Source organism: Hibiscus syriacus, unplaced genomic scaffold (assembly GCF_006381635.1).
Source record: "Hibiscus syriacus cultivar Baekdansim isolate YM2019G1 unplaced genomic scaffold, ASM638163v2 tig00110840_pilon, whole genome shotgun sequence".
Classification (NCBI taxonomy): Eukaryota; Viridiplantae; Streptophyta; class Magnoliopsida; order Malvales; family Malvaceae; genus Hibiscus; species Hibiscus syriacus.
In genome coordinates this window covers 289,212-361,300 of record NW_024062887.1, presented here as the reverse complement: position 1 = coordinate 361,300, position 72,089 = coordinate 289,212, and the positions used below count along the sequence as shown (strand labels likewise).

The following is a 72,089-nucleotide window of genomic DNA, read 5'->3' as shown; positions in this document are numbered from 1 at the left end:
ATTTAAATTCATTAAAACATGCAAATGCTAATAACATTCTAATTGCTTTCATCCTAGCTACGAGAGCGTATGTTTCATCGTAGTCTATGCCCTATTCTTGAGTATAGCCTTCAGCAACAAGTCTAGCATTGTTTCTCACTATATTACCACTTTCATCAAGCTTATTCCTAAATACCCATCAAGTACCTATAGTAGATTTATTACTAGGCCTTTCAACTAATGTCCATACTTTACTTCTCTCAAATTGATTTAACTCTTCTTGCATAGCCATAATCCATTGTTCATCATTTAATGCTTCTTGAATATTCTTAGGCTCTATGCATGAGATAAAAGCAACATAATTATATATATTTCTAAGATAAGATCGAGTTGTTACCCCTTTAGATGGATCACATATAATTTCACCATCCTTGACATAGTTGTACTCTCTTGGGTAAGAGACTTCCCTTTCTTCAATGGTTGGATTCTCGAGAACATCGTGAATTTCCTCATCTTTTACTTCTTTCTTTGATGATGATTCTCCAATGTCATGTCTAACGCCATGTATGTTTACAATACCTACAACATCATTTACACAAGAATCATTCCTCGAAAGGAGATTATCATCTAAAACAACATGTATTCTACCACCAAAGTTCTTTTATTAAATACCCGATAAGCTTTAGAATTTAAGGAATAACCCAGAAAAATTTCTTCATCACTTTTAGCATCAAATTTGCCAAGATTATCTTTACTGTTGTTTAAAATAAAACATTTAAATCCAAAAGGATAAAAATAACTAATGTTAGGCTTTTTATTTTTGAAAAGCTCATATGGAGTTTTCTTCAAAATAGGCCTAATCATTACATGATTTATAACATAACAAGCGATATTTGTGGCTTCGGTCCAAAAATATTTTGGCAAATTATTTTCACAAAGCATGGTTCTTGCCATTTCTTCTAAAGTTATGTTTTTCCTCTCAACCACTTCATTTTGTTGAGGGGTTCTAGGTGCTGAAAAAATATGACTAATACCATTAGAATTACACAACTCAGTAAATCCAATATTTTCAAATTCAGTGCCATGATCACTCCTAACACTAGTTATGGAGTAACCTTTTTCGTTTTGGATTACTTTTGAAAACGTGATGAATTTTTCTAATGCTTCATCTTTAGTATTTAAGAATAGAACCCAAGTATATCTAGAATAGTCATCTACCAAGACAAAGTGATATTGTTTTCCACCCAAGCTGGTAGTCCTAATTGGCCCAAAAAGATCTATATGGATCAATTATAATACTCTACTAGTTGATACATCATTAATGTATTTAAAGGAATCTCTTTTATGTTTTCCTTTAGCACATGCATCACAAATTTTATCATTATCAAATTTTAGCTTTGGTAATCCTCTTACTAAATCTCCTTAAATTAGTCTTTGTAAAATACTCATGCCAGTGTGTCCTAGTCTCCTATGCCATAACCAACTATCATGCTCATCTTTAGCAACTAGGCATAAATTAGTCATATTTATAGAATCTAAATGAACCATGTATATATTTCCTATTCTATGACCAACAAGCATAATTTGATTAGATGCAATGTCGATTACTTTACAACCATTAGTTTCAAACATGACATTGTATCCTTTATTGCATAATTGACTAATACTCAATAGATTATGCTTTAATCCATTCACATATAACACATTTTTAATTTGTATAGAAGAGGTATTACCTATAGTACCTATACCTTCAATGTGACCTTTTGAATTATCACAAAAAGTCACTTCTCCTCTATTTTTGTCGTTTAGCTCTATGAATTGGCTCTTATCTTCGGTCATGTATCTTGAGCATCCACTATCAAGGTACCATGAGTTTGAATTTGTTTCCCATGCCTTGTAGCAATGCTCTTTTTCCTGAGAGCTTTCCCCGATGGCCATCAAGCACAAGTTTGCTACTTTTTGTTCCTCTTTATCGGATTATTCATCATCGCTCCATATAGCCACATGTGCCTTATGCTTTTTCTTCGATTGAACCTTCTTTTATAATTATGGGCAATCATATTTGACATGTCCCGGCTTTTTGTATTCATAACAAATGATAGGGTCTTTGATTCTGTTTTGAAACCTTCATTTCTTTTGAATTTTCTTCCTTTGTTGGGCTTCATTAGTTTTCTGAACCTTTTTGAAAATCATGTCATTTCTTCATCATTGTCATCTTCATCAGAATCACTTTCATCTTTTGTGGATTTGAGAGCAACTCCAACGTTCTTCTTATTCTCCATCTCCTTCTTTGTCTTGTCATTTTTCTCAAGGTTTTCCTCATCTTGAAGCATCATTTCATGTGTGAGGAGAGAACCAATTAGCTCATTGAGGGTTAAGGATTTTAAGTTTTTAGCCTCGATAATCGTCGTCTTTTTTTATTGCCAAGCTTTTGGAAGAGAGTAAACTAACTTCCTCACAAGCTTCTCGTTTAGAATGATTTCTCCATATGATTTGAGACCATTGACAATCACGGAAAATCTATCTTCCATAGCTTTGATATCTTCATCCGGTTTCATCCTAAAATTTTCATAGCTATGAGTTAGAAGACTAATTTTAGATTCTTTTACCTCGTTTGTGCCTTCATGAGTGACTTGTAATTTATCCCATATCTCCTTGGCGATTGTACAAGATGAAACTCTCACGTATTCATCTGGTCCAAGAGCACAAAATATAATATGGATAGCCTTTGAGTTGAGCTGGAACATTCTTGTCTCTTCTTCACTCCACAATGTTGAATGAGTGGAAGGTATGGTGTATCCGTCTTCCATGATATTCCATGCTCCCATGTCACTTGCTTGAATGAAGTACCTCATTCTATTCTTCCAATAAGCATAATTTGCTCCATTGAAGAAAGGAGGCTTGTTGACGGGTATTGAATCATGACCGAAGTCGAAGTTTGAAGTGGAGGTCATTGATGACTTGAATATTGATATAACTATTCCTGAATCGACTCAAGAGATGGTTAAACCTTCAAATAAGTATAGCTCTGATACCAATTGTTGAGTTAATCGATCGACGAAATAGCCAAGAGGGAGTGAATTGACAATTAAAATTTTGGTGAAAGCTTTTGCAGAAAATAGAAAATATTTGCACATCGATTTAGAGTGGTTCGACTTTCTCAACCAAAGTCTACGTCTACTACCTTAGCTATCCACACTAAGGATTTTCCAAATAATTCACTAATTTGTTCTTTCTTTTAAGGACAAAGAGTAACCTTACAACTCCCTCAAGAATTATACCCCAAATTCTTGAGAACACTCTCTCCCAAAGACAAGAATACAAATTTCGCAAACTTACAGAAAAACCTCACAAGTTAAGATGTTTGCACAATTCTAGAAAAAATAAAGAACACTCAAGAATGAATACATTTGAGAACAAATGGTGTTCTTGAAAGTAAATGAAATGAACCTAAAGAATCAAAGAGAAAGCATCAAACCTCAAGTTTAAGCATTTTCAAGCCTATTTTTATTCAATATTCATTTTACTTTCAAGAACACCATTTTTTCTCAATTTTATTCATCTTTGAGTGTTCTTTATTTGTTCTAGAATTGTGCAAACATCTTGCCTTGTGAGGTTTTTTCTGTAAGTTTGCAAAATTTGTGTATTTCTCTTTGGGAGAGTGTTCTCAAGAATTTGGGGTATAATTCTTGAAGGAGCTGTAAGGTTACTCTTTGTCCTCAAAAGAAAGAATAAATTAGTGAATTTGTTGGAAATCCTTAGTGTGGATAGCTAAGGTAGTGGACGTAGGCTTTGGTTGAGAAAGTCGAATCACTCTAAATCGCTGTACAAATATTTTCTATTTTCTGCAAAAGCTTCTACCAAAATTTTAATTGCCAATTCACCCCCTCTTGGCTATTTCGTCGATCAATTAGCTCAACATTTTCTTATTCAAAGTGTATCTTGTTCACATAGGAACGTTCACATCGAATATCTTTGTATTCACATATTCATATGTCACATTTTCAAAATCATATATACATAAACATCAAAACATAACTTAAGTAATATAACTTGAATAAAAAATTGTAAAAATATAACATAAAAGAAATTGAAAGATTTTTGATCGAAAACTCTAAGGTTAGCTTATTGCAAGCTGCCCTCGAATCTAATATAAAACAAATGAGTTGTACTCACCTTTGCCTCATTGAAGTCCTAAACGAAATCCTTATCACTTTTGATCGATAATCTATAACTTCGAGTTGTCCGAAATTTGTCTTTCTTCAATGTCTACACAAGAACAATCGAAAATGAATATCGCAGCTCATATTGCTTATAACTAATCATAACACTTAAGCTGAAAGAACCACTTAATTCATCATTTCAGGCACACTAGTATCGATATTTCTCTTACAATACCGATACTTCCCTTCTATGGTATCAATACCCACTTCGGTACCGATACCATTTTGGCATTCTGGAATTTCAAACTTGACAATGGTAACTATACCTTACCTTTGGTATCGATACTGCCATTTCAGTATCGATACCTCCAATCAGTACCGATACTGATCCACAGTTCAACTAGTTTTGCCTTGAAGTATTGGTATTGTTCTTCCAGTACTGAAACCCTTGCCCAGAAAGTATCATTTTCATTTCGAAATTTAACAAAAAATTACCCCAAATCTCATCCTTTTATCTCCTTTTAATCCTTTAAACTCAACTTCACTCATCAAAACTAACTTATCTCAATTTAATACTCTTAAATATCCAAAATCTCACTATAACACTTGAATCTAAAAATCATACCATATTTTCAAACTTATTCTTAATCCTTCCTAATACTCCTAACTCCTTAGTTAACCCCTTGACAAGTCAAATTTATCAATAGAAATCCTAAAACTATACCATATCAATAGTTCCATTAAAAACCCATTATACACTTTCATCATTATTTCATTCATCTTTTAGTTTTAATCAACCATAATCTTTCCTTAAGCTTATATAACCCCTAAATATTCAAAACCAAACCGAAATTTGAACAAACAAATAACTTGAAATCACTTACCTTTGAAATGGAGCTCACGGGAATGAGGAAGAAGATAATAATGGTTCCAGACTTTTCTTTTTCCTTTCTCCCTTTAATCCACATGTTTATATCCCTTAAAAAAGGAAGATAAAAATATTTCCTTTGAAAAGACCATAATGCCCTTCTAATATTCCAACTTTGATATCAAGTCCTAAATAAAATTTCCAAAATTAGAAATAAAACTTTCAATTATTCTACTTAAACAATTAAATTTTAATTTCTTACATTGTGGTCACTGACCCGATGTTTGGGGTGTTATAGGAACGTATGTTCTAAATTTTTTTAAGTTAAGTATGATTGGATGTCAAACCATCCGACCACAATATGTTCAAGAACTTGGAACCGATCACCTCAAAATACCATCAAGATCAATGTCGACAGAGCTTTTTACACCTCCACAACTTCAGCGGCGATAGGTATCGCAACAAGGGACAATTACGATATGGTTGTAGGAGGGATATGTCGACAACTTCTTCCCCTGTTTTCTACTGAGTTGGCGGAGGCTTTACCTTCACGCATGGGCTGAAATTTGCAAGTGAGAACGATTGGAACAACGCAATCATCAAATGCGATGTAATTTCAATTGTCAATAGACTCGCTAATGGTTACGAAGATGTATCAACAATCAGATGTTTACTTAAATAGGCCCAAGAGATTCTTTCCTCCAACCATGAGCTCAAGGTGTTCTACGTTAATCGTGAAGCCAACTGAGTTCCTCACCCTTTCGTCCAACGAGCTTTGTCGAGACTCATTCCATTTTTGGTTTTATTATGATGAGCCTGATTGTATTAGATCTAATGTAATTCAAGACACTATTGAAATCTAATGAATTTCTTATATGCAAAAGAAAAAAAACTTTGTGCATTCATAACTATATAATGATAGTATTTCTTGTTTATTTGTTTACAAACTAAATTAATTTTTTCATCAAATTTTTCATAGTTCCCAAGAAATAGAAAATAAATAATTTAAAAGTAAAATGAACATCTTAATACTTGACCTAATATATTTAGAAATTAGGGTTTTATGTTATTTTTGTTATATAGACAAAATCGAATTGAAGAAAATAAAACAAAAAAAGTTAAACTTCTTAAAAATAAAAGTATGTAAAAAGAAAAATACTTTTTTCTTGATTGATCTATCAATCGGGAATAAGTCGAGGCCTATTGCTATAAAACTTTCTTAAGATAAATTTTCGATCACTTCTTGGTGCTCGAGATCATTGATCGTCTGTCTCTCATGATACAATAACTAAATGATCAATGTATAATATCACAACTGCCAAGATCACAAACTATCCTTGTCTATCACCAAAAAACTAGAGAAAGAGAAAATAAATTTCAAGATTTTTGAAGTTCTTGAATATTGAGATGTTTAACCTGGCAAGTTAGCTTAGTATTTATAGAGAATTTTCAAGAGAGATTACTCAAAATAGATATCTTTTAATATTCAAATTTAAACAAATAATAATATCTTTTAATTTAAAATATTCAAAATATATAGAAACCTTTTACCATTCAAACTTAAATAGACATTATTTTAATTTGAAATATTCAAAAGAATAATTATACTACTAATATTTAAATAAAGAAAAACATATCTTAAAATTTAGAATATTCAAAAGGATATGAATTTGATTTAATATTTAAATCCATTAATGAAATTCACTCATTTTTTCAACAATTTTTATAAACATAAATTCTTATTTGTCTTATTTGTATTCTAAATATCACAAAAAAATATAGCATAACAACGTTTTCTAATTATTGGTTTCGATTATTAAATTTTGCAATTACAATTAGACCTATAAAATGAACAATTTGGATGGTGATATTTTATGAATATTGAAGAAAATGAATTCGGTCAGAGAAAAAAACAAATCCACAAAATTTACATAGTATGTCAATAGAATTTACACATTATACAATAATTCGATGTAGAATTTTGAGAGTAAATTATTCATTCTACCTAGTTTCTGCATATGTTTGCTCAAGATGTTTGACCCACACGAAACCTGAAATGGTATTACATTGAAGGTTTTTATGCTACCAGAACTGAGTTCTATCCCATATAAGTGTTGGTTTTTGGCAAATATCCCACATTGGTTTTGTATAAAGAGGAGGGGAAATTCTTTTGTTATAAATAGAGCCCTCCTCCTCCTTAGTTTAGCATCTCACAAAATTAAGCCTTCTTCTATATTAAAGGCTATTTGTATTCTTTCTTTCTCTTTGTAATATTTCCTCTACTAATGAAATATTATTTTAGTAGTGTTCGAGGAGGTAGGCATAATTTTGGCCTAACCTCGTTAAATTTTGGTGTTCTCTTTATGTCTATTTAATAGCTATTGTCGGGTATAGTTATTGTTAATTATTGTCCTATTAAAATTACTTGTCTTGGTAGTTCTGTCTAAGGAAAGTGGATTTTAAGAGGGACCATTGTGACCCCTCCTCTTTCCTGAGAATCTACCTTGGTGTGATTTTTAGTACAATCGTTTTCACACTAGTCACCTAGATAATAGTTCTCAAGGTGAATTTGTTATTATTGGTGGAAATTAACCCGAATTCCACAACAATTGGTATCAGAGCTCTTGGTTTATTTTAGTATGTTTGTGGTTGCGGCTTAGGCTGATCTTCCACATCAGAAAAAAAATCCTTGGGATAATTAGCATTCCGCATTGACAGCTATTAAATAAAATTTATAGCAGAAATGGCAGACGCAACAAAAACATCCACATCGTCGTCAACAACTGTGACAAATGTTAGATTTACAGTGGAGATTTTTTATGGCACCGGTCATTTCGGCATGTGGCATAGTGATGTTCTAGATGCCCTATTTCAGCAGGGTCTAGACATTGCTATTGAAGGACAGAAATCAGATGATATTGAGGAGAAAGAATGGAAGAGGATCAATAGATTAGCATGTGGTACTATTCGATCGTGTCTTTCTAGAGAGCAGAAGTATGCATTTTCTAAGGAAACTTCTGCAAGTAAATTGTGGAAGGCACTGGAGGAGAAATTTTTGAAGAAAAGCGCTCAGAACAAGCTCTATATGAAAAATATATTGTTCCGCTTCAACTATGTACCAGGTACCACTATGAATGATCACATTACTAGCTTTAATCAGCTGGTGACTGATCTGATAATATGGACGTGACTTTTGAAGACGAAGATCTGGCTCTGATGTTGATGGGATCATGTTGTAAACATTTTTGATATTTCGATATAACAAATTAAGTTAAATGAATTTTAAGATTTTCCAAATGATTTTCTAAGTATATTCGATAGAATTATTCGAATATCAAAACATTACTCCAAATCTTTCAAAGATCATTTTTAATCCTTACTCAAAGTGTAAAATTAAGTTTTAATCTTAAAATAATTTCAAAATAATTTTACAAAGTATTTCGAACCATTTTAAAGCCAAAAATTTCAGATTGCTCAGAGGGAACCGATTCCCCCCTAAGGGGGTACCGATTCCCCCTGAATGGTTTGGCTCCGAGAATTCCAGTATGCTCGGAGGGAACCGATTCCCCCCCAGGGGGTACCGATTCTCCCCCTTTTATAGCGGTCGAAATATTTGAATTTTACACTTAGGGAACCGATTCCCCATAGGGGGTACCGATTCCCCCCACGCTCCAAGTTGTTTTATTAATTGTTTTCACACTAAAACGGCTATATGATCTTCACTAATCATCCCCAACATTCAGAAGTGATTCAAGGTGTATTTAAACAAGTTCTGAAGCCCTTGATCAACAAGAAATTATAGAGAAACAAGAGTGAAAGCATCAAACACAAAGTTTGTGCAAATCAAGCCAATTTTCCTTTCAATATTCATTTTGCTTTCAAAGAACACCATTTGTGGTCATTTGTAATTATTTGTGAGTTTTCTTTTCTTGTTCTAGAATTGTGCAAACATCTTACCTTGTGAGGTTTTCCTTGTAAGTTTGCAAATTTATAATCTTCTCTTTGGGAAAGAGTGTTCTCAAGAATTGGGGTATATTCTTGAGGGTGTTGTAAGGTTATCTCTTTGGCCTCAAAAGAAAGAACAAATTAGTGAATTTGTTGGAAAATCCTTAGTGTGGATAGCTAAGGTAATGGACGTAGACTTTGATTGAGAAAGTCAAACCACTCTAAATCGCTGTGCAATTACTTTCAATTTTCTGCAAAAGCTTCCACCAAATTTTTAATTGCCAATTCACCCCCCTCTTGGCCAATTCCGTCAATCGATTAACTCAACAGATCACTTCCTGATGAGTTTGAGTATCTTGAAACTACTCTACTTCATGGAAAAGTTGATATGTCTCTCAGTGAAATAACTGATGCCTTGTATAGTTATGAATTGAGAAAGAAAGACAAACAAGAAAACACAAGTGTCGAAGCAGAAGCTCTTGTTATTAGAGGCCGTTCGAAGAGTCAGAATAAAGGAAAGAGAGTGAGATCGAAGTCAAAGTCCAGATTGAGCAAAGATTAATGTGCCTTTTGTTGAGAAAAGGGGCACTGGAAGAAAGAATATCCCAGGCTAAAGAACAAAGGCAAACCTGAAAGGGCAAAGGTTGTCTCAGAATCCAATGTGGTCGAGTATGATGATGCAGATTCAGATTTCGCATTCGCTGCTACGCCATCAACCAGTTGTTCCAGTTCATGGCTGTTAGATTCAGTTTGTAGCCACCATATGACCCCCAATAGAGAATGGTTCTTTGATTTTAAAGAACTAAAAGGTGGAATTGTCTACACAACAAATAATTCCCCTCTTGACACACTTGGGATTGGTTTAATTCACTTAAGGAATCAGGATGGATCAATCAGAACCTTAACAAGTGTCCATTATGTACCAGATTTAATGAGAAATCTCATCTCTGTGGGAACCTTAGAGTCAAAAGGTTTAGAAGTGAGGGAAAAAGATGGGATTATGAGGATTATCTCTAGTGCACTGGTGATAATAAAGGGAATCCGGAAAAGAAACAATGTGTATTACTTTCTGGGTAGTACAATTGTTGGGACAGCAGCAGTGGCAGCTTCTACTGATGAACATGAGTCAGAAGCAACCAGGTTATGGCATATGCGCTTGGGGCATGTTGGTGAAAAATCCTTGAAATTGCTGATAGATCAAGGATTATTGAAGGGTGCTCGTGCTTGCAAATTAGCTTTTTGTGAGCATTGCATCAAAGGGAAGAAGATGAGGGTGAAATTTGGAACAGCAATCCATGATACTAAAGGTATTTTGGATTATGTTCATTCAGATGTATGGGGGCCTTCCAAGACAACTTCATTGGGAGGAACACACTATTATGTCACATTTGTTGATGATTTTTCTTGGAGAGTTTGGGTGTATACAATGAAGACAAAGGATAAGGTGCTAGGATTTTTCCTTAAATGGAAAAAGATGGTGGAGACTCAAACAGGAAGAAAAATCAAACGTCTCCGTACAGACAATGGTGGAGAGTACAAAAATGATCCATTTCTGAAATTCTGTGAAGAAGAAGGTATTGTCAGGCATTTCACTGTCAGAAGTACACCACAACAGAATGGGGTGGCAGAGCGTATGAACCGAACATTAGTGGAGAAGGTTCGGTGTATGTTGACTAATGCTGGGTTAGGTAAAGAATTTTGGGCTGAGGCTTTGGTCTATGCTTGTCACCTTGTCAACCGCTTACCATCGACTGCTATTGGTGGTAAAACACCATTAGAGAAATGGTTTGGAGTACCTGCTACAAATTATGATTCCTTACATGTTTTTGGTTCCACTGTATACTACCATGTTAAGGAGTCAAAGTGGATCCAAGAGCAAAGAATGCGATCTTTATGGGGATCACCTCTGGTGTGAAAGGCTATCGTCTTTGGTGTCCAGAAACAAAGAAAATAATCTTTAGCAGGGATGTTACCTTTGATGAATCTACCATGTTGAGAAAGGTGACTTCAAAAAATTGGAGCAGACAGATGGAACTCCCAAACAGGTGGAGTTTGAAGGAAGCAGAATTGACCCAGCCAGTAAAGAAACTGATGTTGACTCTCCTATGGTAGAAGAAGAGTCAGATGAAGAAGAGGTTCAGACCCAAGAACCTCCACAGCAACATGAATCAATTGCACTCAGAAAGGGAAAGATGACCATTAGACAACCTGCTCGTTATGCTAATATGGTCTCTTTTGAATCACCAATTGCAATTGATGACGTTCCTGCCACTTATACAAAGTTCAGAACATAAAAAGTGGAGGATCACCATGAATGAAGAAATGCAATCCCTTCAAAAGAATCAGACTTGGAAACTAGCTAGTCTTCCGAAGGGAAAGAAGGCAATTGGGTGCAAGTGGGTATATGCAAAGAAAGATGGATTTCCTAACAAGAATAACATCCGCTACAAAGCAAGATTGGTGGCTAAAGGCTACGCTCAAACGGAGGGAGTTGATTATAATGAAGTATTTTCTCCAGTTGTAAAACATTCCTCCATCAGAATTTTGTTGGCTTTGGTAGCACAGTTGGATTTGGAACTAGTTCAGATGGATGTAAAAACTACATTTTTACATGGAGACTTGGATGAGGAAATCTACATGACTCAGCCAGATGGATTCAAAGTTGCTGAAAAAGAAGAGATAGTGTGCAAATTAGAAAAATCACTATACGAATTGAAGCAATCTCCAAGGCAGTGGTACAAGCGATTTGATAAGTTTATTATAGGGCAGAAGTACACAAGAAGCAAATATGATCATTGTGTGTATTTACGCAAGCTACAAGACGGATCCTATATATATCTTCTTCTTTATGTTGATGATATGCTGATAGCTTCCAGGAGTCAGACAGAAATTGCGAAAGTAAAGACTCAATTGAACAGGGAGTTTGAGATGAAGGATCTTGGTGAAGCAAAGAAGATTCTAGGCATGGAGATATCAAGGGATAAGAAATTGGGGAGGCTTTGTTTGTCTCAGAAAGAATATCTGAGGAAGGTACTAAAACGTTTTGGCATGAATGAGAAGTCAAAACCATTTAGTACACCTCTTTCTCCTCATTTCAAGCTCGGTGCATCCATGTCACCTAAGGATGATGCAGAACGGGAATACATGTCAAAGGTTCCGTATGCAAATGCTGTTGGTAGCTTAATGTGTGCAATGGTGTGTACGAGACCCCATATTTCATAGGCAGTTGGGGTTGTGAGCAGGTATATGTATGATCCTGGAAAGGAGCATTGGGAAGCTGTGAAATGGATTTTGCGGTATATTCTGAACACCGTAGATGTTGGTTTGGTCTTTCAGCAGGACAAACAAGATGGTCAGTGTGTAGTTGGGTATTGTGATTCAGACTATGCAGGTGATTTGGACAAGCGTCGATCAACTACTGGTTATGTGTTTACATTTACAAAAGCACCAGTCAGTTGGAAGTCCACCTTACAGTCAACAATGGCTTTGTCTACTACAGAGGCAGAGTATATGGCAGTTACAGAGGCTGTGAAGGAGACAATTTGACTTCAAGCGTTGTTTGGTGAATTGGGAATGGAACAAAAGCACATCAAAGTGCACTGTGACAGTCAGAGTGCTATTCATTTAGCAAAGAACCAAGTTTACCATGCAAGGACGAAGCACATCGATGTTCGATATCACTTTGTACGAGAGATTCTAGAAGAAGGTGGAGTCATAATCCAGAAGATTCGGACCACTGAGAATCCTGCTGATATGTTAACAAAAGTGGTAACTGCGGTCAAGTTTAAACATTATTTAGACTTGGTCAATATTGTTACAAATTGAAAGATGAATTTGCAGACATTACTGAAGATTGGATTTTTTGAGAGACGTGTGTGGAATTTGCCAAGGTGGAGATTTGTTGGTTTTTGGCAAATATCTCACATTGGTTTTGTATAAGGAGGAGGGGAAATTCTTTTGTTATAAATAGAACCCTCATCCTCTTTAGTTTAGCATCCCACAAAAATAAGCTTTTTTCTATATTAAAGGCTATTTGTATTCTTTCTTTCTCTTTGTAATATTTCCTCTACTAGTGAAATATTATTTTAGTAGTGTTCGAGGAGGTAGGCATAATTTTGGCCTAATCTCGTTAAAGTTTGGTGTTCTCTTTATGTCTATTTAATAGCTATTGTCGGGTATAGTTGTTGTTAATTATTGTCCTATTAAAATTACTTGTCTTGGTAGTTCTGTCTAAGGAAAGTGGATTTTAAGAGGGACCATTGTGACCCCTCCTCTTTCCTGGGAATCTAACTTGGTGTGATTTTTAGTACAATCGTTTTCACAGTAGTCACCTAGATAATAGTTCTCAAGGTGAATTTGTTATTATTGGTGGAAATTAACCCGAATTCCACAACAGAAAGAATATACTCTTTCGTCTTCATCTGGCTTCAAACATCATCTCGGGTGAAATGAACTGTGATCGATGGTGGCGAGTGAGTTAGTACCCCCTGCATTGAGAAGGTAGTATTCGTTCTCATCCGTATCATTGAATTCCATGGTTTGTTCATTCACAAAAGGAGGAATCGTCGGTGCCGGAAGGTCTTCATCTTTCTTGGTTAGCATCTGTAGTACCTTCGACATGAACGGCCTTAGTGATCGGTTCTCTTGGGTGCAAAGAAGTCCGATATGCAACACTCTGTATATCTGACTCTTGACACTGTTACATTGGTCGATATCTTTTGGCATTATATTCGGATCATAAATCTCCTCTGCAGTCCCTGATTGAAAGTGGTTCCATGCCTATTTAACCCACAAAAAGAATTAATATCAGCTTTATTTAAAGTCATGATCCAAGTGGGAAAATCTTAGGAGGGATTGTTTGAAACTTACAACTGCAATTATGCTGTCTGAGTAATCCGTGTGTCCGCTTCCATTATTTTGTTTTCCGGTTACCATCTCTAGTAAAAGAACACCGAAACTATAAACATCGGCCTTGTCCGTTAACTTGCCTTTGGCTAGATATTCTGGAGCCATGTATCCTCTGTGTGTCATAAAAGTAGACATAATTAATTCGAACATGAGAAGCTTTCGAATATGTTAAACCAAGATGATGCTTACAGTGTTCCAGCAATAGCAGTGCTGATATGACTTCGATCTTCATCGAAAGCCCTCGCCAAACCGAAATCAGCAATTTTGGCACGAAACTTTAAATCCAACAGGATATTGCTAGCTTTTATATCCCTGTGAATGATTTTGTTTGCGGGGTTCTCGTGAAGATATGCTAAACCTTCTACCGTCCCAATGATAATTTGGTACCTCTTTTCCCAGGTAAGTTCTTTACCTCTTCTGGGATCTGTTTATAGAAAAAAGCTGTTAGTGATATATCAGTATCAATTTAAGCTTTGCTATCGATATTGGAAGTAAATATTGGTGTTACCGAAGATGAATGAATCGAGGCTCTTGTTAGGAAGGAACTCATAGACGAGAAGACTTTCGGGTCCGGAACAACTACATCCCAACAATCTCGCCAGGTTTTTATGCTCCACACTGCTTATTATATTGATTTCATTGAAGAAATCTGCGGCTCGGTGTCGATTGTGGAAGAGAAGTCTCTTGACAGCTATCTCTCTTCCATCAGGTAGAGTCCCCTACAGATGACAAAATGAATCACTAACCATAGCATACCAGATAAATGGCTGAAGAAGAGCAGTGGAAACTGGTGGGAAAAACTACCTTATAAACTGTCCCAAATCCTCCTTGTCCAAGCTTGTTCGCCTCGTCAAACGAACCTGTTGCCTTCTCGAGTGTAGAGTATTTGAAATTTAAGCTACTGTCACGAAGGACTTTCACCCACTGGTCTGCATCATTTTGATCTGGAATTCAAAAACATTTTAGCAATGAAGACAAGGTTCACCACATTTCCAGGTAGAAAATCGTAATAGTTCCATGTAATTGAAAATCTTAGCTGACATTCTAGGACGTTTGTTCTTTTGCTTCTTTAGTGTGACAGAAAGGAAAAGAAGTTGCAACTGTCAGAATTCAAATTGTCCAGTCGAGATGACTGCATGAACAAATTGAACTAATCATATGATTCAGTAGGTAAGCTTTTTACTACCTCTTTTCTTTTGTATGTATCTGCGCTTCCAGATATAAGTTCCAATAGCTGCAAGAACAGCCAAAACAACAAGGGAACTGACAGTGGAAACAATTATAGATATAATGGTTCCTGTAAAATCATGAATACAAGTCACATTTGGTCAACTTTTTTTCAATGTGCAGAATAGGTGATACGAAGCTAAAATTTGTTTTACCTCTTGAACTCCCATTTCCAGGTTCTTTATTGAGGAAATCTGTATCAGAGTATCTCATGAAGCAGCCAGAGTAGAGTGCTCGTCCCTCTGACCATGGCAAGCACCTTAACATAGCCGCCGATGCATTCTCATAACATGCTTCACAAGCACTCCGGTTCAATGTCTTCCAACAATTAACCAAAACATAAGCCGTCTCATTCAATCCAGACCCCGCCACCTGCGCCTTAGCATAATGCCCTCCATTATCCAGTGCAGTAGTCACCGCCCGAGACACTGCTTCTCTAGCTGATGCTTGAAAGTTTGATCCCTTACGGCTTGTATTCCCGCACACAACCTTGTCATATGGTCCCAAGTACTCATCATAGAAGCTATAGTTATCGGATCTCATGAAGCACCCGTCGAGGAAAACTCGGGAACCAACTTTCGGAAAGCACAGAGGAAGAACAGCACGCCCCTCCGCAATACACAATGGACAGTCAGTCAAAGATAGATCCCCATAACACTGAGCTAGGCCATAGTTAGCATCAGGCCCTGAACCATTAAATGCAGTTCCCCAACCGAATTGATGGATAAGATCATTAAGTTCCTCCATTACAAGAATGAAATTGGAAACGACTTGAGTTCTGTTATTCTCTCGAGAGCCACATGTCGTATTCACTATTTGAGCTCTTGGTTGGGCTTGAACTATTCCAAGTAATGCTAGAGATCCGATCATAATAACCATGAAAATGTATCCATCTGTTTTATCCATTTTCATTTCAACCTGAGCTTAGATCTTACAGTTGTTTAACTGTCTCCAACTTATATTGCAGTGGCTTAGGAAATTGGTTAAAGTTGCGTCAACTGTGAACTTATCAATGAACCTGAAAAGGATAATGAAACTGAACATGCAACTTCCCATCTTTTTGTTCCACTTTCCCAAAAAAAGAACAACATACAAATAGGGAAGAGTGAAATCTTATATTACTCTAATTCAAATGTAAATATGAAATAGAGATGCGTGTGTGTTTTGAATTTTTATACATTTTTCATGTGTTTTTAGGATCCTTTGAAAATTGAGATTGAAATTGGGTACCATTTTTAAAGGGTTCTCCATATTTCTACGTCTCCCAAATTAAAAAAAAAAAGGGTCTTGTATTGGGATTTAACCTTCTGGCATTGGCAGCCGTAAGGAGTTTTCAAGCTTTCAAATTTGAACAGCCTTGGGAAAAGAATAAAGATAACATCCTTAGGAATAGTAGATTTATCTTATACATAAGTAGATACAGATCAAATTATATGATTGAAAATAATTTTGTTTTAATAATATAACATCATAAAGGGATTATTTTGTTTTTAGAGGTCACGGTTTCGAGCACCTACATTTACAGTAGAGTGATTGAACATTAATTGTCAAATAATTGAAAATATTTAAAACATATACTACTTTTTAATCACCGCCTAATAAAAAATATAGCATCATAAAATATATACACGCCTCTCAAAAATGATAAAATTGTAGTTAAGTTTGCATAAAATTATAAAAATTTTAGATAATACAATGATAAAATCCATAAAATATTATAATTTTTCTCGATCATGAATTTTAAATATTAAACTGAAGGGGAGATGATATAATAATGGTTGATAATTATACAATAGTTATACTTGAAGATGGATTAGAGGGTTAAATTTATTTAATTGATTTTAAAATAATGACTAAAATGATAGAATGTGTAAATATTAAGTATCAAATATATAATTATGACAATTGTATTAACTGCTACGCCATCATCTCTGTTAAAAATTAACGATCAGTGTCTTGATTGAACCATTTAAATAGTTTGGTAGTCAAAATAATTTATGACCATAATTCGATAGTCACCGTGTAGTTTACCCAAAAATATATACATGCCTCTAAAAAATGATGAAACTATAGTTAATTTTGCAGAAGATTATAAAATTCTTAGATAATACAATTATAAAATCCATAAAAAATTATAATTTTTCTCTATCATGAATTTTAAATATTAAATTGAAGAGGAGATGATATAATAATGGTCGATAATTTTTATATTTAGTTGTTCATTTTGTTAAAGGTTGTTTACGTTGAAATTTTTTTTATGTTAGTATTTATTTTACTGAAGATCTGAAATTTTATTTGTGTCCATTTCATATGAAAATTTTTCGTTATTAATACATGTGCTTACCCTGAAAAATATTTTCAAAACTGTCACTTACCATAAAACAGAAAGAATAAAAAAATAGAAGGATAATAAAATTCAACCTATCATCTACCCAGAAACTAAAAGGAGATGAAATATAAGCAAAAAACAAAGGATGTTATCCATACCTTGGTTTAACATTCTTGGAGTTGAGTTGCAGAAACGAAGAAGGAATCCATTTGGACAGAGAAATTGAAGCTATATAATGCAAAGAGATGCAATTTAAATTAAGGATCCGAAATAAAATATCAAAGCAAGGATTAAAGAATCCAAGTCAATTAAACAAGTGATAAATTAATAATTTTACTAACAGAAGAAAACGCGTTACCCATTTCTTCGCCACCCTTTGACTTCAAACATTTGACTTTTAATCTCTCATATGTTATATTAAGTATTCGATTCAGATTAATTGATTAATATATCATATTATTGGTTATACTAAGCAAATTATACTATGATAGTTAATATTATTATTTTTTATGACACGTTTTTTTTATTTTATCGTAATGAGCATGTTAACACTGAACTCAATCTACTACTAACTTTTTAATAGAAGATAACATGTTTGGAATTTATGAATAGTCAGATGATTATTTTGTAACTTTTAATAATCAATACACTCAACAAAGTAGGACTTTATAGTTAAAGAACTATTTTATATCATTCAATAGTCGAAGACTTAAACGACCTATAGTCGGAAATTTATTTTTGTACTTTATCTTTAAATTTATTGACAACATATGTTAACAAAAATAAATAATATTTAATTTAATTCTTAGATTATAAATAAAATATAATTTGATTATTTTAAAAAATTAATAACAAATTTCAAAAGTAGAATATTTAGAAATAAAAAATATATAATATTTTAATTATAATTTTTAAAAAATAAACTAAATTATTAAATATAACGAACTAAATTATAAAACAAAATAAAATTTTTTATTTCAACAAAATTATAAAATATCAAACATGTTAGCTGACATGATGTATAAGCATGATGGAAAAGAAGTAAATTTTAAACCTTAAATAAATCTTAAATAATTTTAGGTTCTCATGAATTATTTTATAGATTGCCTTAAACCATTGATTTTATCATCTAAAATCATATGGATCATTGACCAAAACTCTAATCCCATAACAAATGGAATATGAAGCTTTTATTTCACTTTTGAACAACCTAGAAAAAAAAGTTAATTGTACATAGTATTTTTTAAATCGTGATCCTATTCTCAATTTTTAGAAAATTAAATTCATAAAGGAACCGCAAATTATAAGAAAATTTTTGTTATATTTTATTAAAAATGATTTTTAGAATTTTCGTTTAATTTTCATTAAAAAACTAAATTAATAAAGGTCGATGAAGCAGCTTCGCTCGCATGACCGTCAACATAAATATTTAAAAAAATCGTTGTTTTCGAAATGGGTAATCAATGGACGTCTTCAGCTTAAAGAGTATGAATCTCTACCTGTTGTTTGTTTTCGCCGCGGAACTTACGACCATACTTGTAATTCTTGCCCTTTTAAAGCTAGTAATACGACTGAGGCTGAGCAAAGTCGAGTTGAAACTTCCGCTCTAGCAGTACCCTTGGAGCCAACTACTCCGTATAGTCATTGGATGCTTGTTGAAAAGATGCAACGCAGACCACGTAAAGAGAGCAACCAAAACCAAAAAGGCACCAGACTCCATACAACATCCTATCTCTTTGATTTGATATCTGATCTTGAAGACTCGGAGCCAAATGACCAATCCGTACCTTTAGCTCATGCTACTCCGACTCCCTCGAACAAGACCATAGCCAACCGAGACAAGGAAAACACAAGACACCCAACTAAAAAACAAAATTCAAAAGGCAAATCTCAAATGCCTTTAAGAAAGCCACTTGTTACAGTCCTAGGTGTGAAAAATTTAAATATTGATGCAACCCATGCAAACTCCAACAACACTTGTAGCCAGGCAAGCATATCAAAGAACAAAGCCCATAACTCCTCTTTGAATCCCTCTCAACACACATAAGTTGTTTTTCCGTTTACAGCTTCGCCAACGGAAATTGGTTTATCCGGCTTTAACAACCCCCACCTTCACAACACCAAGCACTCTTGCGCACCTTCCAGTTGAACTGCCACAACAGCCCGATAACTCACTTCCCAGCCGTTTGACCACCATGATGTTCTCCCAAATACAAGCAGTAATGTTATGATGTCTGATGATTTTCAAGGGCAGAAGGATGATGGCTCTTCAGCCATGATAAAATGATTCTGGCCTCACCAATAATCTTTTTTCCCATTTTTTTTATGAATTTAAAAGTGTTTGTTTGGAATGCACAGGGGTGCGGAAACCGAACTTTTATCAGGGTCACTGGCCAATATATCAGAGACCACAAGTCAGACTTCTATGTTTTTGTCGAAACTTCAGTCAACCGGATCAAGGAAAACAACGCTATTTTAGAACCAGGTTTTCCTAATTCTCACAGAATTAAAGCTGTTGGGTTATCTGGTGGAATTTAGGTCTTCTGTTACGATAATGTTCAGCTTGATGTGCTCTCGTACCATTTCCAATTTATTCATTGTCGAATAAAATACAAGAATCAATCTTTTCAAGCCACATTTACTTATACTAGCCCTATTGCAACTCTTTGAAGACATCTTTGAGGTCATCTAAAGACTTTTTGTCTCCCAATACACATGAACCTTGGATTCTGATTGGTGATTTCAACGCCACTCTACTCTGAAGATTATAAAGGATGTGCCTCTTCTTCCTCTACCGACTCAGATTTTAGAGACATGACTTTGGACTGCCGCCTTCAAGACCTCGGTTACCATATCCGGACCCTTACCCTATCTCAAGGCACTTCCCCAAATGTCCACTTCAATGAATGACTCTCTAATATCCTGCCCTTCTGAGGATGAAATACAAGTGGCTTTGTTCTCCATGCCCCCGATGAAAGCCCTTGACATAAATGGTCTCCATGCTCAATTCTTTTAAAAAAAAATTGGGACATTGTCAAACTATCATTATGTCGAATGGTCCACTCGGTCTTCACTAATCATACTTTGGATGTCTCTCTCCATCGCATGGTCCTGGTCCTTATTTCTAAGACAAACAACTCAGAGACTTTTCTTGACTTTCGACCCATCAGCCTTTGCACTACCTTATATAAGCTTATCACGAAGATCCTGGTTCTTTGGTTACAACAAGTTCTCTCTTTAATCATTTTGATCACCAAACGAGCTTTCTCAAAGGTCATAGCATCTCCGAAAATATTATCACCAACCAAGAAGGGTTCATACTATGGCTGAAGAAAGGCAAAACTGGCCGGATGACGATCAAAGTGGACCTACAAAAAGCTTTTGTTCGAATACAATTGTCTTTTATTGAAGACACTCTTCAAGATGCTGGTTTTCAGTAAATCCTTGTCAATATTATCATGCATTGCGTTACTTCGTCGAGCATGCAGGTCCAATGGAACAGTAGTCTTGGTCGTGTTTTTTAGCCTGGGAAAGGTATATGCCAGGTGATCCTTTACCCCCATACTCTTTAATGTGATAATGGAGAGATTAAGTCACATTATCTCTCTTTGTGTGGACTCCAAAATCTTGTCAACTTTTAAGCTTACTCGAAAAGGTACCCCAATCTCTCATCTCTTCTTCTTCGATGAATTCATTTTATATGCCAAAACGGGCATGGTCGATGCTGATATTATTGAATCATCCTAGAAACCTTTGGTCTCTATTCTGGACATAAGGTGAATAAGTAGAAAACCCTTCGTCAAGCATGCAAAACCAATGGAACGGTAGTCTTGGTCGTGTTTTTTAGCCTGTGAAATGTATCCGCCTGGGTGATCATTTTCTTTAATCTAACAATGGAGAAATTAAGTTACAATATCTCTCTTTGTGAGGACTCCAGAATCTTGTTGGCTTTCGATCTTACTCGAAATGGTACCCCAATCTCTCATCTATTCTTCATCGACAATTTCAATTATATGCCAAAACGGACATAGCCCATGCTGATATTATTGAATCGATCCTAGACACATTTGGTCTCCCTAAACTATGTCAGGAAGAGCTCCCAAGTTGGTCGATCGGGCTCCAGTTCCATCTCTATGGTCTCCCATCAGTCAATCACATCACCATTCAGCACGGTGGTGATGCACTCGAGGTTACCCTCAGGGTAAGTTAAAGGTATCGCAAGGTGCGAAGAGTCTCGCAGAGCCAGTAGTCTACGACTGTAGGATCATCGTCATTTAATTCTAGGAAGTCAATCAACTTATACCGATAGAGTCTCTCAACGAGGGACCTTAAGGAACTATTAGGGGAAGTACATGTGGTGCAAGTGCAGCAGGTGCCATAGGAATGGCCCTAATGATGTGCCTCAATGTCTGCATGAAGTCTCTAAAAAATGTCGTCCCATCTATTTCGGCTTCCTCCGAGATGCCTAAGTCTATAGATTCAGGGAGGAACTTGTCACCCGTGTATCCAACTAGAGAGGCACGACTCTCTTCACAATCCTCCTGACTGTGGGCGAGTTTGAAACTCTAGAGGCACGCACTTTGTTATCTAACGACTCTAACCGCATGTCCTAGGAAATACTGAACCTGACACTTTGATACTACTAAATGTAACACACTAATCAGATCTGACCTGAAATCTGGTGAATTAGAATGTTACACGGAACCACCTAAGTGGCTAACCATTTTTAAAAAAAAAAATCATTTGACCAAGTCGACATATACATATAACATAAAACAAAATATAAGTATTCAAAATGTGGGGGGAGCTCCCAACATCAGTCTCCAAATATGTAAATACAAAAATAATAGAGTTTACGACTCAATACATAAAAGGGTCTATAATAGTACATGCCCTCTACAATAACCGAGATGTACTCTGAAAAGACAAACGAGTCTGGAATCCAAATATGGCGACGAGTTCACCTAAGAACCTGTGCACGGAAACAAATTACATACGCTGAGCTCACAAGCTCACTGCCACACAAATAACCATACTATACTACATGCATCCAACATATAGGCACGTTACAAGTATAATTGTGAACATTTGCACACATTAACACAACAATAAGTGTAATCATCATGTTGTAGCTTGGGGTCACTTAGCCTCGTGGAACTCACACCCTTCTTTACTTACTAAGTCTGGGTCACATAGCATCAACGTCTCCCTAAACTTCAGGCTAAGTCCAGGTGACAAAACATCGATACCTTACCCGACTAATCTACTCCTCTAGAGTACTCGGGACATGACTGGGTCACATAGCATCTGCACAACGTCCAAATAGCATTACAATGCCTAAGCACAAATTTGGATAAATCTAGATAGTCCTAAACAATTACACTACCATCATTAAGTAATTCGGATGTCTTCGCCGTTTCCTGAGCATCAAACAAAGGTATAAGTCTTATGAGATCTTACTTTATTAAGACCTTATGTTAACACACAATTATTAAAGGTTCTAATTGTATTCTTATAAAATAGTGTCCCCTCTTAATAAAACCCCAACAACTTTTCTCTATTCAACTAGCATTATTGTCCAAAATTTCTTGTGGGTACCAATACTCTCCCTTGGGTATGGTTAATCCCCTTCCAGTTGTATCTATACTCCCATGGGTATCAGTACTAAATTTACCTTCGATGTTTGAAAATTAATCTCGGTATCGATACTCACATGGAAGCATCGATACTCACTCTCCTCAGTATCGATACTCCAATAAGTATCGATACCAAAATTCGTTTGATGTTTTGAAAAATACCCCAATATCGATACTCCTATCGGGAGTATCGATACTCCACCTGGGAGTATCAATACTAAAATTGTATACTAGAATTTGGTTTGGGTCTACGAGTATTGATATTAGCTCTTGAGTATCGATACCACACAAATAATATTTGTACTTCTTGTTAGGGTATCTATACTCCCCTCATAAACCCTATGGGTTTTACTCTTTCATGACAGGCAATATCGGTATTGTTAATACAATATTGATACCCTCGACCCTAAAAACTATATTTCTCTTGTGAAAACTCTCCCAAATCAATTCTAATGTTATCCCAGCCTCCAAATCATTGTTAAAGCTTATTTAGTACTTAAGGACATGAAAAGCCATTACTTTATGCATAAACAACAACAAAGCCTCAATTTCATACTTTGAATCCCCAATGGCACACAAAAGCTCATCCAAACATACATGCATCAAAACTACACATGCTAAACTACAAGCAGTAAAGAAATGTTATAAGTGTGTTACCATACACGTAGCGGGTGTTTGGTTCACGGAATATAAGATTACCTTCGGGAATAACATTACTATAATGTAATATTTACCTTGTTTGGTTTATTAGAAGGAATGTAAAATTACAGTGTTTGGTTAGAGGAATATAAGATTATTTGAATGCATATTTTACTAAATTATCCTTTTGATATATGTTTTTAAATAGTTAAACTTTAATATTAAATTATAAATATTTGAATAAAAAAATTCATAAAAATATTTTAATCGATACTATCTAACTTTTAAGAAAAAATACATTTAATATATAATTAGTATATTAAACGTATATTTTTAAATAATTTTCATAAATATCATATTTATTTATATAAAATATAATATAATATGAAAAATAATATTATGATATCTAGCAAACAAAGATATTGTTTTTGTAGTGTATAAAATCTATTTTTAATAACTTAAAAGTTAGATATTATTTTAAATAATTACATTTTTACAATAATATTTTTTTCACCTTGTGAAATTACAAATACTTAATATATTGAATATTAAAAATATAAAATAATTTTAAATACTCAAATTTATTAATGTTTTACTAAATTAAATTTTTGTATATTATTATTATATTTATAATTTTGAGTAAAGTGCAAAAAAAAATAAGAATGAAAAATGATAATTATAAAAAGAATTCATTAACATAGGGTATTATTGTCCAAAGTGGTGGGTATTGTCCAATACTTAAGAATTTGAAGATAATAACTTTCTCATCATTTTAACCAAAAAATGTTATTATTGAAAAGATTATTCCCCGATAATAATCTTTTTCGTGAACCAAATGTGGAAATATAATTCTGAGAATAATCTTTTCCGCAAACCAAACTATCCCTAAAAGTTGTAAGAAAAAAAACTCAAGCTCAACCAAACACCTATTTATCTTTTCCCCCTCACCTTTAAGCTTTCACCTACTTCTCTCATTATTCACAAGCAAATGAAAGTATTACTAACTTACTTGAAGGCTTAAAGAAGGTAACAGCATGACTTTAAACATTTTGGGATGAATTTGGAGTACCCTAGAGCCATAGAATCCAAAATCTTCTAAAACTCCCACCATGGCTTCCATGGCCATACCTTGAGGTTTAGAGCTTAAAAGAAAGCTCTAGGGGAAGAGGTTATGAATCTTACCTTCTCAAATTAGATATTAGAATGAAGGGCAACAAGCTTTGACCTTTATCTTGGACACAAGAAGAAAAATGGGAGAGTTTGAATGAAAGGAAGAAGACAAAGTGGGAGGGGTGATTCCAACGTGGATGATAATCCATTAAATGAAAATCAGCTTTGCGAGATTTTTAGGAGAAATTACAACCTTAGTCATTCTTTGATTACTCTAAATTCAAAAATACACTTTTTATCCCTTAATGGGCTCAAGCCCAAACCAAAACAAGATATCTTTTAGCCTATTACTTCTAATGGGTTCTTAGGCCTAATTATAACTCATTCGGGTTCACCCGAAACTACCAACCCAGAAAGTAGGACGTTACAACTATTCTCTGATAATTTTCTTATTGCTCATGAGCTTATCCATTATCTTAAAGGTTCAAATAATGGCTCGAATAAAGGGATTACTCTTAAACTCGACATAGAAAAAGCTTATGACATAATTGAATACAATTTTGTGTTCTCAATTATAGAAAAAAATAGGTTTCAATGACAGTTTTATTTCTATCATAAGGAAATATATATGTTTCATGTCCTTTTAAATTAGAATCAATGGTCAACTTTCAGGTTCTTTTATCTTAGAATAGAGGGTTCGCGTAGGAGACCCTATTTCCCCATACCTATTTCTCTTTTGTTCACAGGAGTTGTCAGTTTTGCTCAACGATGCACACAAAAAAAAAAAGCTTTACCAATGGGTATGTTCTAGTATCAGAGGACCAATAATCATGCATCTATTTTATGCTGATGATAGCCTCATTTTCTTAAAAAATTTGATGAAGGAAGTCAGACGGGTGAAGGACATCCTCGTCATCTATGAACACACCTTGGGACAAAAAATCAACATTGACAAATCAAGCATCTACTTTAGTAATAACACTCGGTTGGACCATCGTGGAAACATTCTCAGGGTCTTTGGTGTGGAAGAGAAAAATGATCTAAGCTCATATTTGGGACTTCCTCTCTCTGTTGGACAATGAAATATAAATACTTTCAGCTTTGTCAGGAATAAAACAGACAAAAGAATTCATGGTCAAACCAAGAATCTTTTCTCTTTTGGGGGACGAGAGATTTTCTTCAAGTCTATTGTTCAAGCTCTCCCTACCTATTCTATGTTACTGTCTACTCCCTGATGGCATCATTGAGGATACCACCTCATAAATTTGTTCTTTTTGGTAGTCCAAAAAGCTAGATAAAATAGAATGGACAATGGTCTCTTGGGATAAAATTTGTAGAGCCAAAAGAGAAGGTGAACTGGGTTTTAGAGATCTCAAGCTTTTTAACATTGTCCTCCTTGGCAATCAAGTCTGGAGGATCATCCAAGACTCGAATTCCTTAGCAGGTAAAGTGCTTAAATCAAAGTATTTTCCTAATCATTCTTTTCTTGATACCAAGTTCGGGGATCAAGAGTCCCAAGCTTGTTTTGTGACCCTTAGAGGGATGTCTCCCTTATCTGTTGGACTAGCCCCTACTTTGATAACAAGTAAAATTTGGTCAAATGTTAAGATTTCATGCTCCCAGGCCACGATAGGATGAAGAGAAGATTAGGAGGGTTGTGACGGTTGAAGATACGAGTAAAGTGTTGGGGGCTCTCATGCCCTTAAAGATTGCCCTAAAACAAGAACCGTTCTTAGAATCTCATAACTTAAAGCTTCCATCATTGAGTGGAAAATAGATTCTTGTAAAGAGGGGTTGTAATGGTCTACCTCCCAATTAGACTACATGGGGCTTACAAAACTGGTTGTGTTGCTTTGGAACATCCGGAATAGAAGGAATAAGTTAACTTACGACGGCAAGTTGCAAGAGGATAGAGATGTGGTTATTACATTGTGGAAACTCTATTCTGAATTTTTTTGAAGTTAGCGCAATTGGATGTTTAATCCTGTGACCACAAACCGTTCAAGAACCTAGAATCGACAATCGACAAAGACCATCAAGATAAATGTCGATGGGGTTTTTGCACCTTCAAAGCTTCAACGATGCTAGGTATCATAGCAAGGGACAATTACGATATGGATGTGGGAGTCTGGGAGAGATGTGTCGACAACTTCTCCCCCGTTTTCTACTGAGTCGGCGGAGGCTTTAGTCTTCACGCGTGTGCTGAAATTAGCAAGTGAGAACGGTTTGAACAATGTGATCATCGAAGGCGATGTGATTTCAATTGACAATAGGTTCGCTAATGGTCATGAGGATGTATCAGACGATTGTTACTCAACGAGGCCCAAAAGATACTTGCCTCTAACCGTGAGCTCAAGGTGCTCTACGTTAATCATTAAGCCAACTGAGTTGCACACTCTCTCCTCCTATGAACTTTGTCGAGACCCAATCAGTTCTGATTTTATTATGACGAGTCTGTGATAATCGTCGTTTTGCTATCAAAATAATTTTGACTTCTTCAATAAAAAGAAAAAGATAGTATAGAGAAGAAGGGTCGATCCACAGAGACTATGGTTTTTGTGATTTAATAAAACTGTTTTTGATTTTAGGAAGAGATAGAGTTGCAAGAAAAATTAAAAAGATTTAATAAAATAAAATAGATAAAAATAAATAAAAGAAAAAATAATAAAATAATAGTAATAATTATAAAAAGGGGTTTTAAATTATTTAAAGACGTATAATTAAATAAAAACTAAATAAACAAATAAATAAAATAACTAGATTGGGGTAAAGAAAACTTATTGTGAAAGCAACCTCAGACTTCAGCTTTGTCTCAAATTCCTCGGATTATCGAAACATATTTTTACTTCAAGATTCACGTCGGCTTACAAGGAAAATTCTTTGTTGCCTACTCGGATTATATCGTTTCAACAATAACTGATTTCGATCTCAGTTTCTTCTTAGCAAATAATTTTTCTATGTGTGTTCTCGAGAAGTCGAATATGCTTCAATAAGCAAATCATTCTTCAAACGTTAACCATAACAACATCCAGACAAATGTCGAAATCATTTTGATTTGAAAAGTAAGCTCAAAAAACATAAAAAGAGAAATCCGAAGCGATTTAAGTACCTTACAATTCTCATGTTTGGAATTGAGCATTCGCTTTAGCCTTGGGCTTAAAAGAAAATTAGCTAAGAATGACCAAAGTCATACTTAGCAATTGTTGAAGACAAAATTTAAAGAAAAATATAGGAGTATGTGAAAATAGAGAAAAAGCAAGAGAGAAAACAAAAAGATTTAATTCTCAGATGAGAGAGATATGTTTCTAGGCTTACCATAAGAGGGTATTTATAGCCTTTAAATTCCTAAAAACAAGCTAAAACATCTTAAATCCTAATTAAAACTAATTAAACTAAAATACCTAAAACAAAAATAATATTTAAAATAATATCCTAAATCCTAATTAAAATACTAAAACCTATTTAAACTAAAATACCTAAAAAAATATTTTAAATAATATTTTAAATCCTAATTAAAAAACTAAAACCTATTTAAACTAAAATATCTAAAACAAAGATAAATTATAATGTTTAAAATATTATCCTAAAACTTGAGTTTAATCCAAATCTGAATTCCAAAAACGTGCGGCCAATTTATTCGTGTTTCTAGAAACGCTGACTGGATCTTCTATAAGGTGTTGACATCATCGCTTCGTCAGATGTTTCATGTCTGAATTCATGCCCACTAATCTAGCTTTGATTCCGAAAATTTAAAAAAACTGCAGAATTCTGTCCTTTTTGTGCAATTTCCAGAATCTGACGTCCTACACAGAAAATGAATCAAAACGAACAATTAAGCCACAAAAACCAATTATTAAAGAGTAATTTAAAAGCAAAATATTAACTAAATTAAGCATTTATCAAATTTCCCCTCACTTATTCAATGATTGTCCTCAAGCATTAATCAATTAACATATCAAAATCATAAGTTGCTATCTTCAATTTCATGTCATTCCTCAAACTTCCAATCGAACTAAATCCATGATATTTGTCGAATTCAAGTAACAATCAAGCAAAGATACAACCAAGAAAATTTAAAGTAAGCAAGATATCCCAATTAATTGTCAACTTTAATGAAACATGACTCAATACCTCACAAAGATTCACATATCTGCTCAAAGTGTTTGGGTAAATGAAATCGCTCAAATCAAAACTAACCAAAACATTACCATAGGCTTGGAATTCAATCAAGTCTCCACTACTAAAAATGAATATAATGCAATAATAAAGGGGTCTTAAAAAGGTGTAATGGGGTAGAGAAAATGCCGAAAAGAAAGGTTTAAAATACCGAAACAAGATATCAAAATAATTAAGAACAGTTATCGAATTAAACATGAAGCACAATGAAAGATAAAACAAGGAAAAAAAGAATAGATGAAAGGAAATTGAAACTACGATTTTTCCTTCTTCTTCTTTTTCTCTGTTCGAAACAATGGACTTTTTTTGTTCGAAACATTGAACTTTTTTTCTACTGTTCGAAAAAGTAAACAACTTGCTTTTTTATTTTATTTTCTTTTCTTTTTCAAAACATTGATTTTTTCCTATTTTCGTGGAACAAGAGTGATACAAGATCTCAAGTCTAGGTAAGGGTGTGAAAAGAGAGGAAAATAAAAAGAAAGGCTTTGAGTTTAATTGAGGTGTAAAACAAAGAAAGGGAAATAGGCTCAAATATGGTTAACTAGTGGATATATAAAAGGGTAGACTTTTTGGGAAAAGTGGGTTTATCCTAGGTGCCCCTATTACATTAAAACATTACATTCAACATGTAGTCTCGATATGTATTGTGATTACAAGTTCTAGAACATCCTAATTAGTCCGGCGCACACAAGACAGACAATGAGCAAGAAAGAAAATGTATGCTCGTTAGGCTCAAATCTCACAAGAAAAGTTTATGTGCACTAAGTCAATTTCATCTCTATCGACAAAGTCATGAAATATCAATACTCAACAAAAATATTTCCAGTTATACCAATCAACAATCATGCAAATTAAATTTGATCAAAACATGAACACAATCCAAAAGGAAGCAAAAGTATAAAGCGAAGTTCAAGACTAAAACCAACGATCCCAACATATCAACATCATAATAACTCAATTTCAAACAATTAAACAAGTCAAGGAAAATTTTGACACATGTTTATCCTTCCCCCTCACTTAATCCGTTTTCTCTCAAAGCGTATATTAAATTGATAATCAAAGAGATGGAAAAAGAATACTACCTAATCTAGTGGAGACCGCGGCCGCGGCTACGTCGAGACAAGTTATTGTAGAGTAGAATGTCTAATTGAGAAGCCACCAGAAGATATATTAAAATTTTCAAAATTGTACTATTGTTTTTATACTACACTGTTCTGTTCAAATTTTCTGTACAGTTTGAACCAAATCTATTTTTTTTGCATTGCTTTGTTCAAATCTACTGTGTATTTTTATGCATTGTTGGAACCAAATCAGTTTTTTCTGCACTATTTTGTTTGAACTTTTATGCACAGTTCGAACCAAGTCTGTTTTTTCTGCACTGTTCGAATAGTGTATTTCAAAATTTTTCTTCCCTTTTTTTTCAAATGATTCTTCCTTTGTTTGCAACCACACGATCTCTTCTCATCTTAGGTTATCGCCATTTTTTTTGTTTCGGTTTGAACAATTCTTGATTTTATCTTGCTTAAAATTCAAGTAGGAATAACGGCATACCTAAAAAATCAAAGAAAGAAAATAATAAGAAAAATAAAATTGAAAATAAAAATAATAATGGGTTGCATCTCATCAAGCGCTATTTTTAACGTCGTTAGCTTGACGACCTGATTCAGACTATAGGTTTTGAGGGAAAACTTCCTCCACTTCATACACTTTTTCCAACTAAGAACTTCCTTATGAGAAATTCTACGATCGTATAATTTTTTTTATTTTTCTCTTGTATATTTTGGCTTTCTCATAGGCTTTTCGTCATATGTTTTTAGCTTTAAAAGCTTATCCAAAATAATAACCACTGAAGTAGCATTTTCCCCTAAAAAAGCATTCTTTAAGTGTTTCGACATTTGTTTCAATTCTATCTCAGGTGCCTATGAGATTGAAGGTAAAATTTTAGTTTTAGATGAAGACAAAAATAAATTATAATTGATTAAAAAATATTTTCAAACTCCATTTTTTCCTCTTTGGGGAAAAGTTCAAGATCCCTGGAAAGATTAGATTCAATATATTCATCAATTAAATGATCTAAAATATCAACAAAATTAATTCTTTCAACTCGATCTGGGTATTTCATTGCTTTATAAAAATCAAATTCAACGATCTCACCATCAAATTCCATTGTCAGTATGTCACTTCTAACATCGATCTTTGTATGTGCGGTGATTAGGAAGGGTCGGCCAAAGAGTACTTCGGAATAAGTTTCCGACCAATCATGTTCCATGTCAATGACATAGAAATCTGCTGGAAAAAATAATACATCAACTTTCACTAAGACATTTTCCATCATTCCCACTGGATAGATCACGGACTGATCAGCCAAATGTATGGTTACTCTCATTTCCTTCAAAGGCTCGTTAGTAATCATTTTATAAATAGATAATGGCATAACATTAATTGAAGCTCCTAAGTCACACATTGTACATTTAATTTTAAAATCACCTATTTTACAAGGTATAGCGAACATATCTTGATCATTCATCTTTGGTGAGAGCTTTCGTTGAAAAATTACAGAGACATGTTCTCCCAAATTTACCTTTTCGTGCCCCATTAATTTACTCTTTGTAGTGCAAAGTTCTTTTAAAAATCAAGCATACTTGGTACTTGTTGAATTACTTCAAGAAGAGGTATGTTGACTTGAACTTTTTGGAACACCTTGTATTTCTGAAGGTGGCATGTCCTCTTGCTCTTTCTGATGTGCGGCTTTTTCTGCTGGAACTTCGGGTGAGATAATTGTTCCACTTTGGAGTGTAATGGCACTAACATTCTCTCTTGGATTTAACTCCGTTTGAGAATGTAGTCTTTCTTGCGATTCCAATTTTCCCATAGTTTGAGCTAGTCGGCTCTCTTGATTATCTAACTCTTGAAGATGTGTTTCAGTTCAGCTTTGGAATTTTTCCTGGGATGCAATGAACTTTTCTTGTGAGATTGCTAACTTTCCTATGAGTTCCTCCAATGATGATTTTTGTGTTTGTTGTTGAGGAAGAGGTCTAGGTTGATAAGTTGGTCTTTGATTTGCCACATAGCTGAAGTTTGGGTGGTTTCGTCATCCTAGATTATAAGTATTGATGTATGCGATGTATTGTTTTTGTGGAGGTCCTGGAAAGTTTCCTACGGCATTGATTTCTGCATTGTCTCCTTCTTGTATCAGCAGACAGCAATCCGTCGGATGGTCTAGCTTTGTGCATATCTCACATGCTCTTGTTGCTCCATATTTTTCTGCAACAAGTGAATTAACTACTTCAGTTAATTTGTCTAACTTATTATCAAGGGAAAAATTACTTATCTCGTGAACCCGTCGGATGGGTTCACTTGAAAACTGTTGAGAGTTAGTTGCCATGGTTGAAATCAATTCCCTTGCTGTTGTTGGGGTCATGTTGACTAGTGCTCCTCTACTGGCGGCATCCACAATTTTCATCTGCATTGGCAAAAGGCCTTCATAAAAGTATTGAAGTAACGTTTGCTCACTTAATCCGTGTTGCAGAATACGTGCGCAAAGTTTTTTAAATTGTTCCCAATAGTCATAAAGACTTTCTTCGGTCTTTTGTTGAATGGAAAGAATACTCCTTCGTAACTCGCTTGCTTTAGCTACTGGAAAGAACCTGTCAAGAAAAATTCGATTCATGTCATCTCGTGAATTAACTAAATTTGGAGGTAAATAAAATAATCAATCTTTAGCCAAGTCGACTAAAGAGAAAGGGAAAACTCTCAATTTAATTTGATCTTCGGTAACTCGTTGTGGTTTCATGCTAGTGCAAACCATGTGGAATTCCAACAAGTGTTTGTACAGATCTTCAGAGGGAAAGCCGAGGAAGATGGGAAGAATATGAATAAGTCCCATCTCTAATTGAAACAGAGTCCCGCCATTAGGAAAATTGATACATAGTGGCGTCTGAGTGGCAGGTGCTGTGGTTAGCTCTCAGATTGTTTGTTCTCCTTCTACCATCGGGATATTGTATGGGTCTGCTTCAGAGTCTATCTCCGGATTTGATTCTGCTTCTGAACTCTACTCTTGTTCTTCTTGTCTTTTTCTCTTTTCTCAAAGCGTTTGTGCGTGGATTCTTCGTGCTCCTACTTCGATCTCTGGATCTAGATCTACTAATTCACCTGGGTTTCTTCTGATCATAAATCAAAAACTAAAAAAATAAATCAGTACTTGCTGTTAGTCTCCGGCAACGGCGTCAATTTGATAACCGTCGTTTTGCTATCAACATAATTCCATCTTCTTAAATAGAAAGGAAAAGATAGTATAGATAAGCAGGGTCGATCCATATGGACTATGGTTTTTGTGATTTAATAAAAATGTTTCTTGATTTTAGGAAGAGATAGAGTTCCAGGAAAAATTAAAAATATTTAATAAAATAAAATAGATAAAAATAAATAAAAGGGAAATAATAAAATAATAAATAGTAATAATTATAAAAGGGGGTTTTAAATTATTTAAAGAAAATAATTAAATAAAAACTAAATAAACAAATAAATAAAATAACTAGATTAGGATAAAGAAAACTTATGTGAAAGCAGCCTCAGACTTCAGCTTGCCTCAAATTCCTCGGATCTTCGAAATAGATTTTTACTTCAAGATTTACGTCGGCTTACAAGGAAAATTATTTACTGCCAACTCGGACTATGTCGTTTCAACAATAATAGATTTCGATCTTAGTTTCTTCTTAACAAACAATTTTGCTAAGTGTGTTCTCGGGAAGTCGAATATGCTTCAATAAGTAAATCCTTCTTCAAACGTTAACCATAACAACATCTAGATCAATGTCGAAATCGTTTTGATTTGAAAAGTAAGCTCAGAAAACTGAGAGAAAATTCGAAGCGATTTAAGTACCTTACAATTCTCACGTTTGGAATTGAGCCTTCGCTTTAGCCCTCGGCTTAAAAGAAAATTAGCTAAGCATGACCAAAGTCATACTTAGCAATTGTTGAAGACGAAATTTAAAGAAAATAAAGGAGTATGTGAAAATAGAAAGAAAGCTAGAAAGAAAAAGAAGATTTAATTCTCATATGAGAGATATATGTTTCTAGGCTTACTCTGAAAGGGTGTTTATAACCTTCAAATTCCTAAAAACAAGTTAAAACATCTTAAATCCTAATTAAAACGCTTAAAACTAATTAAATTAAAATATCTAAAACAAAAATAATATTTAAAATAATATCCTAAATCCTAATTAAAATACTAAAATCTATTTAAACTAAAATACCTAAAAAATATTTTAAAAAATATTTTAAATCCTAATTAAAATACTAAAATTTATTTAAACTAAAATGCCTAAAAAGGAAAAATATAATGTTTAAAATATTATCCTAAAACTGAGTTTAGTCCAAATTCGAATTCCCAGAAACGTGTGGCCAATCTATTCGTGCTTCTAGGAACGCTGACTGGATCTTCTAAAAGGGGCTGATATCATCGCCTCGTCGGATGTTTCATGTCTGAATTCATGCCCACTAATCCAGGTTTGATTTTGAAAATAAAAAAACTGCAGAATTCTGTCTTTTTTTGTGTAATTTCCAGAATCTGGCGTCCTGCACGAATATAATTATCTTTTAATATTCAAAGTTACATAGATAATAAATCTCTTTTAATTTGAGATATTCAAAAGAATAATTCTCCTACTAATATTCAAATTAAAGGGAAAATATCTTCTAATTTATAATATTCAAAATAAATATGAATTTGATTTAATATTTAAAACCATCAATGAAATTCACTAATTTTTTTCAACATTTTTTATAAACATAAATTCTTATTTGAATTCCAAATGTCAGAAAAATGGCATAACGTTTTCTAATTATACGTTATGAATATTTAAGAAAGTGAATTCGGTCCGAGAAGAAAACAAATCCACAAAATTTACACATTATACAATAATTCGATGTAGAATTTTGAGAGTAAACTATTCATTCTACCTAGTTTCTGCATATGTTTGCTCAAGATGCTTGACCCACACGAAACCTGAAGATGGTATTCCACTTAAGCTTTTATGTTACCAGAACTGAGTTCTATCCTAAGTAAGAATATACTCTTTCATCTCCATCTGACTTGAAACATCATCTCGGGTGAAATGAACTGTGATCGATGGTGGCGCCTGAGTTAGTACCCCCAGCATTGAGAGGATAGTTTCCGTTCTCGCTCGTCTCATTGAATTCCATGGTTTGTTCATCCATAAAAGGAGGAATCGTCGGTGCCGGAAGGTCTTCGTCTTTCTTGGTTAGCATCTGTAGTACCTTCGACATGGACGGCCTTAGTGATCGGTTCTCTTGGGTGCAAAGAAGTCCGATATGCAACACTCTGTATATCTGACTCTTGACACTATTACATTGATCGATATCTTTTGGCATTATATTCGGGTCATAAATCTCCTCTGCAGTCCCTGATTGAAAGTGGTTCCATGCCTATTTAACCCACAAAAGGAATGAAAATCAGCTTTATTTAAAGTCATGATTCAAGTGGGAAAATCTTAGGAGAGATTGTCTGAAACTTACAACTGAAATTATGCTGTCTGAGTAATCCGTGTGTCTGCTTCCATTGTTTTGTTTTCCGGTTACCATCTCTAGTAAAAGAACACCGAAACTATAGACATCGGCCTTGTCCGTTAACTGGCCTTTCGCTAGATATTCTGGAGCCATGTATCCTCTGTGTGTCATAAAAGTAGACATTATTAATTCGAACATGAGAAGCTTTCGACTATGCTAAACCAAGATGATGCTTACAGTGTTCCAGCAACAGCGGTGCTGATATGACTTCTATCTTCATCGAAAGCCCTCGCCAAACCAAAATCGGCAATTTTGGCTCGAAACTTTAAATCCAACAGGATATTGCTAGCTTTTATATCCCTGTGAATGATTTTTTGTGTGGGGTTCTCGTGAAGATATGCTAATCCTTCTACCGTCCCAATGATAATTTGGTATCTCTTTTCCCAGGTAAGTTCTCCACTTCTGCTGGGATCTGTTTATAGGAAAAAGCTGTTAGTGATATATCAGTATCAATTTAAGCTTTGCTATCGATATTGGAAGTAAATATTGGTGTTTACCGAAGATGAATGAATCAAGGCTCTTGTTAGGAAGGAACTCGTAGACGAGAAGACTTTCTGGTCCGGAACAACTACATCCCAACAATCTCACCAGGTTTTTATGCTCCACACTGCTTATTATATTGATTTCATTGAAGAAATCTGCGGCTCGGTGTCGACTGTTGAAGAAAAGTCTCTTGACAGCTATCTCTCTTCCATCAGGTAGAGTCCCTACAGATGACAAAAAGAATCACTAACCATAGCATACCAGATAAATGGCTGAGAAGAGCAGTGGAAACTGGTGGGAAAAATACCTTATAAACTGTCCCAAATCCTCCTTGTCCGAGCTTGTTCGCCTCGTCAAACGAACCTGTTGCCTTCTCGAGTGTAGAGTATTTGAAATTTAAGCTACTGTCACGAAGGACTTTCACCCACTGGTCTGCATCATTTTGATCTGGAGTTCAAAAACATTTTAGCAACGAAGACAAGGTTCATCACATTTCGAGGTATAAAATCGTAATAGTTCCATGTAATTGAAAACTTTAGATGGAGATGACTGCGTGAACAAATGAACTAATCATATGATTCAGTAGGTAAGCTTTTACTACCTCTTTTCTTTTGTATGTATCTGCGCTTCCAGATATAAGCTCCAATAGCAGCAAGAACAGCCAAAACAAGAAGGGAACTGACAGTGGAAACAACTATAGTTATAATGGTTCCTGCAAAATCATGAATACAAGTCACATTTGATTAACTTTTTCTTAATGTGCAGAATAGATGATACGAAGCTAAAATTTGTTTTACCTCTTGAACTCCCATTTCCAGGTTCTTTATTGAGAAAATCTGTATCAGAGTATCTCATGAAGCAGCCAGTGTAGAGTGCTCGTCCCTCTGACCATGGCAAGCACCTTAACATAGCTGCCGATGCATTCTCATAACATGCTTCACAAGCACTCCGGTTCAATGTCCTCCAACAATTAACCAAAACATAAGCCGTCTCATTTAATCCCGACCCGTCCACATGCGCCTTAGCATAATGCCCTCCATTATCCAGTGCAGTAGTCACCGCCCGCGACACTGCTTCTCTAGCTGATGCTTGAAAATTTGATCCCTTGCGGCTTGTATTCCCGCACATAACCTTGTCATATGGTCCCAAGTACTCATCATAGAAGCTATAGTTTCGGCTCTCATGAAGCACCCGTCGAGGAAAACTCGGGCACCAACGTTCGGAAAGCACAGAGGAAGAACAGCACGCCCCTCCGCAATACACAATGGACAGTCAGTCAAAGATAGATCCCCATAACACTGAGCTAGGCCATAGTTAGCATCAGGCCCTGAACCATTAACTGCAGTTCCCCAACCGAATTGACGGGTAAGACCACTGAGTTCCTCCATTATAAGAACGAAATTGGGAACGAATTGAGTTCTGTTATCTCGAGAGCCACATGTCCTACTCAATATTTGAGCTCTTGGTTGGGCTTGAACTATTCCGAGTAATGCTAGAGATCCGAAATACCTCCATGAAAATATATCCATCAACTGTCTTCAACTTTATTGCCTTAGGAAATTGGTTAAAGTGGCATCAACACTTATCAATGAACCTGAAAGAGATAATGAAACTGAACATGCAAATTCCCATCTTTTTGTTCCACTTTCCCAAAAAAGAACATAAATAGGAAGAGTGAAATCTTGTATGACTTGAATTCAAATGTAAATAAGAAATAGAGGGGCGTGTGTTTTGAATTTTTATACATTTTTCATGTATTTTTAGGATTCTTTGAAAATTGAGATTGAAATTGTGGCACCATTTTTAAAGGGTTCTCCATATTTCTACGTCTCCCAAAGTTAAAAAAGCAAAGTCTTGTTTTGGGACTAAACCTTCTGCCATTGGCAGCCGTAAGGAGTTTTCAAGGTTGCAAATTTGAACAAGCCTCGGGGAATGATTAAAGATATCATCCTTAGGAATAGTAGATTTATATATATAAGTAGACACATATCAAATTATATGATTAAAAATAATTTATTTAATAATAGGTAAACTTCATAAATGGCCTTGTAACTATGGGTCAGGTCGCGAAATGACAACCATTTTCAAAATTGTCACAATTTTGTCACTAAACTATTTAAATGGTTCAAAATAGACACACGAAATTAACCTTTAACAGAGGTGCTTACTGGAGTTAAAAATATTGGTATAATTAGAGCGTAGGTCCTTGTAAAGTTATGTATTCGTGGTGTTGGCACCCTACTTTGTTTCTTACATTTGGCCACTGCTTGTATATGATTTGTTTCCTTAGATTTTCATTTAATCCAATTTGATCTTGAAATTGTTTTTAATTTGTTCTCTACCTTAATTTGGGAATTAACTTTAAAATATTTTATTCTAGTTATGTATTAAATTTATAGATTAAATCCGCTAGATTTTAGGATTAATCAATTTGATCACATTAACTTTAATTCTTAATTTTTAATTAATTCATTTTAATTTAATTTAATTATTTTCCTCCAATCAAATTGTGACATGTCACAATCTTATGATTATAATTTGAATATTAACTGTAATATATATTATAATTTAAATATAACTTATTTTTATGATTCATATATAATCATTAAAATATAAATATGAAAACAATAAATTTAGCTTAAAAAATTAAGATCTTTTTTATTTGAATATTAAATTATATTTTTCATATTCATCCGTCGAACAATTCATGAACAATTCGCTAAGCGTTCGGTTCGTTGACAGGATCAAGGATAAGATAAATATTCATCCCTCGCCATTGATAACCAAGAAGGAAAAAAAACAACAAATTTCATTTGAAAAAACATAAAAGGTAAAAAATAGGTAAGTCCATTTGCCACAAAAAAAAACTATATAGAATGCAATGGGCTCGTATAAACAGATGCAACCGAAAAGAAAAATACTTACAAATATTGAATTTTGATTTAAAATTTGAAATAAGAAAATTGCAGAGCTATGTCACAATCATCGATTTGGAAACTTTATAGGGAAAACAGAGAGAAAAGCGAAGGCAACTTGAAAAAAAATGAGAAAAAAAAAACTATATAGAATGCAATGGGCTCGTTAAACAGATGCAACCGAAAAGAAAATACTTACAATATTGAATTTTGATTTAAAATTTGAAATAAGAAAATTGCAGAGCTATGTCACAATCATCGATTTGGAAACTTTATAGGGAAAACAGAGAGAAAAGCGAAGGCAACTTGAAAAAAAATGAAATATAAAGAAAATGGGTAAAATCTTTTTTAATTGAATTAAATTATTTTTAAACTAAATGTATTGTTTTCATATTTATTTTTTAATGATTAAATATAAAATCATTACAAAATAATTTAATATTCAAATTAATATATATATATTATATATATATTAATGATAAAAATATATTATATAGTATAGTTAATATTCAATTATAATCATAAGATTGTGACATGTATCACAATTTGATTGGAGAATAAATTTATTAAACTAATTGAAATTAGGACCTAATTAAAAATTAAGAATTAGAGCTAATCTGGTGATCAAATTGATTTAATTCTAAAATCTAGCAGATTAATCTACACATGACTAGAATAAAGATTTTAAAGTTAATGCCTAAATTAAGGCATTAGACAAATTAAAAACAAAATCAGGATCAAATTGGATTAAATGAAAATCCAAGGAAACAAATCATATAAAATTAGTGACCAAAATGGAAGAAAATAAAGTAGGGTGTCAGCGCCGCGAATACGTAACTTTACAAAGACTCGGGCCTTAATTATACCAATTTTTTAACTACCACGTAAACACCTCCGTTAAATGTTATCGTCGTGAGGTTATTTTGAACCCATTTAAATAGTCCAGTGGTAAAATTATGACAATTCTGAAAATGATGGTCATTTCGAGACCTGGCCCATAGTTACGTGGCCATTTTTGTAGTTTACCCTTAATAATATAGCATCATAAAGTATAGGGTAAACTACACGGGTGACTACCGAACTATATTCATAAATCATTTTGCCCACCAACTTTTGGAAACGATCAATCAAACCACTCAATTATTTAAATGGTTCAATCAAGCCACTGACCGTTAATTTTTAACAGATGTGCTTACGTGGTAGTTAATCAAATTGGCATAATCATATATTTGATCTTTAATATTTACACATTGTATCAATTTAGTCACTATCTTAATTCAAGTAAATTTAATAAATTTTCTCACCAATCAGGTGGTGACACGTGCCACCACTAGTGTAAGGGAAAACAAATTAAAATAAAAGGGAACTTGGGGGATATGAACCAATGACCCTAGGTTCCCTATGCAAGCCTTTGCCACTAGGCTAACCATCCATTTGATTTCAAAGTGCACAAGCTTTTATATATTAAATTATCAAAATAATTCTAATAAATAAATTATGTTTCACATATATATTAAATTATAGTCAATTTAAGACTTAAAAATAAAATTGATTTTATTTTTTAATTAAATTATTTTTATTTTATGATTTGGATTCTCTAAATAATTTTAATATAATTTTTAATATAATTTATATATTATTATTTAAAATAACTTAAAATAATTTAAATCAAAATATTAAACTTATTTTATTTTGTGATTGGTAATCTCTAAATAATTTTAATAATTTTATTTTTAATATAATTTCTATATTATTATTTAAAAAATTGTAAAAAATTTAAATAAAATATTAAACTTATTTTATTTTGTGATTGGATTCTCTAAATAATCTTATTATATTTTATTTTTAATATAATTTATATTATTATTTAAAAATAATTATAAAAAAATAACAAAAATATTAAACTCATTTTTATTTTTAAGTCTTACATTAACTATAATAATATATATATATATATATATATTTGTGTAAAATAATCTCAAACATAATATATACAAGATTATGCACTTTAAAATTAAATAAATGGATTGGCCCAGTGGTAAAGGCTTGCCTAGAGAACCTAGGAGTCCTTGGCTTGAATCCACTAAGCTCTCTTCTATTAAATTAATTAAATGAACCTTCTAATCATATAGTTACACATGGTACCTTCGGATTAGAGGGTTAAATTTATTTAATTGAATTAAAATAGTGATTAAACTGATAGATCAAATATATAATTATGACAATTGTATTGACTGTCACGGTCAGTGGTTTGATTGAACCATTTAAATAGTTTGGTTATCTGATTGATCATTTTTAAACATTGATGGTCAAAATAATTTATGATCATAGTTAGATGGTCAACCGTGTTTTTTACCCCAAAATATATACAGGCCTCTCAAAAATCATAAAACTATTGTTAATTTTGCCGAAGATTATAAAATTCTTAGATAATACAATGATAAAATCCATAAAAAAAAAAAAAATTAATGAGAAGAAGTCTGTTTTACACTGCGCTTGAAATTTAAAAAAAAAACCAAAAAAAGGTTATGCAATTGAATTCGATGCCGAAATAACTTCACTAAGAAGCGTAGACAGTTTCAATCACCATAAACAGAAAGAAGAAGAAAAAAACTAGGAGGATCTGAATAAAGAAGAAGGATGTTATCCATACCTTGGTTTAACTTCCTGGGAGCTGAGTTGCAGAAACGAAGAAGATCCGTTTGGGCAGAGAATTGAAGCTATATAATGCAAAGAGATGCAAGTCAAAGTAAGGATCGGAATCAAAGCATGGCTGCGCCATTTCCCTTGTTAATGGGTAGGAAGCGCCAAAGCCTTGGGATTAAAGAATCCAAGTCAATTAAACAAGTGATAAATTAATAATCTTACATACCGGAGAAAACGGGGTACCCATTTCTTCCCATCCGTTGACTTCAAACATTTGACTTTCAATCTCTCGTATGTTATATTCGATTCATATTAATAGATCATATGATTGATTATACTTAGCAAATTATACTCTGATAGTTAACATTATTAAAATATCAAACATGTTAGCTGACATGATGTCTGCATGAATAAGCATGGTGGAAAAGAAGTAAATTTTAAACCTTAAATAAATCTTAAAGATAAACCTTCAATCTAACCCCTTAAAAAAACATTAAAAAAACTAATGGTAGAGATTCTGCCTGTCATCTCGGAAGGAGTCACTGGCTGTTACTTTCTGTTTTTATCAAGACAAAAAAGTCAAAGGCAAGTTTGATTCTTGACATGGACTTGTTTATTGTCACAAAGGGCAAGGAAGAAAACAAAATAACAACTAAACCCTAAAGAAACTATATCATCGAGTTTCCTTTCTAAGTATTATGTTTATATGAATGGTTTTTAATATTAATTCTAAAACTTCTATCATTTAAATAATTAAAAGGTAAACTAGTCACCTTTGTTTTCAGTTTGATCGATTTTAATCATTAATTTTTTAATTAATACGTTGGTCCCTTACATTATCGATCCGTCCGAATTAATTCCAGCCGTTAACCCATTAACAAATAAAATATTCCACGTGTAAAACTCACATGTCATTCTCTTCTTCTTCTCCAAAATAATCACCATGGATTGTTCGACGTTTCTGAGTTCCAGTATTGTAAGCCTTGATAGCTCGATGAAAGAAATTGGAATAAAAACAGGCTGTAATGGAGCTGTGAACACTGACATTTCACCTTTATCCCTTCTTTTTTTTTCGTCTCTTCTTTCTCCTGGCAGCAATGGCACAACTACCGGCCATCGCCAAATCTTTTTAGCCATCTAGTTTCTCACCATAGGCCAGCAACCATGAGCTCCATCATTCAAAGCTTCCTTCGTTTCTAAAAGACTACAAATGGAGTATTAGATTTGGATTAAAGTGGGTGGAAATGGAGGATAACTGGATAACCCACTAACAACTATGCTATCAAACATCGAAAATCATACATTAATAATTATGCTATCCAACCCTGTTATATTCTCGGCGTTGGGTCCTCTCACATTCACCGTTGAGTGGTCACGGTTGCTCGACCCTTTTGGCAAAAGCGCTTTCCAGCAAAAATCCGATCTCGGAACGGATTTCAGTGGTGCACCAACTAGCTCCACCTCCGCCTATCTTCTCTTCTTCCAGTCGAAGAACGGTTGGATGCAAACGAGTCTCCTAAGTTTCATTGTTTTGAATTCCTTTTGCAGGCTCGGACAACTACATTGTGACTTGTGAGCGATGTTTCCGCCGGTGTTGTCTCTGGCCAAGAAACACCGTGAAAAGTCGACATTTTCGGGTAAGTAAACGTTGCAGTTATCGTCTAAGAACTTGAGAACGTCTAATCTGTCGTCGTATTGGGACGGGTAGGTATGTTCAGGAGTGAGACGGTAGTTGATGGAGACGATGAAAGCTGGGAACTTACGGCCAAATCTACGACAAACGGCGTCGTAACCCGTGGAAGCCGGGCTGAGGAAGGTGAACCCACTGTCGTGGAAGAAAAAGACGACGAAAAAAGAATATCCGAGGGGAGGAAAGGAGAGAAGAGTCTAAACCAGAGATTACGAAAAGCATCGACTGTGGTGTCAGAAGTGGAGATGGAGCTGGAGGGCTTGGGATTGAGACTGCGGGTGACCTGGAAATTGAATAAGCAGAGGAGACGGCGGTTGATGGAGCCATCAGAGCAGCAGGCGGCGTCGGTGAGGTTGGAGAGAAAGGAGATGAAGATTCTGGTTTTGATAGGGAGGAAAGGGTTTGAACGTTAAGGAGCCATGATTTTTTTGGCGTGGAGGGTATGGTGGGTTTTTGTTGGTGGTTCTTTACAACTTGGGACCACTTTTGGTGATTTGGGTTTAAGTCTTTAGAGTTTATACCCACGTGCAGAGGAGGAAGAAGAAGAAATAATGGATGGAGAATAAATAATAGGCGGAGACGAAGAAGAAGAAGTGAGATTTTTTATTTTTCTAAAATTATCACGTCACCTAACGGTTGGTGAATGTGGATTTTTTTATTTTAAAATTTCCGTATAATATATCTGTTAATGAGTTAACGGAAGTTAATGGTGAAATGACTTAAATAAGATAGATCGATAAACACACTTAATTAAAAAAAATAGTGATCAAAATCGGTCAGACTGAAAATAAAATGGTCTACTGCTATAGTTTTCCATAATTAAAATATTTATTCCAATTTTTTTTTTACTTGTTTTGTTGTATTTATTTTTGTTTTTTACATTTAAAATTTAGTGTGTTTAGTATCTTATATAATTTTAGGTTCTCATGCATTATTTTATTGGTTAACTTAAACTATGGATTTTATCATCTAAAGTCACATGGATCATTAACCACCACCACTCTAATTCCATAACAAATGGAATGTGAAGCTTTTGTTTCACTTTTGAACAACCTAGAAAAGAGTTAATTGTACATAGTATTTTTAAATCATGATCATATTCTATATTTTTAGAAAATCAAACTCATAAAGGGACTGCAAATTATAAGAATATTTTGTTATGTTTTATTAAAAATGATTTTTAGAATTTTCATTTAATTTTTTATTAAAAAACTAAATTAATAATGATCGACGAGTCGTATTAAAAATGATTCACCACAGAACTTACGACCATACCGGTCCAAGAGTTACATATCAGCAAAATTTTTCATGGTACATTATACAATAATCTGATGTCATTCTGCAATTTGAGGACAAATTACAATAGTACAATTCTACCTGGCTGTTTTGCTCAAGAGCTTTCCCATTACCAAAACTATGAATTGTATTTTAAGTAAGAATATACTCTTTCACCTTCGTCTGCCTTTAAACATCATCTTGGGTAGAAGGAGCTGTGATCCATGGTGGCAATTGAATCATTACCAACTTCATAGAGTGGATAGCTATCGTTCGCTCGTGTCGTTGAATTCCATTGTCTTTTCGTCCATAAAAGGAGGAGGAGTTGGTGCAGGGAGGTCTTCGTCTTTCTTGGTTAGCATCTGCAGTACCTTCGACATCGATGGTCTTAGTGATCGAGCCTCTTGGGTGCAAAGAAGCCCGATATGAAGTACTCTGTATATCTGATTCTTGACTTCACTACATTGGCTGGTATCGTTTAACATTAGATTTGGATAGTAAATCTCCTCGGCGGTCCCTAATTGAAAGTGACTCCATGCCTGTTTGCCGAAGAAGAAATTAAAAAAAAAAAAGGAAATCAGCTTTATTTAAAGTTATGCTTCATGTGGGAAAATTTTAGGAGGTACTGTCTGAAGCTTACGGTTGCAATTATGCTGTCTGAGTGGTCCACCTCTTTGCTTCTGTTGTTTTGCTTTCCGGTTATGATCTCAAGTAACAGCACTCCAAAACTATAGACGTCGGCCTTGTCCGTTAACTGCCCATTGGCTAGGTATTCCGGAGCCATGTATCCCCTGTGGATCGTAAAAGTAGAAATTAATAGTTCAAACATGAGATAGAATATGTTAAAATGTTAATAGTGTGTGTAACGTACATAAAAAGATGATGCTTACAATGTTCCGGCAATGGCAGTGCTGATATGACTCTGATCTTCGTCGAAAGACCTTGCCAAACCGAAATCAGCAATTTTAGCTCGGAACTTTGAATCCAGAAGAATATTACTTGCTTTTATATCTCTGTGAATGATTTTGTTTGTGGAGTTCTCGTGAAGATAGACTAAACCTTCTACGGTCCCGATGATAATTTGGTATCGCTGTTCCCAGGTAAGGTCTTTCCCACTGCTGGAATCTGTTTATGCTTCCGGAAGGTTAAAACAAACTGTTAGTGGTATATCAGTATAGATTTAAGCTTTGGCATCAATATTGGAGGTAAAGTACTGGTGTTCACCGAAGATGAAATGATCGAGGCTCTTGTTAGGGAGGAACTCGTAGACGAGAAGACTTTCGGGTCCAGAACAACAACATCCCAATAATCTCACTAGGTTTTTGTGCTCCACACTGCTTATCATGTTGACTTCATTGTAGAAATCTGCAGCTCGGTGTCGATTGTTAAAGAAAAGCCGCTTGACAGCTATCTCTCTTCCATCAGGTAGAGCTCCCTACATAATGACAAATGAATCATTGACCATAACAAACTGGTTAAATGCCGAAGCCCGAAGAAGAGCAGCGGGCATCCGTGGAAAAACTACCTTATAAACTGTCCCAAATCCTCCTTGCCCAAGCTTATTTGCCTCATCGAACGATCCTGTAGCCTTCTCAAGTGTAGAGTACTTGAAATTTAAGTTACTATCACGAAGGACTTTCACCCACTTTTCTGCATCATTCGAACCTGGAATTCAGAAACATATTAGCGACAAAGATAAGGCTCGCCATTCCAACAATTCCAAGTAATTGAATAATTTAGATTGTCTGACATTCCTTTGCTTTGCTAGTGTAGAGGAAACGGAAAAAATCTGCAGATCTCGAACTTCGAATCGTACGATTGAGGTGACCACATGGATTTATTGAACAAAAACATTTAATACAGTTAAGTATGCTTTTTACCTCTTTTCTTTTGTATGTATCTGCGCTTCCTTATATAAACTCCAGCAGCTGCTAACACAGCTAAAACAACCAGGGAACTGATAGCAGAAACTACTATAACTATAATGATTCCTGCAAATCATGAATACAAATCAAGTCACCTAATGAATTTGGTCCCATATAGGGTTGAGAAAATAACTCGAACCTGCCGTGTTCTGATTCTATCTTTTAGGATGGGTTTTATTTAAAAAATCCAGTTCGTTTCAAGATGAGTAATTTTTTAATTAAAATTCTCAGAGTTGGGTCAGGATGGTTTTAGATGAAATCCACCTACCAAGATGTCTACTGAAAACATTTTAACGTGCGGTATAGATGATAAGAAACTGGAATTTCTTTTACCTCTTGAACTTCCATGTCCAGGTTCTTTATTGAGGAAATCTATATTGGAGTATCTCAAGAAGCAGCCAGTGTAGAGTGCTCGTCCCTCTGACCATGGCAAGCACCTTAACATTGCTGCTGATGCATTCTCGAAACATGCTTGACAAGAACTCCGGTTCAATGTCCTCCAGCAATTGACCAGAACATAAGCTGTCTCATTTGTTCCTGAAACCGCCACCTGAGTATTAGCATACCCTCCATTATTCAGTGCAGTAGCCACCGCATGCGACACTGCTCGTCTCGCTGATGCTTGAAAGTTCAATCCCTTGCGGCTTGCATTCCCACACAAAACCATGTCATATGTTCCCAAGTACTCTTCATAGAAGCTATAGTTTGAGGCTCTCATGAAGCAACCGTCGAGGAAAACTCGGCCACCATTGAAAGGATAGCATTGAGGAAGAACCGTACGCGCCTCGGCATAGCACAATGGACAGTCAGTCAAAGATAGATCACCATAACACTGAGCTAGTCCATAGGTAGCATCAGGTCCTGAACCAGTAACTGCTGTTCCCCAACCGAACCGCCGCATACCATCACTGATTTTCTCCATTGAAGAAATGAAATTGGGAACGAATATGGTTGAGTTATGCTCCCTTTCAGGGACACATGTCATGTTCAGTATTTGGGCTCTCGGGTCTGCTCGAACTCTTCCGAGTAGTGCTACAGATCCGATCATAAGAACCATGAAAACATATCCAGCTGCTTTATTCATTCTCTTTTCAACCTGAGCTTGAATCTTGGAGTTGTTTAGCTATCTTCAACTTGTATTGCAATGGCTCAAGAAATTGGTTTAAGTTCCACCAGCTCTAAATTTATCAATGAACCTGAAAAGATAATGAAATTGATTATGCAAATTCCATCCCTTACAATTTTACTTTAATAACATATCATAAGAAACCATAAAGTTGTAAATTAATACAATGGTATAATTGTATTTTTAACCCCAGATATTCTAAGAAATGTTTTTGCTTTCTTCAACAATATCGATTCATCATATATAAAATTTAAATAACTTAGAAAATAAAAGCAACTTTTTTTTAAATTTATCATGAATTTTTAAATATTATCGTTTCACTGTATCTATGCATCAAGTTATGATTAAATCTTAAAATAAAATTAATAACTATATTTTTTTGTCTCATAAAAATAGTTAACAATAATAGTTGAATTTTTAAATATTATCATTTCACTATATCTATGCATCAAGTTATAATTAAATATTAAAATAAAATTAATAACTAGAGTTTTTTGTCTCATAAAAAAATTAATTATAATTCAATAATTCTTATTTTTAGCATACTTTGAAGTTTAATAATTGGGTGGATTTTAGATTCAAGATTATGAAGATAGCATTATACACGGCGGTCGAATTAGAAAAACATTGTAAAAAATATGGAAGTGTATAGGGTTATGCAAGTGAAAGAAAGCTTAATTTCATGGAAAATCCTCTTTTCATTCAATCAGGAGTTTGAAACAATTTCAATCAACATACGTTAAAAAATACTGAATTAAATTCAACATGACATCCAATATACCAAAATGAATAAGACCCAGAAACTAAAGGATGTGAAATATAAGGAAAACCCAGAAAAACAAAGGACGTTAGTCATACCTTAGCTTATCTTCCATGGAATGAAAATACGAGGGAGTTGCAGCAGAGAACGAAGACGAGATGACGGGGGCAAAGGAATCGAAGAGAAAACAAACTATATGAATAGAGAGAGATGGAGCAGATAGGAGTCAAAGGAAGGACTTGGAATGGAAAATCTGAGGAAGCAAAGCAGCGCTATTCGATTATTAATGGGGCAGGAAGGATCCTGGGCAAATCGAAGTATCGGTGAGTCTTCTAAGAAACTCATCAATTAAACAAGTGGGAAATTAATTGGAAAAGCGGCGGGACCCAACTGCTTCCATTTTCTACCTGCCCTTTTGACTTTAAACGTTTCTCCTAAATTGAGGGTTACCCAATTTTTTTTTTTTGGGGGAAAAATAATTAGAGGCGAGGTGTACGTGTAATTTCATTTTAAATATTTGGTATAATAATAAAATTGGTTCCTAATGTTTGTTTAAATAATCATTATGATTTTTACTTTTTTAAATATTTTAAATTTTAATTTTTGATCAAAATAATTCATACCGAATGTAAATCGTTAATTAATTAATGATTAATACAAGTTGTTAACATGATATTTTGACATATCCTTAATTATTTACATGTCACTATCATATCACTTGAAGTGATGATATAATACGTACAACGTCACTTGAAATGAGAATATGATATGTGTCATATCATCTAAAATGATAAAGTGACATATGACATATCATTTAAAAACTAGAATATAATATTAAATATAATTTTAAAAGAAATAATTATGTAAATAAAATAAAATGGTGTGAATAGATGAATGGTTAAATACATAGTTTATCCAAAATAATAATGTGAAGAGCTGGCTTTCATGTCGGCGGATATCATGGTATTGAATTATATGTCTGTTACCAAATCATTATTGAGTTATTTATTTATTTTAAAACTTACATATGGACGTCAACAAATAAATAAGGGAAAGATAAAATAATTTTTTGTTTACTTTTTATGTGAATAAAAGAAATTTGAAGTGAGTTTTTTTAATAAAAAGAAGGTCAATGAATACTATTGAACACTATTAACGAAGAGTCTCGTTGAGTATCATTAATTTAATTTATAAAATTTAAAAATTTAAAAAAATTCAACGTATAACTATAAATTAATTAAAATTTTAAAGGTAAATTATTTAAAAATAAATATTTAGGTTTTTTAAATTTAGGATTGGTATTTGATCTAATTATTGTTAAAATTATGAAAATAGTGTAATTAATATTTTATTTTACCATTTAACTTTAACTAATTATAATTATGTTGAGTCTACATTAATAATTTATTTCAAATAATTTATCTTCAAATTTTTAACTAATTTATAATTATATGTTGAATCTTTTAGAATTATAAATTTTATAAATTAAATTATTGATACTTATCGTTAATAGTATTAATCGGTACTAATATAATGTTGTAGAATTTTCCTTACTCCTTTACAATATAGAACTATGATCTCTCAAGTGAGGAGGATCATGAAAGTTCCTGGAAAAGAATGTTAGAAAGTAGGGGTAGCGCATCCGAGAAGATGTGGAGTACTATGACTAAATGAATTATGAGAAATAAAATATATAAATTATGATTTAACACGCGTATTTTTTTAATATGTATGAGTAGTATAATGACAAATTCCATCGATGAAAGGTTGTTTAGATTAAAAAAAAACAATTGACTGAGAAAGAAAACAGAAGAGTTTCATTATAATATTTTTCAAGATTATGAGGAGCACCTTTTGCATCCTTAACAGTTAACATGAAATGAAAGACCCAAGTCCTCTCAACGTATGGTTGGCGTGTTAAAAGTATTAAAATGATTTTTAAGTTTGATAATCAACTTTAAAAAAATGGTTTTTAAAGTTTGGTAAATGTTTCTTTGAAAATGATTTTCAAAGTTTGGTAAATGTTTCTTTGAAAAATAGTTTTTCAAAGTTTGGTAGATGTTTGTTGAAAAATGATAATGAGATAATCACAATTAATCCCTAGGTTTTAGGGTATTTACAAGATTAAGTCCTTGAGTTTCAACTATAAATACCCTAGCTCATTTAGCTTCAAAACCATCCCAAAAATCATTTCTTTCTCCCAATACTAGAGAGTTTTCTTGTGAGTAGTGAGTGTTTTGTAAACACCTGTAAATTTTCTCTCTTAGTAAAAGATCTGCAGCAGTCAGGAGACGTAAGCACAATTGGCTGAATTCCGTTATCAATTTTGGGTATTATTTTTCCGCTTTTATTTTGCATTCTCACTAATCTAGTTATAGGGAAATTACTTGTACTTGGTTTATTTCCCAACAACTGGTATCAGAGCTTTTGGGTTGTGAATTTTATCAATTTTTTACGAGGTTACTATTCGGGTTACTATTCACGTAAATAGTGAATTTCGTGAATAGTGAAATTCGGTCGACGATACGAGTTTGTCAACGGAGGTGTTCTAATACACGGCGGTTCGCAAAAATTGTCAGAAACGATCCAAACGAAACCAGATTCGAGTGGGAGCGATGGCTGCAGACGAAGGGAATATGAAAATTGAAAAGTTCGATGGTGCGGACTTTGGATTTTGGAAGATGCAAATTGAAGATTTTCTATACCAAAAAAATCTATATCAACCCCTCTCAGGAAAACAACCAGAGGGAATGAAGAATGAAGACTGGGCTCTTCTCGACAGACAAGCCCTCGGAGTTATCCGACTGACGTTATCCCGCAATGTTGCTTTCAACATAGCAAAGGAAAAGATCACGGCGGGTCTTATGACGGCTCTCTCCAGTATGTATGAGAAGCCATCGGCCTCAAAAAAAGTTCATTTGATGAGGCGATTATTCAATTTGCGGATGACGGAAGGGGCATCGGTGGCACAACACCTAAATGAACTCAACACAATCACAACCCAGTTGAGTTCAGTGGAAATTGAATTTGATGATGAAGTTCGAGCTTTAATTCTCTTATCATCTTTACCAGACAGTTGGAATGCTACTGTTACAGCAATCAGTAGTTCGTCGGGAAATAGTAAATTAAAATTCGATGATGTTCGGGATCTGGTACTGAGCGAAGAAATTCGACGGAGAGAATCGGGTGAAGCATCAACCTCCTCAGCCTTGCACACGGAGTCCAGAGGGAGAACTTCAGAAAGAAATTCAAATCGTGGCAGATCGAAATCCAGAAGGGGAAAATCAAGAACAGGAAATAAAGATTTTACCTGTTATAATTGCGGCAAGAAGGGCCACTTCAAAAGAGATTGCCGAGTACCGAAGAAAAATACCGGCGCACAGGAATCTGCCAACATAACGGAGGAGACAGGTGATGCCATGATTTTAAGCGTCAACAGTCCGATTGAATCATGGATTTTGGATTCAGGGGCATCTTTCCACTCCACGCCATGCCATGAAATCATGGAGAACTATGTCAGTGGTGATTTTGGGAAGGTTCATCTTGCTGATGATGAAACCTTGAAGATCGTCGGAAAAGGAGACATCCGACTAAAGCTGCCAAACCAGACCACCTGGAAGCTGACAGGAGTGAGACATATTCCTGGTCTCAAAAGAAATTTGATTTCTGTAGGACAGCTTGATGGAGAAGGATACAGTACAACCTTTTCAGGTTGTGAATGGAAGATTACCAAAGGAGCACTTGTCATTGCTCGTGGTAAAAAAGACTGGTACTCTCTATGTAACCTCAAATTTAGAGAATATCATTGCAGTAGCAGATGCTGATGGAAAATCAAACCTATGGCACCAAAGGCTTGGCCATATGAGCGAGAAAGGGATGAAGACACTTTTGTCAAAGGGGAAGCTGCCGGATCTAAAGAATGTAGATGTCGGACTATGCAAGGATTGCATCTTTGGCAAACAAAAGAAAGTCAGCTTTGCAAAGATTGGTAAAACACCCAAGGCTGAAAAGTTAGAGTTAGTTCATACTGATGTATGGGGACCATCTCCAGTTCCATCTCTTGTAGGCTCATTATATTATGTCACCTTCATCGATGATTCTACAAGGAATGTATGGGTTTATTTTCTGAAGAAAAAATCAGAAGTATTTGATACCTTCAGAAAATGGAAGGCCATGGTGGAAAATGAGAATGGTATGAAAGTCAAGCAGTTGAGGTCTGACAATGGAGGAGATTACAGAAATAGGAGATTCAGAGATTTTTGCGCAAACAATGGGATCAAGATGGAGACAACAGTTCCCATGACACCGCAGCAGAATGGCGTAGCAGAGCGCATGAACAGAACTCTGAATGAACGAGCCAGAAGCATGAGGATACATATCGGATTGCCCAAATTTCTATGGGCTGAAGCTATTAACACTGCAGCTTACCTGATCAACCGTGGGCCCTCAGTTCCTTTGGATGGCAGAATACCAGAGGAAGTTTGGAGCAAGAAAGAAATAAACCTTTCACACTTAAGAGTGTTTGGTTGTATTTCTTATACACATAGACTCTGCTGAAAGAAGTAAACTTGATGCTAAGTCCAACAAATGTGCCTTTGTTGGTTACGGCGGTGATGAGTTCGGTTACCGGTTTTGGGACTATGAAAATCGGAAGATCATTAGAAGCAGAGATGTCATTTTCAATGAGAATGTGATGTACAAAGACAAGTCAACTGTAGAATCAAGCAGCTCCAATACCGAAGCTGAAACAAAGGAATTTGCTGAGTTTGAGGAGATTTCTGGAAATGATGTTCACATCAGTCCTGAAGCAGTTCAAGAAGAACCAGGCACACCGAAACTAAGACGCTCCTCCAGAATTCCTAAACCAACCCAACGGTATTCTCCTTCTTTGCACTACTTGTTGCTGACTGACAATGGTGAACCAGAGAACTATGATGAAGCAACGCAAGTGGAGGATTCAGTCAAGTGGGAGTCTTCCATGAAAGATGAGATGGACTCGCTTTTATCAAATCAGACGTGGGGAATTAGCTGAATTACCACCAGGCAAAAAGCGCTTCACAACAAGTGGATTTACAGGATCAAAGAAGAGCACGATGGGAGCAAACGCTACAAAGCGAGATTGGTTGTCAAAGGTTTTTAGCAAAAAGAAGGTATTGACTACAATGAAATTTTCTCTCCAGTCGTGAAACTGTCTACAATCAGACTGGTGTTAAAAATTGTAGCAGCAGAGAATTTACATCTTGAGCAGTTAGATGTAAAGACAGCTTTCCTTCATGGTGATTTGGAGGAAGAAATCTATATGAGGCAGCCAGAAGGCTTCATAGAGGTAGACAAGAAAAACCTGGTATGCAGGTTGAAGAAGAGCTTGTATGGTTTAAAACAAGCTCCTAGACAGTGGTACAAGAAGTTTGATAGTTTCATGAGTAGCAGTGGTTTTACCAGATGCCAAGCAGATCATTGTTGCTATATCAAGAGGTTCGACAATAGCTTCATTATTTTATTGTTGTACGTTGATGACATGCTCGTTGCAGGCTCAGACATGCAAGAGATTATAAAACTTGAAGCAAAAATTGTCAAAGCAGTTTGCTATAAAGGATCTGGGCGCTGCAAAGCAGATTCTTGGGATGAGGATCAAGAGAGACACAAAGTCAGGGACTTTGATATTATCACAGGCTGAGTACATCAACAAAGTACTCTCCAAGTTCAACATGCAAGATGCTAAACCAGTAAGTACACCTTTAGGTGTTCATTTCAGACTCTCCAAAGAACAGTCACCAAAGACGGAGGAAGAACGTGCACGCATGGTGAAGGTGCCGTACGCCTCAGCGATTGGAAGTCTGATGTATGCCATGGTTTGTACCAGACCAGATATTGCTCAAGCAGTGGGAGCTGTTAGCAGGTACATGAATAATCCGGGAAAAGTACACTGGGAAGCAGTCAAATGGATCCTCAGATATCTGCGGGGTACCATAAACAAAGCACTTTATTTCAAAGGTGGAGATACGATACTGACAGGCTATGTAGATACTGACTTAGCCGGAAATGTTGACATCAGAAGGAGCACTACAGGGTATGTCTATACTCTAGGAGGAACCGCAGTGAGTTGGGTTTCTCAACTACAGAAGATAGTTGCTCTCTCCACAACTGAAGCAGAATATGTCGCTGTTACGGAAGCTAGCAAGGAGATGGTTTGGCTCCAAAGTTTCTTGGAAGAGTTAGGCAAGAAACAAGAAAACAATGTCTTGTATTGCGACAGTCAAAGTGCTATACATCTAGCAAAGAATCCGTCTTTTCATTCCAGGACAAAGCACATACAATTGCGATATCATTTTATCCAGTCTCTTCTGGAAGATGAGATTTTGAAACTTGAAAAGATCAGTGGAGCTCAAAATCCGGCAGATATGTTGACAAAGACGGTGACTACAGACAAACTGAAGTTGTGTTCAACTTCAGTTGGCATGCTAGAGTAACAAGACTAGAAAAGCTGTTGCATTGATCGAGGTGTGAAGACATATTAAAATCAGTCTTCAAGTGGGAGATTGTTGAAAGTATTAAAATGGTTTTCAAGTTTGGTAACCAACTTTGAAAAAGTGGTTTTCAAAGTTTGGTAAATGTTTCTTTGAAAATAGTTTTCAAAGTTTGGTAAATGTTTTCTTTGAAAAATAGTTTTTCAAAGTTTGGTAGATGTCTGTTGAAAAATGATAATGAGATAATCACAATTAATCCTTAGGTTTTAGGGTATTTACAAGATTAAGTCCTTAAGTTTCAACTATAAATACCCTAGCTCATTTAGCTTCAAAACCATCCCAAAAAATCATTTCTTTCTCCCAATACTAGAGAGTTTTCTTGTGAGTAGTGAGTGTTTTGTAGACACCTGTAAATTTTCTCTCTTAGTAAAAGATCTGCAGCAGTCCGGAGACGTAAGCACAATTGGCTGAACTCCGTTATCAATTTCGGGTATTATTTTTCCGCTTTTATTTTGCATTCTCACTAATCTGGTTATAGGGAAATTACTTGTACTTGGTTTATTTCCCAACAGGACGGATATACATGGCTCTATAGAATAGTTATTGTACACTCGTTGTTTTGATAAAAATATTAAATTTAATTTAGTTTCTTAATAAAGAAAAAAATTACACACTTAAACATTTTAAAATCGAGTATTAGAATTTTAAACCTTATTTTTAATTTTTAGATCCGCAATTGTTTAAGGGTGACGGTGGAGTGGACAGAGCAGCTGGAGTAATTGACCCGCTGCCTCAGAAGTCATCCACGTTCCAATTTTCTATGCTTAATTTCTAATTGCTTTCTAGAAAAATATCAACTATAGGCCAAGCTTGAGGCGTGTTTCGCATTAGTCTATGTTCTTACCGGAACAACTGATAATATAATTAATTAATTCATCCATCTTTGATCAAATTAAACAAACGATTCTTGTAATTTAAGGATTTTCAGAGTTTTGAGGGTGATGGTTGGTTTACTTAAGAGAGTTATCTTTAGGAATTTAAAAAAACACATGAGATTAGAGGTTGGTTTATTAAATCATTGAATTATTTTTATTGTGCTAATATCAAATTATTGTATGGATAATATAATTTATTGAATATTTTGGTTATAATATATATATATATATATTCTTAACTAGGAAAAGGAAAAGATGAGATGATAATATATGTATTTTCTTAATTAGGAAAAGGAAAAGGAAAAGGAAAAGATGAGACCAATGGCCAATATATGAACTGTATTGACATGGGGCCCACACCACACCACACCACAAGCGTGCAAAGAGATACATAAGAGACAAATCATCACTACTGAATGATGTAGATAGTTTTGGACCTAATATGATTATAATATATACAAGGAAATAAATGAATACTTAAATATGAAATATATTTTAGGGTAAACTACTCAATTGACTAATTAACTATTTAGCCATTTTACTTTTACCATCGATCTTTTAATTTTATCAATCACACAACATAACTATTTAATTGTTTCAATCAAGCCACTAGTCGTTAACGTTGACGAAAATGATGATGTGGCAGTTAAAATCCACTACCAGTTAACCACTTAACTATTTAATTATTTCAATCAAGCCACATAAATATAATTATGCCAATTCCTTTTAAATGTCACTTCATCATTTCCATCAACTGTTAACGGCTAGCGGCTTGATTGAAAAATTTAAATAGTCATATGGTGTGATTGACAAAATTGAAATATCGATGGCAAAAATAAAAGGGCTAAATAGTTAAGTGGTCAGTTGAGTAGTTTACCCTATATTTTAATTAGTGCCAAATGAATTGATAAGGTACATTCTACTTTTAGGGAGAAGACATTAAAATTCCAACTTTAAAGGCCTTCCATTGTTGGAAAGAATATCTTTTTATGAGTACAGGAAACATAAAGGTCTCAGCCAGTCACGACAATCCTTGAGCAGCAGTGAAGATAACTCCCCAGGTGGTTCCAATGGGTGAGCCTCGACACGAAACAGCCAACCGGTCTGCAATAACATTCTGATCACGACGAATATGCTTCACGACAGTGTCCCAATTACGATCACGTAAATTATGGATAGTGTCCCTCCGCTGCTTTCCTCGTCTAATGGCCAAGAAGCTGCCGAATTTTATAATGGTTAAAGACAATGATAGTCCCTTTACTATGATTATTTAATTGTTTTAGCTAATAAACTTTAAATATTATAAAACCATCAATAAATTTATCGAAATATAGAAAAAAATTACCACTCTACATTATTTACCATTAAAGGGACGACATGGTATGTTAATTCAGTAACTAATATCTTATTTGATCTTTCAATTATTATTAAAATTTTATCTTAATATATTTTTAACATTTCTAAGCAACAAAATAAATAAAACTTAATATATATATATACGTGTGCGTGAGTTTATTGTACTAGAATCATAAAAAAAATCCGCAATGAGAAACTAACAGCTTCCTTAATTATGATTGCAATTTGGGAGGACGGGGAAAGAGAAGAGTGTTGATGTGTATCAAATATAGTTGTTGAGAGTACTTCACTGCTCCGTACACTTGCTGGAGTTAGAATCAAGACCTGACAGGTACAAGCAATTAATAACTGTATACTGATTTTTTTTTTACTTTATTTAAGATTAAAATTCAGCTTTTACGAGACTTAACCTATTTTTTTTAATGAAACAGGGAGGTATGGGATCTGTTAAGAACGTCTCGTTTTCCAACATTCAAGTCATTGACGTGAAAGTGCCCATAATAATCGACCAGAACTACTGCGACAAGCACGTGCAAGAATCAAACGATGGAGGTGGCGATTTCCTGCGTTAAATACGACCGAATTATCGGAACGTACACATCGCAACCGGTCCATCTGGCTTGTAGCAATGCGATCCCCTGCACCAACGTAGATCTCATCGATATTCAGTTGAAACCGTCGTTTCGAGGTTTCCATCAGGCAATGTGTTGGCACTCTTATGGGAATTCACAGGGACCTCTGTTTCCTTCAAGCATCGACTCTTGCTTACTAAGGGACCGTGGTTACGTCAAGAGAATAGCTCGGTATCGTGAACATGTTTGTTTATAGGCATTGTGTGGGTTTTGTTCAATGTGTTGCTTGGCTTGTGTGCTTGGTTGATGCTTCCCCTTCTGCTAATTTTAGAGTGCGGGAAGGCGAGGCTTTTGTGAAAGTTCGGTTTGCTTTAGCAATGTAGTGTAATTTATTTGGTGTTGTTGTAAGGTGAATAAAAGCCTTGTAGGCTGGGAAGTGGGGTGAGGCGTGCACCGTCCCATATCACCCATCCTTCTCTTTGGAGTCTCACTCACCAAATTCTAAAGTATTTTTTATTCAATGCATTCAATTCAATAATAGTTGGAAACTAAAATATCAGTCTTCATTTACCTACAATGTATCACATTTTAAAGGGGTAAGAGACACTAATTTTACATTAAAAAATATTAAAGTTTATAAGTGGTATCGTTGTACATTCTTTCAGATGTGTTTTTTGAAAAAGATTAATGATTACGTGACAAGTGGTATCAGAGTGACTCTTTGACAATTCGATTTCACCCCAAAAGCTTCTATAAGTATGATAGGTAAAGTGAAGAACTGTAATGATGACCTATGACGAGATATCACACATTGAAAAAGAGAGGTTAATCTCATATCAAAAAGAATTTTTAAAAGTGATAATATTATAAATCTTATTAGATACATCTTTAGAAAATCTTGACAAAAACTATTACTAGTACTGCGAGAAAGCAGACATTATGGCCGGAAATGAGCGGACAGTGACCGGAGTCAGGTGGAGATGGAGAACAGTAACTAGCTTTAATAAACTAGGGATTAGAATTACAAAAGAAAGGAGAATAAAAACTGATTTTTCATTAATAAAAAATGAATCAAAAGGTATCTCAACCAGTTACAAGAATATGGCTTTATATAGCCTAATATCTAACAATAAGCTAACTACCTGGCTAACAACCATTAACAAATTCTTAATAATCTAATAACTATTTGTTTCGTCTAACATTCACCTGATTTCTTCAACCTTCTTGAAATTTAAACTGTGATTAGAGAGTTGATCGATCGAACAAAGATGCAAACTTAGTGAGCTAGAACTATGAGCTGGAATTCAGGTACATTGAAGAGTTTTCATGTTGAAGGAAGCTTTCTTCAGCTTTTCTCTTTTCTTCAAGAGTTTTTTTTTTTTTTCTTCATCTTTACTGTCATTCTTCTTCACTTATTCGGACAATCTTTTTATTAGAAGGCCGCGGTTAATCTACGAACTTCCCATTGTAATCTGAAGCCTCTCTTTGGCAAGAAGATGCCCTATTTTGTCTAGTTAAGGAGAGTAAGTCTGTTAAACACTCAACTCTTCTCAGATAATTTCTACCATGGACACTTGGCTGTAAAGCTTCAAGTTCCAACTACCTTGTAGAAGAAACAGCATCCAATGAAGCATTCCAAACTGACAGTAACTGACCATCATGCTTCTTAACAAAAAAAAAACCATTGTTCTCAACCAAATTGACACACTTGTACCATTGAACAAGTAGAAGTCGATCACAAGAAGACTAAAACCATCTCCAATCAGGGAAACTAAAAAATCAAATAAAGTAGGAGTATGAACGTTGAAGCAATGACGAAACCACTACATCAGAGGCACATACCATGAGTCTTATAAATGTAATGAAGCAATCAGGGGTGGACATAAACCACAGTACCTTCCGGAGTATAACAAACAACACCAACAGCTTGTGAAGAAATGTTGAGAAGTAAATGAAACAAAACTGAACAAAGTCTGGCTAATAACAATTCCACGACAAGTTGACCCAGTCGAATATGCTGCAGTAACCAAATCCAGAAGAAAAAAAACGTAATAACAATGCTCAAACCTTAATTATAGAATATTAACTCATAGTTCTAGCTTACTATGTTTGCATCCTTTGTTCGATCGATCAACTCTCTAATCACAGGTTAAATTTCAAGAAGGTTGAAGAAGTCGGGTGAATGTTAGACGAAACAAATAGTTATTAAATTGTTAAGAATTTATTAATGGTTGCTAGCTGGGTAGTTAGCATATTGTTAGATATTGGGCTATATAAAGCCATATTCTTGTAACGGGTTCAGATACCTTTTGATCATTGTTTTGAAAATCGGATCGGATCGGCCAGTTCAACCGGGAATCATTGCCTAGTCTGGTTTAATCTAAACCGGTTGAACCGCTACTAGTGAACCGGTCAGAACCGTTGAACCGTTCGAACCGGACCGGCTGAAAACCGAAAAAAACCGGAAAAATCAGAAATTTTGTTTTTTTTTTTTTTAAAAATTAAACCAAATGTCATTTGTTAAACGAACCAAGTCGAACTCGAGTATTGCTGAGCTCAACTCGAACTTGAAAACTTTAAAAGTAAGCTCAACTCCACTCAAACTCACAAGTTAAAAATTATCAAGTTCAACTCGAACTCGAAATATAATATTGAAACTTGAACTCAAAAAGGCTTGAACTAAAAAAAATTTAGAAGCTCAATTGAAGCCTAAAATTCGAGCTTGATTGAAGTGAAAGAATAGTTCACTCAATGCTCACCAAAAGGCTCCATGATTTTGAATGTCAAATTACCTCTATTATTTATAGAAGTTAGTTGTGATGCTCTTCCATGTTTCTTAGCAATGTGGGATTGTTTTGTTCTCATATTTTTACTCTTTAGACTTTTGGGATACTCTTCTATGTTTCTTAGCCATGTGTGATTGTTTTTAAAAAAAAATTAAACCAAACAATATAGTTTTGTTATGACTTTTTAGCCCCAATTTTATTTTTTAATTATAGTTATATAATTATATTTATTATTTAATATGTTTTACCTTAAATATTATGTTGTAGTTAATTTGAATCATTTTGTTTCACTTGATTTTATGGTTTTTAATTTATATATGTTATGACTTGCTTTGAATATGACTTATAATATAAAAAATTATTTTTTTAAATATTTTTGGTATTTTATTTAATTTTTTAAATAATTATGATGTCATCCGGTTCTTCCGACCGGTTGAATCAGTGAACCGATAGCATGACCGGTTCGTTAACCGGTCCGGTTCTGAAAACCATGCTTTTGATTATTTTTTATTAATGGAAAATAAGTTTCTATTCTCTTTTCCTCTTTGCAATTCTAATCCCTAGTTTATTAAATCTAGTTACTATTCTCCATTTCCACCTGACTCCGGTCACTGTCTGCTCATGTCCGGCCATAATGTCTGCTTTCTCACAAGTGCTATAGGTGAAGAAGGGTTTTTCGGCACAATACCGAGGGTCCAAAAATTATTTGGCCCAATAGGACACATCAGGTGACTATTAGATATATTATTTAATAGTCCCAATTAAGTAGATCCACGTGGATCATTATTTTAATATTATTAATTTTTAAAAAAAATATTTTTAAAATTAATTAAATAATTATAAAAAAAAGATGGACATTGCCACCTTGACGTGACGAATTCCCCTGAATTAAAAAAAAATAGACGTTCTGAGTCGTTGGGTAACGGGTAACTACAATGGTCAATTTCCAATGGTCACCATGGAACTCATTACCTCGAGGTGACAAGTTTGTTCATATTTAATTTAAAAAATATTAATTAAATAAATAATATTTACAAAAAGGTAAATACATAATAACTTTATTACAAAAAAATAAATAAAAGAGTTATTACAAACTAATACATACATACATAACAAAATTTATTTATATTTTCGTAGTTATTGACGATGCCGAGAGTGATCGAATGATAATGGCGTGGAGCTCGTTGAGTACGTCGGGTCGTTCACCTTGATTGTTTTCGTCTTCATCTTCGTTAGCTTCTTGAAGAGTAGGTGTACTGAACGCACTCTGAGATCCACTTTCGAAATATGGTGATAGGATACTTATGGTATTTGACGTCAACATTGTCTTCATTGAATCGACTTGGCTACCTTGTTCACCATATACATATGATCCCATTCACCCTCACCCGCATATTTTGTTGAAGATGCTTGAGTGCTTTGCATTGCATCCCATGAACCTCCAACCCAATACGGCTGAGTCTCGGTTGAAGTATGATATGGAGGATAAAAATAAAAAATATCCTGAGATGCAAAATAATCGGTAGAAGCAGAAGAAGACGATGATGATTTCTTGGACTTTGTGAATATGGCCTTGTGTTGTTCCATTATTCCCTCTCTTTTGGTGTCGTCGTATATGGTTTCTCATTTTCTTCATAATTTCGGAGATAGATAGAAACGTCAAAATATAGGTCACTAGGTGTAACCTCAAGGTGATGAGTTCCATGGTGACCGTTGATAATTGTCTGTTGTAATTACCCGTTGCCCAACATCCCTAAACGGCTAGTTTTTTTTTTATTTAGGTGAACTCGTCACGTCCATTTTTTTCTTTTTTAATAATATTTAATTAATTTTAAAATTAATTTTTAAAAAATAATTGTTAAATATATTAAAGCGATGGCTCCCATGAGACCCACTTAACTGTGATCATTAAAATAATATATCTAATCGAACTCATCACATCGTGATGACGAGTTTCCCTATACTGTAGTATTTGCCTTAGATTACAAAATAAAATATAAGCACCCTATGGGGTCAAATAATTTTTGGACTCTCAGTATTGGGCCAAAAAACCGGTGAAGAAGTGGAGTATTAGCCCAAGAATCATGGCCATTGATTTCAATCGGACATTGAAACCAGAACAGGCAGGCTCCTCGAGTGAGTCAATTAAAGATTCATGGGTCAAGACTGGAGTGGACTCACATTGGTCCCCAGGGATCCAAACTCTTTCACTAACTGGATCATCAGTCATCACCATGTCCATGTAACCAGCAGTGAGCCTAGTCGGCTATTACCTTTGGGCTTCAGTAAAATAAACATATCTCGAAATTAGGGGATGATGAATTAGCATATATGGTTCCATGAGACATTCTTTTGGAAATGATGGGGATGTTGGTCAACGAACACCCACGCAGAGATTTTTGTCGGGATGCGAATTTAAGAAGTCACATTAAAAATATAAGAAGCGTAAAATTATAAAACTTCATGGAATCGAAATAAGATTACTAATAAAAATTATAAAAAAGGCACTTATAATGTAAAGAAAACTTTTATTTCTAAGAAGCACGACTGAATCCAACACCCCACTCAATCCATTCCCGTCGATAAGCGACATGTTTAAAGGGAATGTCCATTTGTAAACCCTTTTTGAGGGGGAACTGTTTTTTTATTGCTACCTTTGATTTAACTAACCTCGTACTTAAATGCTAACACATGCTTTCTCCGACGGTATCATTGCTCAACCTCAAGGTTCCATGCTTTTAAACCCTCCTTTATAAATGCTTTACACAAATATAGAGCTTGACCCAATCGAGTGAAAGCCACATCACATGGTAAATTTGTCAAATCTTGTTATTACTACATGAAAGATACAAATTTAGTTCTTAAATTAATTTCAAATTTTCATGTTTATAGAAACACTAACAATACTTAAATTCGATAAGTCAAAATTTATTATTAATTAATGCATTAATATAATTGTATTTAATTGTTTTTTTATTGATTGTGATAATATTAATATTATCTTTTAATTTAATTATTTTTAACCATACATCATTTATTAGAGTAAGTCTAGACCCATTTTGTCACAAATAATAATAGTTGATAGTTTAATTGAATAAAAAATATAATAAAAGTAAAAGAATAATCTACAAAACTAAAGTAGACGAAATCATATTATCAACCAAAATTATCAAAGTGTACAAAATAACCACTGAAAAATAAAATAGTATTATTCAAAGAAAGCATTAAAAACTCGACCAAATAACTTGAAAAAAATGATATATACAAACAAACAAACATCACTATCGACAATAAAAGATAGCACCATCAACAATAACATAAAATACATACAGTAATGACGACACGTTGACAAACTATTTTTTCACAATTGAATCATGACATGTCTTGGTTACCGAGAACATCTATATCAATAAAAGAGAACTAATTTAAGGGTTTAAAGAATGAATAAATAAACAAGATAACCAAATAAAAGAGAACATACAGTAGTGTGCAAAAAAACTAAAATAAGTTTAAGGTTCTTCATGTTATTTTGTTAGATATCGAATTAAAATTTTCATTTTACAATATACATCAAAGAATCATTCATAATCCAATATATTTAAAAAAAAATAAACGGGTTCTACGACACAACTTAAAATTTAAGGCTAAAAACAATAAAAATATAATATAACATAAAATATTATAAAAAATAATATTTTAGGTTGGACGCGATTTAAAATGTCATATTCTTCATAATATTTTAGGTTGTATACAACCTAAATCAATATACTTTTTAAAAACATTTTCGATCACGTCCTATTTCCGCAATTTTTAATCTTAAATTATGTTTTCCATTTTTCAAACATTCGCATGCAAACCTTTTACATACTTAAATAATGATAAAATTCTTCAATTATATATGATTTTAAAAATAAAAAAAATTCTACATATTAACTTAAAACTTTTATTTCTAATTAAAAAATTTTATAATATTCGGTATCCAACATATTCAGAGAATGCTTTGGCATACCAAATCACCAATATGTATATTTTTTCTTTTTTATTTGACGTCGAAAATACATTAGTTCAAGAATATCTCTTTGGTTGTCTTTTTTTATAACCACTTATTGTTAATTTATTAATTGATTGATTTAAATTGAGTACTGTAGAGGTCTATTACAAGGTGACGCTTGAAATTTAATTTTTTCATCTACAATATCAGAATTTGAATCTCTGACCATGTAGAAGATTTGGTATCTCGTTTCACTAGATCAACTGATGATTAGTTCTTTGATATATTATTAAAACATATCCAAATATTACATAGTGATACTTTATTATAACGATACTAGAAATTTATTTTTCTTGATTTATGATACTAAAATCCTAATCTTAAATATTATTTAGAGTATCTAATAAATCAGGTCATGATCTGAAATTGGGTGTGTCGTAACCGGTTTTCGTCCGGCACGAAATATTTTTTTTTTGATGGGGAAATTGATATGAATAAATGGTTTTGAAAATAATTTGAGAGTCGCCATCGGCGTTTTGGGTCAGGTAGGTCGTATACCTAAAAATTATTTTTTTAAAAGAGTTTTAAAGAAAACATCAATTAAAAAATGAACTGATATGCGTTTATAACCAAAAATTCGTTCTTTTTAATAATAAAAATGGATTCGTGGTCGGTTACGTTTAGGGAAGGATTAGCACCCCTACAACGCCCAAAATTGGTACTTTTTAATTATAAATTGTCTCTATTATTAAAAATATTAAAAATTTAAATATATTTAATTTATAATTCTATTACTTCAAAATTATAAAAAAATATTTAAAAATATCGGAAAATGACTTCTAGGTGCCTTAAGACAGCTCTTTTCTTTGATATTGATAAATTTAAAATTAAATAATATTTTTTATGATTTTTAATTTTTAAATATCAGAATAGGACATCCAGTTGTATTAAGACTGTCCTTTTCTTCGATAATAAATATTAAAATAATTTATTTAAAATAAATATTTATTTATTATATATATTTATGACTACATAATAAAAATATTTAAATATATAAACAAGTAAAAATTAAAACAATTAAAATATAACTAAAACGATATATTTTAAAAACAGTAAAATAAATAAAGATATTTAAAATAAATGACTAAATTATAGTAAAATTGAAATTAAAAACCTAATTCATAATTAATCGAAATTATAGGGATTAAACATGATATTTTCTTATTTAATAATTTAGTGACTAAAATAAACTTATCTAAAATTTGAATATAAGATTAAAATAAATTAAAAATATAAACTAGGGATTAAAATATTATTTATTAAAATTAAGGGATTAAATCTGTTATTTATCCTAAATATATTATTTTAATATAAAGGACTAAAATAAATAAAATTAAAATTTCAAGATCAAATTAAAAGTATTATGAATTCAATTTAATGACTAAAATGTAAAGTTTACAAGTTCGGAGGACAGCGAACGTGGTTTAACTATTATCTAATTACGCGTATAGTCCTTCCCGAAACGACGTCGTTTGGGAAGGCCTATATAAGGTCCAAAACCGGCTGGCCCGAAGGGCCAGCTTCATTTCTTTATTTTCCATCTCTCTCTCTTCTCTGAGAGAAGCCCAATGTTTTGGGTTTCAGTTTGGTTTGGATTTCAGGCTGGTTGATTGGGCTTTGTAATTTAATATTATTTATATATGTATTTAATATATTTAATAATAATAATAATTTTTCTCTCGCTTCTCTCTAAAACAGAGAGAAGCCAGCCGGCCGGCCACCGTCAGTCGGTGTTCTTCTGCCGCCGGCCACCGTCAAGTCCGCCGCCGGCCACCACATCCGGTGGTCGGAATATTTTTTTTACATTGAAATGTAGATCGGACCGTCCTAATGACGGTTCCGATAATCTTTTCTTTTAAACGGCTCCCGATCGGAGCAAATCTAAAAAATATACCTTCGGTTTGTCGAAGGTTTTGGTGAGATCCGGTGGTCGGCTTCCTCGGTAAGTTTTTCTTCTTCCTTTTTCTTTCTTTTCTGTTTTTTTTTCTGCGTTGTTGTTGAGATCGTTGGTAGCTTTTTTTATTTTGTTTCTCTGTATTTCTCTTCTCCGTTTCTGTTTTTTTTTTTTTTTTTTGCAGGTTCGGGTGGTGGCTTTTATAGCCACCATCGGTGTGGCCATCTGACCGGTCCGAAGAGGGGGTTTTGGTGAGTCACCGGACTACTAGTGGTGACTCACCCCTTAGCCATGGCGTGGACGGCTGGCGTTGGAGCTTCTGGAGCCTTCGTTTGGGACGTGGCAGCGGCGGAGGCGGCTGGAGCAGCAGCGGCGGCCGTGTGGCCCTAGGGTATCATACCCTAGGGTTTCCATCTGGAGGTTCTTGGACCGTTGGATCATACCAGATCCAACGGTCAGTCTGAGGCGGCTGGCTAGAGGCGGCTGGCTAGAGGCGGCTGAGCATGGGATTAGGGTTAGGAAACCCTAACTGAAACCCTAAATGTTTTGGGTTTCAGTTTGGTTTGGATTTCAGGCTGGTTGATTGGGCTTTGTAATTTAATATTATTTATATGTATTTAATATATATTTAATAATAATAATAATAATGATAATAATAATAATAATAATAATGATAATAATAATAATAATAATAATGATAATAATAATAATAATAATAATAATAATAATAATAATAATGATAATAATAATAATTATAATATGGGTAAAAAATTAGTATCTTCAGCTGCCCCTCTTTGCTCATTCTTGTGTTAACAAGAATAGGGCAAAGATGAAAAGATAATAAATTTTTTATCCATTTGGCTTCACTTGATCATAATGGAGATATTGAATAAATTATTCTCTTTCTTCAGATGAGTTCTTCTCATTATGAACTTTCTGCTGGGGATGATGCTGACCTCTTTCTTTCTGTGATAGAGTCATTCAAAAGGTTGAATAAGCTTTTGATGAGTTCTTCTCATTATGAACTTTCTTTAGAAAGGCTGATGCTAATCTATCTCCTTCTGTGATAGAATTATTGAACAAGTTCTTCTTATTATGAACTTCTTCTTCCTTCTTCAGATAACGAGTTCTTCTCATTATGAACTCTACCTGGCAATGTTGATCCATCAATGATGAATTCAAGCAAAAGATTGAACAAGTTCTTCTCATTATGAACTTCTTCTTCCTTCTTCAGATGACGAGTTCTTCTCATTATGAACTCTACCTGGCAATATTGATCCATCAAATGATGAACTCAAGCAAAAGATTGAACAAGTTCTTCTCATTATGAACTTCTTCTTCCTTCTTCAGATGACGAGTTCTTCTCATTATGAACTCTACCTGGCAATATTGATCCATCAAATGATGAATTCAAGCAAAAGATTGAACAAGTTCTTCTCATTATGAACTTCTTCTTCCTTCTTCAGATGAGTTCTTCTCATTATGAACTTTCTCTGGAAAAGATAATCCATCAATTTGATGAATTCAGGTAAAAGGTTGAACAAATTCTTCTCATTATGAACTTCTTCTTCCTTCTTCAGATGAGTTCTTCTCATTATGAACCTTCTCTGGAAAAGATAATCCATCAATTTGATGAATTCAGGTAAAAGGTTGAACAAATTCTTCTCATTATGAACTTCTTATTCCTTCTTCAGATGAGTTCTTCTCATTATGAACCTTCTCTGGAAAAGATAATCCATCAATTTGATGAATTCAGGTAAAAGGTTGAACAAATTCTTCTCATTATGAACTTCTTCTTCCTTCTTCAGATGAGTTCTTCTCATTATGAACCTTCTCTGGAAAAGCTGATCCATCAAGTGATGAATTCAGGCAAAAAGGTTGAACAAATTCTTCTCACTATGAATTTCTTCTTCCTTTTTCAGATGAGTTCTTCTCATTATGAACTTTCTCTGGAAAAGCTGATCCATCCAGTGATGAATTCAGGCAAAAAGGTTGAACAAATTCTTCTCACTATGAATTTCTTCTTCCTTTTTCAGATGAGTTCTTCTCATTATGAACCTTCTCTGGAAAAGCTGATCCATCAAGTGATGAATTCAGGCAAAAGGTTGAACAAATTCTTCTCACTATGAATTTCTTCTTCCTTTTTCAGATGAGTTCTTCTCATTATGAACCTTCTCTGGAAAAGCTGATCCATCAAGTGATGAATTCAGGCAAAAGGTTGAACAAATTCTTCTCACTATGAATTTCTTCTTCCTTTTTCAGATGAGTTCTTCTCATTATGAACTTTCTCTGGAAAAGCTGATCCATCAAATGATAAATTTGAATCTTTGCTAAAATCTTTGAAATTCCTGTTAAAAATTCAACAAGAATAAAAATGAATGAAAATGCATCTATTTTTGAAAATGCCTAAATATGATGCATGAATGTTAAATTGTTTGATTTCAGATTGGTGAATTGAGTATTTCTTCAATTGTAAAAACCCAATAAATCTTTCTTCTTCAAATCAAAGAATATATCATCTTTGACAAATGTAGATGTAGATATAATGTCACAAAACCTCTTGAGAATAAAACTCAATAGTATAAGCTCTTGAAAAGCTTGCATTCAGGCAACATGTTGATTCTGATAATAATTCATCTGATTATGAAGTGACCTTTCAAGATGATTTCACAGATATCGATAGTTCTTCTAATACCGAGAAATCTTGAATTCTGATTCTGATGAGGAGAATAAACTGTTATACTTGACAAAAATGGGATTCTCAAAGGCTGAAACTTCAATAGCCATGGAGAAACGTGGTCCAGATTCATCAATTGTAAAATTGATAGATTTTATATGTGCTGTTCAAATGACTAAAGATGCTGACGCACTTCTTCCGGTAAAAGATGGGAAGCCATTATGTGATGATCCCAGTTACAAGCAAAGGCGAAACTTGTGCTATGATTTTTGGGAAAGGAAGAAGCAGAGGAAGCTTGAAAAGAAGCTTCTTAATGAAGATGATCATGCAGTTCATCTTTCAATTCCAATGATCAGTTTCTGGGGTTCCTACCGAATCAGATCAGATAACTCGAGCAGCATTATCCAGTTGTAATCTCCACATTTGTAAAAGAATTCCCTTTGTATTTGCCACAGGGCTCGCCAAATAATGTCATTGCTTTGCAGATTTCGAAAGGCATTAATCCACATATCTTTCTTAATTTCTTTCGGCCATTCCTGCTCCAGAAATTCTTTTAATGGTGAGTAATTCGTATTAAAGCGTCGGTATGAAACCTTTTCTGTCTTCCAGAAATGACTACGGATCCAAACATATAACAACTGGGTACACCCTGAAAATCGTCCACCTCCTATCTTTCTACAAGCATTTAATGATCTGAAGGTCTCTGCTAGGATTGCAGAAGCAGGATTAATCTTTTTCGGTAACTGTTCAAACAAATCTACCACTGCAGCTTCAACATATCCCAATACTTTTGGGAAGATGACCATACCATACATACCCAGAGCAAATAAATCGAATCGTACTTTAATATATGGATGACTCTGAATAAGTTCTTTAATGTTGGTCCAAACAATGCCTTCGCTTTCGCCTTTTTGTTTTGTACGGGATGCTACCCATTCTTCTCGTACCCCGGCAATCTTTGCTAATTTAACTCGAAAGGGTTGAGTTTTAATTGACTTTGAATAGATTCGATTCTCCAAAGCCCCTTCGATATGTAACAAAGTTGTGTACTCTTCAATAGTAGGGACCAAGTCTTCTTTATTGAGAGTGAAGCAATTGTACCCTGGATTCCAGAATTGAATTAGGGCTCTGAGTAATTCATCATCAACTTCAACATAGAGCAAATATGGGATGTCTCCGTAAGTCTGATAAAACTGCAATTTTTTGTTTGAATCCCAACTTTCCCAAATGCTTCGCAAATCTTGCATATCATTTCTTTTTAGTGAAACAGGAGCATAACTGGCCAAGTCAGATACATAATCATCCTGTAAACTGTCTCCTTCTTGTCTTTGTAAGTCCTCAGCCCACTGTCTTACTTCTGAGTTCAGAATTACTTGATTTGAACACTTTTTATCCATAGATGAAGGCTTTCCAATGAGACAATTAACACAAGGATCAATGCCTTTTATCCTGTATGATGCTATGCAAACAGAAAAATAAAGAGCACACAAAAAGAAATGAATTAGTTTACATAATAAAGAAATTTAATAATAACATTTACCTAAATATTTTTTATTTAAACATGCTTTTTCTAAATTTAAATAATTTAAATAAACATGTAATTTAATCAGTAAATAAATTAACAGGAAAATCAGAATTCATTTCTCCTGTGTGTATACCTATTTTGGACAAAATTTCGGCATGACTTCAGATCGGAAGAGTTTCTAGGGTTTTTTATATGTAGGGTTTCAGATCTAAGAATAAAGGTACCCGAATTGTCCTTGTTAGTGCCCCCTTGGGTTGCTAACCCTCAATCCTAGTCCATCACAGACTAAAATGGATCGAGTTCAATTCGAGGGGATACATTTTTCTATGCCTGACACGGAGAATAAATTCTCACGAAAATATAGAGTATATGAACCCCGAAAGTTACTTGCTAGGTCTGACACGGAGAATAAATTCTCACGAAGACGTCGCTTTCACTCCCACTTAAAAGGGACAACTCAATTATAGAGCTTTATGTTATGCAATGCAAGTGTTGTGTGTGAGGAGAAATGCTCAAACCTTTGACAGAAAAATAAATAATGAAATAAAATACTTGCAAATAAAATAAAACATATAAATATTATGAAAATAATAAGTAAATATAAAAATTTTGAAAAGAAATAATTAAAAATTAAATATATGAACTTTTAATTTTTAATTAATAGAGACAATTTATAATTGATTTTAAAGTTTGACCGGTCCCCAGCGGAGTCGCCAAGCTGTCGTAACCGGTTTTCGTCCGGGCACGAAATATTTTTTTTGATGGGGAAATTGATATGAATAAATGGTTTTGAAAATAATTTGAGAGTCGCCATCGGCCTTTTGGGTCAGGTAGGTCGTATACCTAAAAATTATTTTTTTAAAAGAGTTTTAAAGAAAACATCAATTAAAAAATGAACTGATCTGCGTTTATAACCAAAAATTCGTTCTTTTTAATAATAAAAATGGATTCGTGGTCGGTTACGTTTAGGGAAGGATTAGCACCCCTACAACGCCCAAAATTGGTACTTTTTAATTATAAATTGTCTCTATTATTAAAAATATTAAAAATTTAAATATATTTAATTTATAATTCTATTATTTCAAAATTATAAAAAAATATTTAAAAATATCGGAAAAGGACTTCTAGGTGCCTTAAGACAGCTCTTTTATTTGATATTGATAAATTTAAAATTAAATAATATTTTTTATGATTTTTAATTTTTAAATATCAGAATAGGACATCCAGTTGTATTAAGACTGTCCTTTTCTTCGATAATAAATATTAAAATAATTTATTTAAAATAAATATTTATTTATTATATATATTTATGACTACATAATAAAAATATTTAAATATATAAACAAGTAAAAATTAAAACAATTAAAATATAACTAAAACGATATATTTTAAAAACAGTAAAATAAATAAAGATATTTAAAATAAATGACTAAATTAT

The 72,089-nt window shown here is 33.9% G+C and overlaps 2 protein-coding genes, 1 long non-coding RNA gene and 2 pseudogenes across 3 annotated transcripts; 1 reads left to right on the top strand and 4 right to left on the bottom strand.

Moving 5' to 3' along the window:
* Nucleotides 1–13,374: 13,374 nt before the first annotated feature.
* Nucleotides 13,375–17,655, bottom strand: LOC120143270 (cysteine-rich receptor-like protein kinase 2). Its single transcript, XM_039157634.1, has 8 exons — nucleotides 17,578–17,655; nucleotides 15,246–16,108; nucleotides 15,050–15,160; nucleotides 14,668–14,807; nucleotides 14,372–14,582; nucleotides 14,053–14,287; nucleotides 13,825–13,975; nucleotides 13,375–13,734 (listed from the first exon to the last, which is right to left on the bottom strand). Exons 2-8 carry the CDS (start codon nucleotides 16,000–16,002, stop codon nucleotides 13,390–13,392), a joined length of 1,950 nt encoding a protein of 649 aa, XP_039013565.1. The 5' UTR covers nucleotides 16,003–16,108; nucleotides 17,578–17,655; the 3' UTR covers nucleotides 13,375–13,389.
* A 17,298-nt stretch (nucleotides 17,656–34,953) lies between these two features.
* On the bottom strand, nucleotides 34,954–37,454 carry LOC120143272 (annotated as a pseudogene).
* A 5,454-nt stretch (nucleotides 37,455–42,908) lies between these two features.
* Nucleotides 42,909–43,723, bottom strand: LOC120143238 (annotated as a pseudogene).
* Nucleotides 43,724–44,555: 832 nt separating this feature from the next.
* Nucleotides 44,556–47,729, bottom strand: LOC120143271 (cysteine-rich receptor-like protein kinase 2). Its single transcript, XM_039157636.1, has 7 exons — nucleotides 46,836–47,729; nucleotides 46,458–46,568; nucleotides 46,103–46,242; nucleotides 45,802–46,012; nucleotides 45,468–45,702; nucleotides 45,218–45,368; nucleotides 44,556–45,116 (listed from the first exon to the last, which is right to left on the bottom strand). The coding sequence occupies exons 1-7, from the start codon at nucleotides 47,584–47,586 to the stop codon at nucleotides 44,844–44,846; spliced, it is 1,872 nt and encodes a 623-aa protein (XP_039013567.1). The 5' UTR covers nucleotides 47,587–47,729; the 3' UTR covers nucleotides 44,556–44,843.
* A 9,631-nt stretch (nucleotides 47,730–57,360) lies between these two features.
* Nucleotides 57,361–58,119, top strand: LOC120143316. Its single transcript, XR_005517924.1, has 2 exons — nucleotides 57,361–57,477; nucleotides 57,578–58,119. It is a non-coding gene; the product is annotated as an uncharacterized LOC120143316 (long non-coding RNA).
* The last annotated feature ends 13,970 nt before the right edge of the window (nucleotides 58,120–72,089 follow it).

Excerpts from the sequence above, each read along its gene's own strand:
- LOC120143270 (XM_039157634.1), bottom strand. The coding sequence starts at position 16,002 with ATGAAAATGGATAAAACAGATGGATACATTTTCATGGTTATTATGATC. Across the intron at positions 14,808-15,049 it reads ATACATACAAAAGAAAAGAG|ATCAAAATGATGCAGACCAG; the intron begins GTAGTAAAAAGC and ends TTTGAATTCCAG. Across the intron at positions 14,583-14,667 it reads GATTTGGGACAGTTTATAAG|GGGACTCTACCTGATGGAAG; the intron begins GTAGTTTTTCCC and ends TGTCATCTGTAG.
- LOC120143271 (XM_039157636.1), bottom strand. The coding sequence starts at position 47,586 with ATGAATAAAGCAGCTGGATATGTTTTCATGGTTCTTATGATCGGATCT. Across the intron at positions 46,569-46,835 it reads TGGACATGGAAGTTCAAGAG|GAATCATTATAGTTATAGTA; the intron begins GTAAAAGAAATT and ends CATGATTTGCAG. Across the intron at positions 45,703-45,801 it reads CCTCGATCATTTCATCTTCG|ATTCCAGCAGTGGGAAAGAC; the intron begins GTGAACACCAGT and ends AAGCATAAACAG.